At 50.7% G+C, this 67,904-nt stretch overlaps 4 protein-coding genes, 3 long non-coding RNA genes and 1 other non-coding gene across 18 annotated transcripts in view; 4 read left to right on the top strand and 4 right to left on the bottom strand.

The window, feature by feature from the left end:
* The window catches only part of CFAP45 (cilia and flagella associated protein 45), a 19,161-nt gene extending 14,593 nt beyond the window's left edge, over window positions 1–4,568 (top strand). The window contains exons 8-10 of the mRNA XM_012449709.2: window positions 1–95; window positions 3,768–3,992; window positions 4,372–4,568. The exon at window positions 1–95 is cut by the window's left edge and continues 99 nt beyond it. Coding sequence (XP_012305132.2) covers window positions 1–95; window positions 3,768–3,992; window positions 4,372–4,450 — 399 coding nt within the window. The 3' untranslated portion in view covers window positions 4,451–4,568. The remainder of the gene's footprint in view (window positions 96–3,767; window positions 3,993–4,371) is intronic.
* A 4,603-nt stretch (window positions 4,569–9,171) lies between these two features.
* Window positions 9,172–14,150, bottom strand: LOC105715380 (uncharacterized). The gene is made up of 2 exons (XR_001107029.3): window positions 10,342–14,150; window positions 9,172–10,079 (listed from the first exon to the last, which is right to left on the bottom strand). It is a non-coding gene; the product is annotated as an uncharacterized LOC105715380 (long non-coding RNA).
* VSIG8 (V-set and immunoglobulin domain containing 8) lies at window positions 14,100–22,332 on the top strand. The gene is made up of 7 exons (XM_012449710.3): window positions 14,100–14,284; window positions 17,754–17,932; window positions 18,370–18,571; window positions 18,695–18,916; window positions 20,013–20,132; window positions 20,559–20,754; window positions 21,624–22,332. The coding sequence occupies exons 1-7, from the start codon at window positions 14,236–14,238 to the stop codon at window positions 21,895–21,897; spliced, it is 1,242 nt and encodes a 413-aa protein (XP_012305133.1). The 5' UTR covers window positions 14,100–14,235; the 3' UTR covers window positions 21,898–22,332.
* LOC105715382 (uncharacterized) lies at window positions 14,234–20,619 on the bottom strand. Its single transcript, XR_010340268.1, has 3 exons — window positions 20,512–20,619; window positions 15,819–20,266; window positions 14,234–15,371 (listed from the first exon to the last, which is right to left on the bottom strand). It is a non-coding gene; the product is annotated as an uncharacterized LOC105715382 (long non-coding RNA).
* Window positions 22,333–22,891: 559 nt separating the features above from the next.
* On the top strand, window positions 22,892–39,970 carry LOC110567564 (uncharacterized). Of its 2 annotated transcripts, none has more exons than XR_002477953.2 (3): window positions 22,892–22,924; window positions 35,452–35,538; window positions 38,174–39,970. It is a non-coding gene; the product is annotated as an uncharacterized LOC110567564 (long non-coding RNA). The 2 variants fall into 2 exon arrangements; XR_010340489.1 differs by lacking the exon at window positions 22,892–22,924 and adding an exon at window positions 32,892–33,407.
* Window positions 24,164–24,232, top strand: LOC135272380 (small nucleolar RNA SNORD64). Its single transcript, XR_010340535.1, has one exon. It is a non-coding gene; the product is annotated as a small nucleolar RNA SNORD64 (small nucleolar RNA).
* Window positions 36,703–47,985, bottom strand: SLAMF8 (SLAM family member 8). Of its 6 annotated transcripts, XR_010340488.1 has the most exons (6): window positions 47,768–47,985; window positions 44,562–44,888; window positions 41,127–41,432; window positions 40,915–41,046; window positions 38,109–39,147; window positions 37,078–37,112 (listed from the first exon to the last, which is right to left on the bottom strand). XR_010340488.1 is itself a non-coding variant. In XM_012449711.3 (5 exons), the coding sequence occupies exons 1-5, from the start codon at window positions 47,805–47,807 to the stop codon at window positions 36,964–36,966; spliced, it is 954 nt and encodes a 317-aa protein (XP_012305134.2). In that variant the 5' UTR covers window positions 47,808–47,985; the 3' UTR covers window positions 36,703–36,963. The 6 variants fall into 6 exon arrangements, 5 of the variants coding, with proteins under 5 accessions (XP_012305134.2, XP_012305135.2, XP_012305136.2 ...); XM_012449711.3 differs by lacking the exon at window positions 38,109–39,147 and having other exon boundaries at window positions 36,703–37,112; XM_012449712.3 differs by lacking the exon at window positions 37,078–37,112 and having other exon boundaries at window positions 37,807–39,147.
* A 10,513-nt stretch (window positions 47,986–58,498) lies between these two features.
* FCRL6 (Fc receptor like 6) overlaps window positions 58,499–67,904 on the bottom strand; it is a 16,461-nt gene continuing 7,055 nt past the window's right edge. For 3 of the 5 annotated variants that reach the window (XM_064370329.1, XM_064370330.1, XM_021667369.2), the window contains 8 exons: window positions 66,956–67,222; window positions 66,189–66,473; window positions 65,751–66,032; window positions 65,217–65,342; window positions 61,675–61,740; window positions 60,919–60,990; window positions 59,452–59,483; window positions 58,499–59,375 (listed from right to left, as the gene is read on the bottom strand). In XM_064370329.1, the coding sequence (XP_064226399.1) occupies window positions 59,250–59,375; window positions 59,452–59,483; window positions 60,919–60,990; window positions 61,675–61,740; window positions 65,217–65,342; window positions 65,751–66,032; window positions 66,189–66,473; window positions 66,956–67,222 (1,256 nt within the window). In that variant the 3' untranslated portion in view covers window positions 58,499–59,249. The remainder of the gene's footprint in view (window positions 59,376–59,451; window positions 59,484–60,918; window positions 60,991–61,674; window positions 61,741–65,216; window positions 65,343–65,750; window positions 66,033–66,188; window positions 66,474–66,955; window positions 67,223–67,904) is intronic. The other 2 variants (XM_064370331.1, XM_021667368.2) reach the window with 2 other exon arrangements.

The following is a 67,904-nucleotide window of genomic DNA, read 5'->3' as shown; positions in this document are numbered from 1 at the left end:
CTGCGGAAAAGTCGGCTCGAACAGGTGGCTTTCAAGGAGCACGCTCTGGCTGTTCAGGTGCAGCGGGACCGGGATGAGTTCGAGAGGATTCTTCGGTAGGAGGGGCCTGGGGACCTTGGATTCCTTTCCCCGTATCGTAGCAGGGATGGTCCATATTGGATAGAGAGAAGCTTTCTGGCGTGTTATGGGATGCTTGTCCATCTTGGCTGGATTGGTGGGATCATTATAACTAGATGGATGATTGAAGCTTTTAAAAATCATTTGGGCCAAGCATTTTGTGATTAGAGAATTGGGACATAGCGCCTGGAATTGCCTAAGGAATCGGTGATGACTGGGATTATTTGCCCTGGAGCAGTAAAAGTATAAATAAAGGTAAAAATCTGCCCTTCTGCTGCCCTCTGACCCATGGCCCCTTCAAATTAGGGATGAAACTGCAAGAAGAGTGGTTTAGGAAAGATAGAACTTCAGACACTAAGGATTGTAAGTCATTGGAGCAGGACTTTAAGGGAGCTGTTTGCCATTCATTTGACAAATATGTATTAAGCACAGAAAATGCAGGGCTCTGTGCTGGATGCCATGGAGGACATTAGAAATTAACAAAACACTGCTCTTGCCCATTCCACAGGAAAGGTATTAGAGATTTGTGTTCGGATGGACCGCACCTACGTTAATCCATCTTTCTTCCTTGGTAGCTCTTTATGCTTTTATTTTTGTTTTTGCTTTTGGCTCAATGCTAATTTCAACATGTAAGTGGAAGCTAAGTGTTCACATCTCTCAGTGTTCTGCCCCCTCCCCGAAAGCAGTCAATAGCAGTCACAACTGCCATGGGTTTCCCTCTCTGCTCTGTTTTCCATCAGTCAGATCTGCCACCCCCAGGTCTGGTTCCTGGGGGTGTTCTCCTGGTCTAACTGGGAATGACTCTCTTTTTGCTCTGGTTCAGATGCTACAACATCAGAATTTTTCAAAAGGAAACAAGCCAAGCAATATTTGAATTGAGGGGATACAAAATGACAGACACTATATTCAGATAAGTAGAGATCGAACAGTATAGCATCACTTTCTTGGTCCATTTGCCCTCGGTCCTTCCTCTTGGCAATGGCTAGTTAGTCACATGACAGAGACCAGGCTACCCAGACCCCGAGCTACAGGCAGAGCAGGTCTTCAGGAACCCCTGTCCTTACCAGAGCCAGATTTTTGGTCTTTTATTGGACTGCGGGCCCCAGCCTGTCCTCCCTGCTGTGATGCTTTGACTCTGTGGCTTTCTCTGCCCCCCAGAGTTGTGCCATGGTCACTGGACACCTAGTGAAGAAAGTAGCTTCCTAAATACCCTCCAAGATTCTGCCCTTGGGCTACAGACTGCCTTCCAGATGTCTTCTCTCTCCCCGCTGACCTCTCTGCCCTTGGACATCTGTGTTGCTGTTAACAGGCAGTAATAAATATTAATGAAATGAAATTTAAGTCCTCCTTTTGCTGCCGACCCATTTGTCTTTCCTTTGCATCGTTTGCCCGAAGCATATGCACTAGCCAGTCATTAAAGCTAGACCAGCCTTTTTGGAGAAGCTCAGCTTCACCTGTTGTTGTAGGTTGGTATCTAGGCCTAGTGTCTCCAAGGCCATGTGACCACCATGGTAGTGTCTTCACTCAGGAGCATCTCTGCCACAGCCCAAATCAGACTTTTTCTGCTTCAAAAGCACAGCCTCCTGTATGGCCTGTATGTGGGCTCTGTTTCTGGACAGAGGGATGCCTGTAATTCTCAACCTGTTGACTAAGCAGAGATGGCTGACCTCCCCTACCAAGTGTTTGTTATATTTTTTTTGTTTTTGAGATGGAGTTTTGCTCTTGTTGCCAGGCTGCAGTGCAGTGGCATGATCTCAGCTTACTGCAACCTCTGCCTCCCGGGTTCAAGTGATTCTCCTGCCTCAGCCTCCTGAGTAGCTGGGTTTACAGGCGCCTGCCACCACACCCAGCGAATTTTATATTTTTAGTAGAGACGGGGTTTCTCCATGTTGGTCAGGCTGGTCTTGAACTCTCAACCTCAGGTGATCCACCCGCCTCACCCTCCCAAAGTGCTAGGATTATAGGCATGAGCCACCGTGCCTGGCCCCAAGTGGTTTTTAGAAATGTCTGAGAGTTTTTGAAAAATACTGATGACCAGGCTCCACTTCCCTAGATTGTGATTTAAATGGTCTGGAGTGAGGCCCATGAATAAGTATGTTTCGAAAGCTCCCAGGAGATTCTAAAATGCAGGTAGGCTCTGTGATCACTGCCCTAACCCAATGTAGTGACCAAGTTTTTCCTTTTTGGATTTTCAACTGCCTGGTACCGCCGGGGCTCTCTAGTGAGAGAGTCCCCCTTTTCCACACTCACCCCTTCACTCAGAAGAGGGTGGAACAGTGGAAAACTGTTCTAAATACAGGAAAACAATGGCAAGGCACAGAGGAGAGTCTTCTTGCTATCGGAGATGTGTCAGTCAGGTTTTGGTGTCTAAATACAGAGGGCTGAGGAAGCCAGCAGTTCTCTTTGGGTAAACTAGGAAGTCTCTGTAGAAGGTGTAACATTTTAGGAAATGTTTGCATGATGGAAAGAGTTGGTGGGAGTGGAGAGGATGCCCCATGTATGGTGGATCTTGGAAGAAAGCTAGAGGGAAATGAGGAAGCAAAGCAGTGTTGTAGGTACCTTTGGTTGGGGTATCAGTGACTCTAGGGGAGGAGAGCAGGTGAGAGATCCCTGCCTAAGATGATTGTACATTTCATTTTTTTACTTATGTTGAGAACAAAATTAGATGTTAGCTTAAGAAGGCATGTAACTGCATTTTTTCTGAGATGTGAATGTGTTTCATTTGAGTGTTTTCTGAGCCTTTCTTGTCATTAGTGATTTTCTCCCTGATGTCAGGGTCCATGAAGTATTTTTGTGGCAGAGGTTTCTAAAGGAAATTTGGAGAGATGGATCAGGAAGAGAACTGAGAGATATCAGGCTGAGCCCCGTCCTTCTTTTAGTAACCAGGGTAGAGCAGCATGACACTTTACCACATCTTTTATGTTTCCAAGCATTGAGGAAGGGAGGGAGGGAAGGAAGGAAGGAAAGAAGGAAGGAAGGAAAGAAGGAAGGGAGGGAGGAAGGCAGGCGAAATCTCAGGACAAGCTGGAGAGGAGTTATGCATTGTCACCAGGGAGGGGTAGGAACAGTAGCTCCCAGTGAAACCCTGGGTGTAAGGCTGGCTAAGTAATTTCAGTGTCCAGTGAAAATTGAGAATCTGTAACTTGGGCAACATAGTAAGACTTCATCTCTACACGTAATAAACAAAAAATTAGCTGGATGTGGTGGCAACCTCTGAGGTTCCAGCTATTCGGGAGGCTGAGGTGGGAGAATCGCTTGAGCCCAGCTGGTTGAGGCTGCAGTGAGCTATGATAGCACCACTGCACTCCAGCCTGGGTGACAGAGCAAGAGGATGTGGAGTCCAAAAATTATCAAGAATTTCAAAACCGTGAAAGCAGAACACCAAACCAAGCTGGGGGCCGTTCTAAGCCTGCCCATGACATACAGTCACGAGACCCTGGAGCTAGTCCTGGCTGGGTGAGAGAAGGGGGCAAACACAGGCAGCAGCTTTTGGGGCTGATCTTAGAGTTACAAAAGGGGGCTGGAGCTCAGGAGTCTGTGGTTTCTGAGGCATGTCTGCTGGAAGAGCCCACCCAGGAGGCTCCCCCACCACCTTTCCTGGCCTGGGCCAGCTCAGCTGAGTTCATTCCGTTCCTGTTTCCGTCCCCCAGGGCTCAGAGAGAACAGATTGAGAAGGAGAGACTGGAGGAGGAGAAAAAGGCCACAGGGCGCTTACAGCATGCCAACGAGCTGCGGCGCCAGGTGCGCGAGAACCAGCAGAAGCAGGTGCAGAACCGGATTGCCACCTTTGAGGAGGGCCGGCGCCTCAAAGAGGAGGCCCAGAAACGGCGTGAGCGCATCGATGACATCAAGAAGAAAAAGCTTGAAGAGCTGAGGTGCGCTGGAATCTCCTTCCACAGATCCTCTCCCCTTCCCCAAAGAGATGGCACCACAGGCTAGAAAGTGTGGGATTTGGGGGTGAAGAGGCCATGGCAGAGATGCTCAGGGAGAGGCCCTTTTCCCCACCCAGGGCTCATCCCTCCAAAAGGCGCTCCAGCAGAAAGTCCTGGGATGGGGTCTTCCTGGCTGTCTGGCAACTCCTTGGCAGGATGCTGGAGGCTTGACATGAATGTGTGTTTGAGGGGTGGATTGTGAGAGCAGGGTTGCGGGGGTGCAGGCCCCCAGGATCTATAAACCCCACCCAGAGCCTGCCTCCTCCTGCCTCCTGTCTGGTCCAGCACCTTTCCTTATACCTGTCCTGCGTTTCCCTGGCAGAGCCACTGGCCTTCCTGAGAAGTACTGCATTGAAGCTGAGCGCAAAGCTAACATCCTGCCAGCCACCTCTGTGAACTGACGGGAGCCTTCGTGGTCCCCAGGATGCCTTCGGGGGACAGATTCTGCCCAGGCTCTGGGTGTCCATAATTGCCGCTAATCTAGACATTTCATAGTTACAGATTAAATCGATTTGACTTCTCTCAGGAATAGCTTGGCTTTCTCGTGGGAATCTGGCTGCTACCGGGTACTGAAATGGAGCAAAATAGGTTGTGGAGGACCCGAGTGTGGGTGGCATGGTGCTGAGGGTAAGGGAATGGGAAGATGCTCTTCTATAATGGTTTCTCCTAAGCCAGGAAGTCCCTCTGTCCTGGTGTCTCCTGGCCTTTTGTGATCCCCTGGGATGTCAACTTTCAGAACAATCTTGTCTCTGCTCCACCCTGATGCCCAGTTCAGAGGCATTTCAGGGCATTGAGGGCGAGCTACAGATACCTCTCAGGGAGGGGCTGGGGCAAGGCTTGGCCAGGCGGAGCTGGTGAAGGAGGCACCAGGGCTGGGTGAGGCAGGGCTCTTACTGGGATCACAAGCATGACTCAGATCACATCTGTGGAGGAGTGATGTTTGAACCTGGGGCTCACTCTGCCTGTCTCGGCTCTCTCCTGCTGGAACCCTTTCAATTCCAGGCAGTGCTGCAACACAGACACTGGCCCATCCCCCACTGGGGCACATGCAGAACCCCGCACTCCCCACCCTGCCAGTCCAGTCCCCTCACCCAAACTCAGCCCCCTCCTGTGGCTGGGCTCTCCTCAGTCCACCTCACTCCCATAGGTGGGGCTCCCAAGTCATTTTCATCTGTTTTTAACTTTTCTCACTTTGCCCCAAACTATAATCATTCATTCACTTGTTCAGAAACTTACTGAGTGCCTACCACATGCCAGGCACATTCCAGGCACTCACCGAGCACAGCAGACCCGGCTGCCCCCTCAGAAGCCTCTCATTTGTGCCAGTCTGCTCCTGCTTTCTTCCCCGAGCTGCTCAGAATCATTTCTGCCTTTTTGGCCTCTCACCTGGTTGTCAGGTGCCCATTTGGGGCTGGAGTGCCAGCTTGTAAGGATGGAGGCACGTCCCTGTTTTTGCATGCCTAGGGGAAAGGGCTTTCCTCCAGCTGCTGTGATGATGAGGTCCCTCTGCACCCCCAGTCTTGCCTTCCTCGATGGGCCCTGCACTACAGGAGGCGAGGAAGCTGCTGGGTGCGTCCTGGATGTTTACAACTCCAGGTTACGAGGGCCTCAGGCAAGAGTCCTCTTTTCATAGGACTCAGGGAGAGTCGGTAAGCTGTTTCCTGTGCTTTCTTTTCCTCAGGACAGCCACAGATTCCCCAGGCGCCTTCTCCACCTTTCCCACCAGTAAAGATTGTTGCCCCGCCCCACCAGCTGTTTGGGAAAGAGGCTTTTCTAAAGCCTCGGCACCCCTACCCGCAACCCTCCTTCCCAGGGAAGCTGAGGCCTTCCTCCCTGGGGGTCTTGGGAAGATGTGGTACCCAGCCTCAGATGGCAGAGAAGACACAGCAATGCCGCTGAGGATTCTGGGACTCATCTGCAGTTGGCACACTGGCAAAGGTTCTCTCTGAGCATCATCTGTTGCTCAGCTGATGCCTGCGGGGACCAGGAACCAAGGCTTTGCCTAGTTCAGGGGACCCTCTCTTTCAGGGAAGCCAGAAAGATCCTGGGTGCTTAGAGTTTTCCCAGGCTCATACCCAAGTCATCCGTCTGAGGACAGGAAAAAATGGGCCTCTGTGGAGAAAGGGCTGAGGAGAAAGGAGGTTCCACACCCGTTGCTAACTTCTGAGCCCACTTAGAGAAACATGGGCTGACACCACAGGTTGAAAGTGAGGCCAGCATTTGACCAGAGCTACTGCTGGTGAAAATGTAGGTCTTTGGGTCCTGGAAGATCCCAAGGCCTTACTAAAAGTGAGACTGTCTTGACTGGGCCTGGACGTAGGGCAGTTATAGGTCACACGAATAAGGGCCGGGCTTTGAAGAAAGAATGTAGCCACTTCTGAGCAAGCGAAGATGCTTTGGGAGAGAATCTCAGGGCTTTGCCCCAGGGTCGGCACTTCCACTCTCATTGGGAGTTCTCCATCTTGGAATTGGCCCACGAAGTGAAAGAGAGGTTCAGTTTCTTCTCTCAGGATTCCTAAGAAGCCACACCCAGGCTTTCATGGGCTCTGAACTAGTCTGAACCAGTAAGACTTTAGTTCGAAGACGCGTGACACTCTTGAGAGCCAGGCAGGCAGTTGGGATCCGAGGCCAGTCAACTACCTCTGGGCATCTTTTAAAAACCCTCTACCAATCTCATTCAGGAATGGCAGTGGGGATAATTACAGAGAAATCTCTCGGCTTCAAGTGGGGGCTGGTGGGGTTAGGTTGTGTGATCGTGGTGGCAGACCCAGCAGGACACTGTGTGAGCCGAGCCCGCAGAGTAAGGCTAGGGCCTGGAGACAAAGAAAGCAGAAAATGGGCATTCTTTTGAGGACTCTAGTGGGTTCCTGCTAGAGGTTGGACCTTCAGTGGGGGTGCTTTCTGTTGAGGAGGTTTCAGCTTTCCCTCTCCCGTGCTCAGAGGCGGAGATGGTGAGCTCTGTGTACCCCTCTAAGCCACTGAATCAGCGCAGGGCTGTGTGAAAGGCTGTAAGAGATAAGTAGGAAGGACAGTTTGCCGCACTGTCTTTGTTAACATAAAGGCTTTTTTCTTGTGCGCACACTATGATTGACATTGTTATATGGATATCCGATCTTTTTATATCTGTGTTTTGCATTATTTTATGTGTAAAGGTACATGTTAGCTTCTTGAAGACTTCCTAGCCCCCTGTCTTCTGCCTTGGGGGGTCTTCCAGCCCTTACAATGGCAGACCCAAATAGTCCACTCTAGAGAATCTAGGCATTGGGCTCCCTGCTGGGGCACTGAGTCAGATCTGCAGGCAGCTGCCTTCCAGGCATGTGCCTCTGGCTCCTGGCTGGGCTTTATGCCCTACCTGCCCACATGTGCCTGCTGCCCACATCACATTCTGCTGTGGCTTGGAGGGGGCCTCAGTAATTTTGCACCAGCTGCAGAAGGAGCTCCAGCTGGATGTGACTCAGCAGCTGCCCTGGTAGCTAAGCCATGCTGTCTCTGATTCAGTGGGGTGCTGGGATGTCCTTTACTACCGCTGAAAAGCTAAGCACCCTCACCTGTGACTCGAATCACAGCTGGACATTACTTGATCTCAGTAAAAGTGTCTGGATTAGGGTCAGATGAAAGGGCCTGAGAGAGTTCAAAGACAGGCAAGGCTTTCAGCGTGAGGAATTGTGGCTGTGGTTTAGGTGATGGTGGAAGTAGACGCTAGAGCCTCAGACAAGAAGTCTGGATTTGTGGGCTGTGGAGGCTCAGGGACAGTGAGCTCCTCACTCTGTTTCTCACTCTCTCTCCTCCTAACTGCTGCTTCTGCAAAGAGTGGGAGCTGGCGGAGAACTGTGGAAGAAGCAGATGGCTCACTCCAGACCATAGGTTTCTTCCCGTCCTGGACTGCTGCCTACAGCAACCTGCCTCCCCTACCAGACTCTGAGATATGTCAGGTGAAATCATGCCAAGGTTACCTGGAAGGTCCTCATTTCCGACACCGTAGAGTTATTCTTGATTTGTCTGGCTTTAAATAGCTCAGACCTTCCCTCTCTCCTGGCTCCCAAACCTCACATCCCTCCCAGTTGGGACATTCTCCTAAAGGTGCAAGCTCTGTATTTCTTTTTGCATTCTCACCCACGTCCTCTTAAGAGAGGGGTCATCATCATCTCAATGCCGTTTGACGACTTTGAGGCTGGACAGGAGTAGGGTTGAGATTTTAGATGCTTTCTTAGAAGACTCCCAGAAGAGTCAGAAGGGGCTGAATGGGAGTGGGGAGCAGAAGGGCTGGGCCTGGAAGAAACTGTCCAGAGCCAATGAGCTTTTCTGCATGGCATCTGGGAAGATTGTCCCTGGGTAGTGGGGATGGACACCAAATCTTAGAATCTCAAAGCAGAAAGGGACCCCAAAGAGTCTCTGATGCTTGAATCTCCTTTGTAAACTCTAGTCAAATGGTTGGATAGTCTGAGCTTGTGCATCCTGAGACAGGGCGCTCACTACCTCAAAACGCAACCCAAACCATCTCAGATCAGCCCTGATGTCCAGAAGGTTCTTCATATTGAGTCAGTATGTCTTCCTGTGAATCCAATGCATGGACCTAGTTCTGCTCTTTGGGACCACACAAGACAGGGCCAGGTTCTTTTCACACAGCCTCTCTTCAGATACCGCCTACCCCAGCGGCTGTGCAGGCTGACCCTGAGGGGAAGCGCCTGTCGTTCTGGAAACACAGGGCTATGCCGAACTTTTCAGGGAGGGGTTGTTGAGGGGAGGAAACTGGGAGAAGTGGGGAATCTCCAACTTTATCCCTTGGGCTGGGCCTGCTGCCCTCCCGCCAGGTAATACTTCCGCTGTCCCTGCAGCCCTGGCAGAGCTGTGTTGGCTCTGAACCCCGCCCCTGTGGCACCACCTTCCCCTTGATGCCTTCTATCCCAGTGTCCAGGCAACACGAAACAAACACAGAGGGCAGAGAGGATTGGTCAGGACGGGCTTCGTGAGAAAGACTCTGAAGGAGACACACGGCGGCTGCAGCTTTGTCCCACGCACGTTCCTGGGCAACTGCCAGTGGGGCAGGGCAGGCCCGGGGCCACCCTGCAGGTCGAGGGGGACCACAGCTCCCCTCTGTGGATACGTGTTTGGGGAATCCAGATGACAAAATCAAAAACAAATTTTATTTCTACAAATTAAGTCAAAGTCCCATTGGACCCGTGGATTAATTTATCAGTTTCTCTCTCCGTAAACAGACAGACACATGGTTCAGGACAATCAATTCTGGTTACTTAATCCACCCAAGGGCCTGGTTCTGATCCCTGTGAGGTGCTCTGGTGTTCTGGATAGAAGGTCCCAGGGGGTTCTGTTCTCAAGGATCTTCCTTCCTCAGTTAAAAAATAATCATCAGCGGTCACTCCTGGCTTTGCTCTTCTCAGTCCGTGTCTGGCAGGGACCTGGTTTACTTACCAAGCCCAGAAATATTCCCCTGGCCACTTGGCTCCACCCCCTACTCCTTTCTCTGGCACACCATTGTTAGTTATCCTTCAGATCTCGGCTTAAACATCATTGCCACTAGGCCAGGGGCCTCCCACGTATTACTGCAGCTTACCATGTTGAGGGCCAGGAGCCATTTCCCCATCAGATGGGGTTCTCTGTAAGAATAGAGACTGAGTCTCCTTAATTGCCGTTTCCCCAAGGCCTAGCGTAAAGCCTGGCTGCTTGCTGAATGAATGGAGGTTCTGCAGGATGTGGCTGATCTTGGCGAGGTGAAGACACCTTTATCTTCAGAGTCTCTTCATTCTGCTCAGGTCTGTCATCAGGAAATCACATCTCACGCTTTTCAAGCGATTTCTTCGTGCGTCCACTCATTTTCTTGCTAACAGTTCAGTCGGTGGCGTTCAATTGCCTCCCTTTGCTCTTGTGCTCTGCTGATGTAGTGACAGTGCCAGCCACTCCTTTACTTGATGGGGACTGTGTGTGTACTGCTTGCTCTTCTGAGTCTGTCAGCTTCAGGACATTGCTTGATGGGGGAGATGTGGGCATATCCAGGCTCCTCCTAGAATCCCGCTTTTCCGGAAGTGTACCAGTCAGAACCACTGAGGCTTGGGAAACCTGAGCAAGGGCCTGGGGAGTCCCTGTGTCACCTGTGTTCACGGCTCTTCCCTGCCAGCCTTGATTTGAGCCTCAGTCTCAAACCCAACCAACACCCTCAAAAACTTAACCCCACGCGTCGATCTCATCCCTCTCTGTAACCAGAACCCGATGTTGTCCCAGCACCACCCATGCAGCCTCTGATCCCCCTGCCCTTCTCATGCAACCATGGCCTCACCTGGCAGACCTCCACCTCCAAATCGTCACTGAAAGCTGGGTGGATGGACAGCAGCTGCAAGGCTCCTTGGCTTCTCTGTGACTCTTTGCCTATCCATGGTCTTTCACTGCTGCTGTTCCCAGGGTCTTGCCTCAGAGGTTTCCTCTGCAGGACAACTCCTCCCTGGGTGCTGCAGGGCGAGCCCTGGGCTGCATGGGGACTTGGGAGAGGGGGCTGAGGAGCTTGCCGACTGCGTGGAGAGGAGCCTAGAAAGGGTCAAGTTGCAGTGCCAGCCAAGGTAGGGGTTGTGGGGAGCTTGACTGAGCCTGAACCCAGGGAGTCTGGCGGCCAGTGAGAGGGGTTGGGGTGGGCAGGTCCAGGCAGAGGAGGGCAGGGCTTAGAGGAGTTGGGTGGAGTTGCCGTGAAAGGGACTTTGGAGGAAGAGTAGGCAGGCCAAGCCCTCTGCCTGCCCTTCCCAAAAATGCACTCATCCTGGAAGCAGTCTCTGGACTTCCCTGGGTTTCCGTCCAGCCTCTTTCTACCTCCTGTATCTCCCTGTTTACTCCTTTCTAGGCCTGTCTTTGATTTTCTGTGATTGTCTTAGAATAGAAGCTAATACCACCCAAACCAGGGCCGTTCTTCCTGGAGAGTCATGGATTTCTCAAGAAAAAGCAAGGGGCCCTTTTGGAAATTGGTGTTGGGACTCAGCTCATGGCCTGGGCCCTCTGCCTCCTCTGTCTCCCTCTGAGCCTCTGGAGGGGCCATTTAGACCACGTGTGTTTCTGTCTGTCTCTGTCCCAGTCTCTGTCTCTGCCCTATAACGCATCACTATCTCTCCCAATCTCTTTCTTCTCTCTCTGGGGCCACAGAGGGAACCCCAGTAGTCTCCTAGATCCAGACCTTTAGAAAACCTGAAAAGGAAGTGGGTGGGGAAATGAGGTGTTTGGGGTGGAGACTGGGTTGGGAAAAATGAGAGGGAGGAGTTGGGATGGGGTCTTCCTAGGAGTGGGGCCCTCTTCCACTACTGAGGATAAGGCCCAGAGAGAATCACAGACTGTGAATGCTCCCAGAGAGGGGACTATGGTACCGTGACATGTACTATGGAAACTCTGCTGACACCCCAGTGCCTTCACTCCATCCTCAGCCTCTCCACCGCTGCCCGCCCTGAAAACCCTGCAGGGCTCAGGGCATAGGGCTGGAAGGCTGACAGCTTCTTTTACAGGATTCAAATTGCAAGGAGGTAGTAATTAAGCCTCAGAAGGTCAAGGGGAACAACAATGGCACTCTGCCCTTTCAGGCTTTGAAGGACCCCCATGTGGTGCCCCATAAAGTGGCTGTTCTAGGAGCATGTAGGCCCTTAGTTTCTCCCAACTCCCGTCTCCTAAGGACTCCAAATGCAGACCACCCCTCCTCCCCACCCAGTAAGACTCCCTCTGATGGAGAGCCCCATTCATGGTCAGTAGCTTCCTGCGTCTCCTCCCCAAATGCTTTTCCTGGAGCTTGGCCAGCTGGTGAGCTTGATAGTGAGCAGGACTTCAGAGGGTCCATGCGCTATGGGATTTGGGGGCCTCAGACCCCTTAGATGGGCTCGTGTACCTTTGGCCTCCTCCTCGAAGTCTTGAGACCCCAGTCAACATGTGCTACTGGTAGTCTCCCCACGCTAAGGGTTGAAAATTCTAGCCAAACCTGGATTAGGCAGATGGAGGCTCGAGTCTGTCAATATCAGAAAAAACCCCTCATCTTCGATTCTCATCAACTCCTGCTGCTTACATGTCTTTAAACCATGTTCCAACCTAGCCGTAGCCTATTTCAACGTGAGTCTCAAGCTCAGTTCTGACCCAATGGTCACCCCAATCCTAAATCAATCTAAACCCAGCCTTTGATTTAGCTCTGACTGTATCCCCAGGCAGAGCTGTCAATGAAACTAAAACTCCATTCCTTATTGTAACACAAATCCCAGCCATAAACCTTAGCCTCAATTCTGGCTGTATTTCTAACCCTAATCCCAACCTTAGCTCTAATCCCAACCTCGAATCTGACCTCAACCTCATTCATAATTCAACTAACCCCACCCCAGCTCTAACATTAGCCCACATCCAGAACCCAGTTACATCCCAAGCCTGCCCTTCAGTTTAAGAAAGCCACCACCTTACTGCTTTCTCTATTCATGGTCTCACCTGTTTTCCCTCCCACTCACCCTGACCTTCCATGGTTCTTGTTTGTGAGTGGGTCTGGTAATCCACAGGATCACCGAGACCTCTCTTTGTACCATTCTGGACTGACAGCCTGGGCACTTGGGTATCCCAACTCAGGCCCCAGCTGCCTTGGCTGAATCCCTATGTTTCTCCAGGCCTCTGTTTGCCCATCTGTAAAATGGGGATAATGATCCCTGCTCTTCAAAGGGTGCAGGAAAATCCCATAAACCTAAAAATAAATAAGGAAATAAAGATATTCATTGTGTACATCTGCCAAGTCTCAGAGCGCCCTGTTATTGTTGGCATTGTTGGGAGTTGGGTGCAGGGGTTTGGAACGCAGAGACGCGTGGACTCCTGTGTTTTCCTTAATGTTCTGTCTTATTTTTCCCCAGAGTGATGGGCCCTGGCAGCATCCCTGCGCCCCGTAACTCTCCCCAACACTCTTCCCCCTCTGCCTTTTCTGTGCCCCACGGTAGGGAAGGGGGACAGTCCCTGACTCCTTTGAGGGAGTCGAGCTACTGAATGGGGTCACTCATGTCCCACCATGGAATCCAGATAGGCACAGGCACGTTCTGTCGCCCTTAGACCAGCCAACAAGGAGGGCCCTCCACTTGCACCCCCCGCCACCTGCCAGGACCCTCCCCACCCCAGCGCCAACCTACCCAGAACTGTGCTGGCTTAGTCAGCCTGATGACCAGTCCAGGTTACGAGGGTCCTTGGTCTTAAGGACTCAGTTAATACTCAGACTGCATTCACCCCCAAGACCTGGCCCCTCTTTCTGGGCAGAGAAGCCAGGACACCAAGCGATCCCTCAAGAAGTTCACTCAGAGGGGCTTAGCTGTCCTCAGAGAGACATCCTGCCTTCCTCCCACACACACATTGCTGAGGGGTGCACACGCTTCCACAGGGACCCCCTCCCCCCTCATCCTCTTGGCACTCTTCTCTCCAGCACTCCCGCACTAGTCCCTCAGTCACCCTGGATCCCCCATAGCACCCCTGCTCCCAGGGGTCCCTTACACTGGGGGATGGTCTTGAGTCATGTATGACTGGGGAGCACAGTTCCAGAGGGGCCAGCCAGGAGGAGACTCTGTTCCTGCACACACCCCTTCTCTCCTCTTTCAGCTCAGGAGGCCTGACTCCCTTCAAAAGACCTGTGGCCTCTGGGGAAGGTGGGCTGGATATTGCTGGGGAACCCTATGGCCTGGGATCAGGATTAACTCTTCAGGGCCCGGCCACTCTTCCTCCCAAGCCTGGCTTCTCTTTCCTCTTCCCCATTTCCCCCAGGGAAGGAGGCAGCAAATGAGTGGTGAAGGGAGCTCTTGGAAGCTGTAAATGACAACAGTCATGTTGTCACCCTGAGGATGTGGCCAGGAGGAAGTGAAGTTTAACAGGTGCCTAATTACAAGTTCCGCTGGCTGTCCTGTGCCACTCTTGGGACAGGGAAGAGCTTGGGTGAGGGCTGGGTAATGCCTGGGTAGGCCACCCTGTCACCCTGCTAATTAGGGTTCCTGGGACTCCTCCCCAAGGCGGGGACGAGGCCCCCTCCCTCCCATAGAAATAACTCCGGCTGCTCCCCAGTCGGTCACTCATTGCACCTTCCTGCCACCCCGGGCAGTGTCTGGGCCCTCAGCTCCCCCTCCCTCCACCCACCCCCTCACACCCACCACGACCAGCCCACGGGATACCCAGCCCAGGCGGAGGAAACACCGAGCCTAGAGACATGGGAGCTGGAGGAGCATTCCACCTGTTGCTCGTGTGCCTGAGCCCAGGTACGGGGCTGGGCAGGGGGCAGGGACAGCCAGCATGAGCCTAGGTGGGCAGGAACAGTGCAGCAAGGGCTCACAGGGGAGCCTGAAGCTGCCTGAGATGCCTGGAGGGGTGTTGCCCACCCTTGCCCTGCTGCAGCCGGATGTGGGTATTGCCAGGGGTTCTCTCCCCAGGAGAGCCTGTGCCTGAGGATCAGGGTGGGTGTCTGTGGTGCAAGGGTCTTTGAGTGGATCTTTGCATGTCCCCTGTCAGGCTCGCACATGTGCGCAGGTGCCCTGCAAGCTCGTACTGTGCCTGGGAGGACAGGGATTACTCTGCGGGAGCTGGAGGTGGGGTAGGAGGGCCGAGGAGGAGCCTGGGAAGGATCAATTTTCATCAGACTGTGTGCTATTCCCAGGGTGACCTCTTCCAAGGCCAGACCCAAGGGGCAGGGGAGTAACTTGCCTTGAAAGGGCAAGAGACTAAGGCTGGTGTAAGTCTGAGTGATTGCTTCCATTGTGGCAAGTGAGAGCTCAGCTCTGGGCCCCGTGTGCTATGAGAGTTCCAGGATAGTGCCCCATGCCAGGATGAGGCCTGAGGGTGGCAGGGATGGCAACTCCAGAAACCTCTTACCCCACCAGGACAGGTCTGCAGAGCAGGGCTCAAGTTTGGACATTGTAGCTTCCCGCCCAGGTTGTGGCAAGTCCCACCAAGGGACATTGTGTGCCGACATCACTGAGTCCCTCCTGTGGTCTGGATTTGGAATGAAGGGGCATGAAAGAGGAGTGTGTGTGTGTGGGGTGCATTTTCAGCCTTTGTGTGAGCATGAATGTGTATGTGAGTGTGTGGGCGTGTGCACCTGTGTGGGAATGATGACATTTCTGGCAGGATAGCCGCAGCCCTCTCTGTCTGGTGGGAGCAGGGCTGGCGGAGTCCAATTGGGAGGCTCCTGCTGTGCTGTGGGGACTTGGACATCCCCCTGTGTGGTGCGTCAATGGGTGTGTGAGGCCACTCAGTGCTGACTGCATTCACGCTTCAATATCCTCAGTTGGAGCTGCCTTTTCTCCACTCCCTTACCTCCAGAGGGAGGGTCAGGAGTTCTGGAAGCACCTGAAGATTCAGAAAGAATTTACAAGCAGAGAGTAGGCATCACTATTGAGAGGACACCCTGTAAAGCATGGCCAGCCTTGGGTGCTTTTGTGGGGGGCAAAGAATCACCGCTGTGTGATTCCCCCATTCCCCTCCCTCCTCAAGTCTGCCATCCAGCTTTCTCTTCCACCCTGCCTTTCTTCCCTCTCTCTAGCCTCTCCCTTCTCATTCCCTGTAGCACTTCCTTAATGCTCCAGCAAGAGGAATCAAGGTGAGACACTAGGAACAACTTCCCAAGGAGAGGGAGGGGTGCAGAAAGTCTGGAACCCTTGGGAGGAGGTTGAGAAGACTTCTAAGGAGATAGAAAAGCTGGGTGAGGCTCCCCGAAGCTCTCAGCCTGGTGCAGGGCGGAAGTGCTTTTCTTCCAGCCTGTCCCTCCTTCCCAAGCCCCTCTCCCTGGATGCTTACCCTCCTGCCTGGCAGGCTCCTATGGCATGGAGAGAGTCCTCCTTGCGTGGGTGCTCCCAGCGGCTCTTCTCCAGGGTGGAGCCTCTGCTCTCAGCTGAGTTCTGGCTCATCCCTGGCTTGCCTTGAGCCACCTCAGGATCTGGCAGATGGCAGCAGGATCCTTATCTCAGGAATGAGCCGTTGTTCTCTTGGCCTGGGGCTGGAAGAGGCATCACCAGGTCCCGTTAGAGCCCCAACAGCCAGCCTGCCTGCTCTGGAGTCTAGCCGGGTTAGGACAGGGCTGATGGTCCAGCCAATGTTCCCAGGAGGGAAGTTCAGGGATCCCTGAGGTGTTGAGGGTGTTGGAAGTGCCCTTGCTGGCCTCGCTGAAGCCAGGCTAAGGCTTCCTGGCAGGGCTTCCTTGGATATGTCTGTTCTTGAATGAACACACACAGGGACTATATGAACACACAGTGGGTGTGTCTTTTGAATCAGTATGTTCTGTGTTTGTGTGCAGATTGTGTCTGTGTCTGTATGAATTTAATAGTGTCTCTGTGTATAGGAAGGTGGGGCCACCTAGGTATGTATCTGCATTTTGAAGGCTTGTAAGAGTGGGCCACGTGTCGATTTGTTTGCCTGTGACTGTGTAATTGTGTGTGTGCATGTGTGAGATCTCTAAGTGTAAACATGGTCCCGAGCCACAGAATGATAGAACAGAATGATTACTGAGACCTGGGGCTGTGACTCCAGAAGACATGTTGATTCAAAAAAGAATGCAGACGGAGAGTGTGTGAGGCCTGGTGTGGGGCCTGCAGAGGCAGGGTTGCTAGAGACTGGGTGGTGGAGAGCGGAGTGTCCAGGGCGGGGCCCTGGCTACGCATCCCCGGTCTTATCCCTCGCTAGGTCCAACCGGTTGGGGAGAGGCTTGCCTGGGGCTTCAGGGTAGGGAGGGACAAGAGCTCAGTCCTGAGCTCCTGGGTCCTGGGATCCTGGCTCCTCACCCAGGATTGCCTGCCACTGACTCAGTGGCGGGGCCTCACTGGGAGCCAGCTTGTGGGGGCGGCTGCATGTGAGCCACACAATCACATAAAAGGAAGCACACACAGTCCACAGTGCTGTGTAGTCACGAAAGAGTCACACTGTCCTACAGATACCTGTGGCCACAGTCCCAGGCACACACCATCACTCACTAGCACACATGAACACAGCCAGGCTCCTGGTCACAGCTGCTCACTGTTATGCACAAGCACGCACTGTCACATTTAAGCACTTACATAGCCTCACATGGTCACACACCACTGTACAGAACCACACAGAGGCATACGGACACAGACACATGCCATCATACACACGCATGTACACACATGCCATACACACATGGACACACGCAGTCTTTGGCTTCTCAGGCTGGAGAGGAGCCCCAGAAGCCATTGTAACCATCCTGCTGCCTCTGGACAGGAGCACCTCACTCAGCCCAGACAGGTGACATTTAACCAGCCAGGCTCTTCCATCAGAGCATTCGACACCTCTGTGTGTACCACATGCCTTCACACACACACACACACACACACAAGCACATCCACACTATCACATAAATATACAAGCAGACATGCTACATGGTCATATACATGAATAACCTCACAGTACACAGAGGCAGCCACAAATAGTCATAAGCATACAATGTACATGTATACATATTCATACATGCATACACACAATCATATATACATATAAGCATACATAACAGCTATGTATAACAGCTATACGTGTAGCTGTTACATGCCTATAACAATTCATGCACACACAGATACACACCCACTAAAAACAGCCCTTTTTGTGAAAGCACTCCTGACCTCTGGGTGCAGTGAACAGCGGATGTGAAGGGAAGGGATGATACTGACTCCTTCTGAAGCCCTAGTTCTGCTCCTACCACTCATTTTCTCTGCCCTCCCCCAGCACTGCTGTCTGCTGTGCGGATCAACGGGGATGGACAGGAGGTCCTGTACCTGGCAGAAGGTGATAATGTGAGGCTGGGCTGCCCCTATGTCCTGGACCCTGAGGACTACGGTCCCAATGGGCTGGATATCGAGTGGATGCAGGTCAACTCAGACCCCACCCACCACCGAGAGAACGTGGTGAGTGCTGGGCACTGGGATCTTCTTCCTCTGTGCTTCCTGATGTCTACCTGTTGGACAGCCAACATCCCAAGGGGAGAAGAAAACTAAGTCTTTGAACCTCCTCCAAGGCCTCTCAGGGAATGGGGCAGTGGGGACAAGAGCTCTGCAGTTGTGAATTAAGCTAGCCAGTCAGTCTTCCTCCTCCCACCATTCTAAAGGGAAGATAAGGTGCAGTCTCTGCCTTCAAACAGTTCCCAGTCTGACTGTGTACTTTTCCAACTGTTTGATCTCCTCAGTTTTGTAAGAGGTCAGTGGATCAGGCATCATCATTCTCATTTTTCAGTTGAGAAAACAGAGTCTCAGAGAAGTTCAGCGAATTGCCCAAAGCAGCCAAACCCACATGGCCCTCCTTGGCTCTGCCTATTTCACCACCTGTTTTCCTCTCCTCTTCACAGTTCCTTAGTTACCAGGACAAGAGGATCAACCATGGCAACCTTCCCCATCTGCAGCAGAGGGTCCGCTTTGCAGCCTCGGACCCGAGCCAGTATGATGCCTCCATCAACCTCATGAACCTGCAGGTATCTGATACAGCCACCTATGAATGCCGGGTGAAGAAGACCACCATGGCCACCAGGAAGGTCATGGTCACTGTCCAAGGTATGGCAAGACTCCTCTGAGCTCCTCTTCCCCTGGCTTCAGAGCCAAGGGCAGCTTGGTCGCTGTGAGCCTGGCTCTGTCTCTCTGCTGGGCCCTGGCTTACAATTGTCTGCCTCCTTGCAGCACGACCCGCAGTGCCCATGTGCTGGACTGAAGGCCACATGACATATGGCAACGACGTGGTGCTGAAGTGCTATGCCAATGGGGGCTCCCAGCCCCTCTCCTATAAGTGGGCCAAGATCAGTGGGCACCATTACCCCTATCGAGCTGGGTCTTACATCTCCCAGCACAGTTACCACTCTGAGCTGTCCTACCAGGAATCCTTCCACAACTCCATAAACCAAGGTGAGAGGGCACTGGGTGAGGGCAGTGTGGGGATGAGTGGAAGATCAGGGGCTCTGGGACCTTTTTGGGGTTTCCTTGGGTTATCACTGGCATCAAGTCAAACCTGGAACCCCTGTGGGAGACCCTCCTTCTGTGCCTGCCCCAGTAGCTGCTATAGATATATATATATTTAAGACATAGTTTTGCTCTTGTTGCCCAAGCTGGAGTGCAATGGCACGATCTCGGCTCACTGCAACCTCTGCCTCCCAGGTTCAGGTGATTCTCCTGCCTCAGCCTCCCAGATAGCTGGGATTATAGGCGCACACCACCACACCTGGCTAATTTTTGTATTTTTAGTAGAAACAGCGTTTCACTGTGTTAGCCAGGCTGGTCTTGAACTCCTGACCTCAGGTGATCCACCCGCCTCAGCCTCCCCAAGTGCTGGGATTACAGGCATGAACCATGGCGCTGAGGCCTAGCAGCTGCTATTGAGGGGAGATGATAAGGCAAATGTGGAGAGTCAGTCAAAAGCAGTATGGCGAATTTGGAGAGAGTCTCAGGCAGAGCTAGGCTTGAATCCTGGCAGGGACACTGGCTGCAAGTCTAAGGTAAGCGGCTTACCCTCCCTGTGCCTTGAGTTCTTCATATATGGAAAGGGAATACTAATATACACCTTTCATAAGCATGCAAGGATTAAATGGGAGAGGAAGAGGTGTGTAAAGCTCCTAGTACGTACAGAAGCTGAAAATATTCAACCAAAGAATAATAGAGCTAGGAGGGATCTTAGAGTTCCACTGGTCTAATCCTGTCCTCACAAAGGAGACCAAGGCTCAGAGAGGGGACCTATTTCCCTAAGATCACAGAGTGAATTAATGGTGTTTCTGTCTTGCTGCTGGGAGAGGGGTCTTCCTTGCATCTGTGTCGCAGCAGGGGGAAGGTGACTCTCCTGGAGAGTGGAGTGAATGTGTGTGTGTGTGTGTGTGCGCGCGCGCGCGGACTCGTACACACATGCATAAGTCTTCCCTTCTTCCAGAGTGGGTGTCCCATCCCCCACCCTGCAGGGACTGAGGTTGGGGTGGGAGCTCTCAGAGACCAGGCCTCTCCACTTCAGTTTCAGGCCTGAACAACGGGGACCTGGTGTTGAAGGATATCTCCAGAGCAGATGATGGGCTGTATCAGTGCACAGTGGCCAACAACGTGGGCTACAGTGTTTGCGTGGTGGAGGTCAAGGTCTCAGGTGGGTGCAGCAGCCTTGGGGGCTGGGCGGTTGGGAGGGTTGAACTGGAGGTGACTGGGTTTTAGTTCGGAGCCTCAGCTGCTTCTGTCTTTCCACTGCCATCCATTTGCCAGTGGGGACTCCCAGCTCCTCTCCTGCAAGTGGGCCAAGATCAGTGGGTACAATTACCCCTATGGAACGGGGTCTCACCTTCCCAGCACAGCTTCCACTCTGCGCCGTGCTGGAAGCCCTGGGAGAAGCGTGCTGACACAAGGGGTTAACATGCATCTCCCCATATCTTCCCCACTGCGTTTCCCAGGGCTCAGAGACCCTCTGGGTCCCTCTGCCTCTTTCCCACTAACCCCTGCCCTGGCACCTCCTGGTCCTGGTCCTCAGGCACCTGCCATGCTGTGAGAAAGCCTGACCGGCCTCCACTTCTCTCCACAGACTCCCGGCGTGTAGGCATGATCATCGGCGCGGTGCTGGGCTCTCTGCTGGCGCTGGGCTGCCTGGCCGTAGGCATCTGGGGGCTCGTCTGCTGCTGCTGCGGGGGCTCCGGGGGCGGCGCCCGCGGTGCCTTCGGCTACAGCAACGGCGGCGGGGTCGGCGGAGGGGCCTGCGGCGACTTGGCTAGTGAGATCAGGTAAAACCTGATGCATGCTGCATGCTGCTGTGCGGCGGGGAACCGGCGCCCTGCTCGCCTCACTCCTGCCTGCCACCGGCCGGCTGAGCCCCCCACCCCAACCCTGCCCGCCATCGCCACGGAGTGCTGGGACTGCGGCATGTCGACCTGCCACCCAACGCATGGCTTTTCCCTCCCCCTCCCACCCCCGTCTTCACCTCTGCTTCCTGCCCTCCATTTCCCTCCTGCCTTGCACCTGTCTGTCTTGTCTAGACTGTAAGCTCCTGGAGGGCAGGGCCTGTGTTTTTTCATGTTTCCCCTGTACTGCGCCGGTGAGAAGTCTGACATGATTATTTAAGAAGAGCTAATAATAAGAATAGTGCTAATAACTTATATTAGAAGCAAACTAGAAATAAAAATAGAACAAGTCTAGCAGTGCTAATGATTGCAATGCCTCGGGGATGGAGGGAAAGATGGAGAAGATTGAGGGACAGGAGGTGAGAAAGAGAGAGATTGCGCGTGCAAGGTAAGGGCTAGCTAAGGAAAGAAGAGGAAAAGCAGCTCCTTCTGGATCTCTGTCAGAGACGATCGCCCTGCGAAACATCAGAAAGGGGTTGGAGGGGCCTAGAGGGGACTGCCTGCGGGGCTGTCCAGATTCGAGCGGACAAGCCCTGTCTGGAGGATAGGGATGGTGGCTCCGGGACCGCTGCAGGGTCGCCGGCCCAGGAAGCACGAAGGAGAGTAGGTCGAGGCCGAGGGAGAGAGGCGAGGGCAGGTGGAGGGAGGTGCGGGAGACCAGAGGTTGCCAAGAGCCCCCGGCTCTGCCCAGGCCGTGCCCACGCCGCGCCGCGGAGCAGCCCGCTCACCCGCCCGCCTGTTGTTTTCCACAGAGAGGACGCCGTGGCGCCCGGGTGCAAGGCCAGCGGGTGCGGCAGCCGCGTCACCCACCTCCTGGGGTACCCGACGCAGAACGTCAGCCGCTCCTTGCGCCGCAAGTACGCGCCTCCGCCCTGCGGTGGCCCCGAGGACGTGGCCCTGGCGCCCTGCACCGCCGCCGCCGCCTGCGAAGCGGGCCCCTCCCCGGTCTACGTCAAGGTCAAGAGCGCGGAGCCGGCCGACTGTGCCGAGGGGCTGGCGCAGTGCAAGAACGGTCTCCTGGTGTGAGCGCGCCGCCGGGCTGCGCCTCGGCCGGGAGGAGGGCGCGGGGCCCTCTGCCCGCAGCTGGGGACACGTCGGGGCTGGTGCCGACCTCCCTCGCCCCAGGCCGCCAGGCGGCTGAGGGTGAAGGCATTTCCCTAAGGAAATGCATCGGGAGGCAGAGCCTCCTCCCCACAAGTGGGAGGGGGCGGGCGAGGGCGCAGGAAGGCGATCTCGAGCCTTCTCCGCCTCCCCGGGGCCGAAGGCTCTGGGGAGAGGGAGGGAGGAGGAGGCCGAGTCAGTGTCCTAGAGAGGCTGAGGACGGAGGCCCGGTGTCCCCAGCCTAAGCAGAGGGCCCCGGGGGCCGGGTGGGTGGGGGTCCGTCTGGACGAATTGTTCTGTGTGTGAGGTCTGAGCTCTGAGGCTGCAGTGTTGGCACAATAAAGAAGCATTGAGAAGTGAGTCCGAAGTGGCTGTCCGCGTTCTACGGAGGCTGGGCACGGGGGTGTTGGGGAGAGGGTCCTGTCCAGGGCCGGGGAGGGTTGCTTCTGTCGCTCCGCCCCGTCCCCGCCCCTCTCCTCCCTCCTCCTGCTTAGATCCCTGGCAGTCAGAGCTGGAAGGATCCATCCAATGCTACTCCTTTCAACAACATACAAAGTGCACAGAAAAGGAAAACAGTAAAAAAGGATTAGCTCGGAATATCTATGACTGCAAAATCAGCGATCATAGATATTTGAGAAACTGGCAAAGTGCAATAGACTTGCCATTTCTAAATATTCAAAGTTTTCACTTGTCAATATTTTCTGTTGAGATAAATGTGCTCTGAAGGTCTAGGGAGGCTTTGTATGTTGTTGAAAGCTGAAGGGAAACTTGTCCTTGAATCACAGAAGACACAGGCATCCCGTGAGACAGAAACAAGGGCACGTGAAAATAAGACTACCACCTCTTAGATTAGAACAAAAACGAAGTGCCGCCGTTCTAGGGCGCCGGGTGAAGTACAGGAAGGAGGGGAATCATATTGATACAGCTTATGTTATGAAACTCGGAGAGTATGGTAAGTCCCTTCACCTGGATGCTGCTGGGGGTTTACAACAGTTAATTTGTGGCTTTGCTTTTCTTCACTTGCCTACAGTTGGTCAATTTGCGCAGAGCCCATTCCACAGGGATGTTTGAGAAATACCAAGTGAATGAATGAATGCGGCAGCATTACTTTATGTTAGAAAAAAAAGTTTTTAGACATTTTACAGTTACTGCCTTATGATGGATTATTCTGTGGTTAGAATCTAGGCCTATCAGAGATCCAGCTCCATACTCTTACACCCTGAAGTAGTCAGCCATTCCTAGATAGGGATTAACAGAGCTGTTTAGTATCTACTGGCACTTGTTAAACACCTTGTCATATTTACAATGTATTCTGGGGGATGTTTTAGTCATTTTTGGTTAAAAAGTGGAAACCAGTAAGCACTGTTTGAGTTAATAGGTGTGAGAAGTCCGCTCTTGTTTAGTGAGATGGGTGCTTCGGTAGCAAAAATATATTTGAAAGGATACAGTTCCTGAAATCAGCAGTTTCCTATCTGCTAGGAGACATATATCGGGAAATGTAGTGTGGGTTCTATTATTTCCATGCTAAAACTTGGATGGTGTTACCTTACCACTTTGGGCCCTTGTTTCAGGGATGTTAGAACTTAGCTTAGACCTCCCTCAGAATCCTTTGGGACTTTGTGCTTCATCTGTTTGGCCTGCCTTGATTTTATTTGGTCATCCTTCTTGATTCTTTCATGCTATTTGTTTACACTTAACTCTGGAATATTTTGGCGGATGTTTTCAATGTACTTTAGGTCTTTAAGTTGGTTTATAATGAATTATTGAGGAGATTAGCAAGCTGTTGACATTATATTTGTCTGTAATAACATTGGAATATTTCCATTTCAATTTGTTGGGCAATTTGCCTGTGGAAATATAAAATGTTACATTTAGTTCTACCAAAACCAGGATCTCAATATTATTATTCTGGCAGGTTGCTTCTCTCTCTCTCTCTCTCTCTCTCTCTCTATGTGTGTGTGTGTGTGTGTGTCTCTGTGTGTGTGTGTTTCTGTCTCTCTGTCTTTGATTTTTTTCCTTCATATTTTCCCCTTAATTTGGTGTTAGTCAATACTGTTGCTGTTTCCCATCTGTTGTCACATAAAACTAGTCATCTCATTCTCCCAGGCCCCCTGTCCTTGGGAAGGGAAGTGCAGTCTGCAGGTATCATGGTTTTACAAAGCTGAATGAGTTGCCGGGAAAGGCCTTGGCTGGATTCACAATGAGCTATGTTTACTGAGCATGATGCAGTGAAGTTCAATAAAAAAAATCCTACTCATTCACTATACACACAGGGAAACTGAGGCCTCCTCAGGGGGACTTTAAATCCCCAATTCCACTTTTCCATTTTATTCTAGAAGGGCAGATGGGAGAATGGGGATCTGTCATGGATGACCTCCAAATATTCCCCGACCGTTCTCAGCATCCTTCTTTCTCTTCCCCTCACTGACCTAAGCCTGATTTCTTTATCTCTTTAGATGTATGCCTTCTTTCTTAACGGATGGCAAGGGTTTCAGAGTCATACTCTCTGGTGTAGAAAGACCTTCAAGGCCAGCTAACCTGGCGCGCCTTTTGGTGGGAAGGGGATTGGCATTTATTGAGCAGCTACTGTCAGCTGCTTTTGTATTCTTTGTCTTATTTATTCCTTACTTTAGTACTATGAGATTGTGTATTATTCCCATTATAGTAATGAATAAACTGAGGCTCAGAGGGATTAGGTATCTTGACCAAGGCAACAAAGATAATAATTCAGGATTTGATCTAGGCATGTTTGATTCCAGGACAGCAGGCTGTTTCTCTGGTATTTGAATTCTTTATATAGAATTCCTGACAAAGGATATTCAACCTCTTCTTGAAAACCTCCAATGGCAGCTCACTACCTTCCAAGGCATGCCACTTGGCCTCTGACTATTGATATTCAACAGAATATTTCTCTGAAATCCAGTTTTTGTCCCCATATAGCTTTTATCCCTTGATCCGAGTTCTACTCTTAGGGACCCCAGAGCGTTGCATTTCTAATTCAGCTGCCTCTAGTGGATCAAGTGGTTGCACTCCATACAGGATGGCTGCAACAGGCACACACTGGACACTTGTCTGGTCTGGTTGGTAGGGGGCGTTCAGAAGAGCGCTTCAAGGGCACTTCGTTCTACCTGCCTTTCCCAGCTGCCTGCTTGTTGAGAGCCCAGCATCTTTCTTCTCTCTTTGCCTCTTCTCTTGAGGAGAAACTTGTCTTCCTCATTGTTCCTGCTCCTATTCTAGGGCCACAGGACGTGTGTGGTGTGCATGGGCCTCAAAGTATCTGGGTTTAGGAAGCCCTCAAACCCTTCTTAGTAACATATAACTAGGAAACCCTCGAGATGCCTTGGGTATTTGCAAAGGGGTGATGGCATTGCCAGCTCTGCTTTTATAGAGCTTACTGGAAGATATGAGAGATAGTAATGAGGCCAAAGGAACCAGAGACAACTGACTTGGGGGTGGGAAGTTGGGGAGTTCTTGGGAAGGGGAAGGGGTATGGGGAAAGGACATTAAATACAGAGAAGAGAAGAGAATTCCAGGAACCATCTATCCCTTCATTTATTTGGTCATATTTATGAGCATCTATAAGATGACTTGTCATAGATAAAGAGATCTTCAGCAGGGCACTGTGTCTGGCATGCTTTTGCCCTAAGGCAGGGATGGTATAGCATGACTTGGGGAGGGTGCTCCAAGTCTGAGGAACCTCCAGCTCAGCTTCCTGCAAGGTGCTGAGGGACAGAGGCACCCAGCTGGCCGTGCAGGTGGTTGAATGACATCATCTTTCCCCATCATTCCAGGAGCAAGGGAGCCGTGATCAGACTTAGCCACTATTTGGGAGGTGGGACCAGTGAGGCTCTGGCAAGAAAGGCTCATTAAAAAGCAGCAAGAGAGATTTCAGAGAGACTCTGAGAACAACTTCCTGTTAGGGTGAGTCAACAGGGAAGGTAGAGAGTTCCTAAATCCAATGCTGAGATCACAATCATCACTGTACTTATCATCCCAGGAGAATGAGGGAGGGAAGTTTCTGTTTCTGCAATTTTGCTTCAGGGATGCCTTGGTGTTTTTTGTTCATTTCTCCTGCATGAAATCTTGTTCAGTGCTGGAGGAGAACACCTGTGCTGATACATTTCAACAGTGGCTTTGGGAGTAGGGTGGAGGGTGGCGTAGGGGCTGGGAAGCCCTGGTTTGTAGTCTTTGCTGATTTCGATGATGTCAGTGCTTCCACTATGGCTGAATTCAGGCTCCCAACATGATGTCACTGGCATGGAATTGGGAGAAATGTTTGGTAGCACATTATTATATAGTATTTCCATGATACAGATACAATAGAGGAAGTAAATAACTTTAAGAGCTAAGGTAATAGTGAACTGTAGCAAAATTATCAGGAAGTGGTGAATCCTGAGTACTTATCACGTTTGCTTTAATATCATTTTGTTATAGTTTTATGTAATTTAAACTTTTTAATAATGGCTGCATTTAATAACTGGCTTGGAAAAGTTTGGTGGACTGCATCACCCCAAGCAAGCAGACGGCTGGGCACACAAGTGTTGCCTCAGGAATGGGAATCTCAAGTACAGTCTTGATTTTTCTCTATTTTTCTAGAGAGATGCAAACAGCACAAAGTTATGCTACTTCTACTGAATACTACATAAATTATCTTCATTCTACTTCCTAGTTCAACCTTTTCCATCTCTCCCCAGCCTTGCTAGAGCTAAATTCTGGTTCCCAGGACACTGAAAAATTATTCAGATAATTTATATCCCCTTGGTTCCAGGTTACTCTTTTGGTAGCCAGCAGAAACCTGCGTTGGCATCCACAGAATCTGCACACACGTCTCCCAGGGCATCCAGCCATGGGAAATCTATTCAAGAGATGCTCGTGAGTCCTCATTGTCTCAGCTCCTTCTCTGACTCTCTCCCCAGCCCTTAGGAAGTCATCCTCTAGTCATCTTCTCTTAAGCCCCTAATTCTCAAGGCCATGAGTCATATGGAGTCCCAAGGAATTTTCTTGTGTGTGCTCCTCTTTGAGTGACTATTACTATTCATGCTGTTCAATTACATTTCAGCTACTCTAGGCCCAGTCAGACTGTGGTGACGCTGGGGAGGGGTTAATCATAATAATGATAATTATTATTATTTTGCCTCACTGGAAACAAGGGTGTTTTGGGAATTACCCAATCATGGTTCTTCCAGAGTTACAAAAACTAATTCACTCCTATGGGTTTAGGTTGGGGCCTGCCTGGACACAGGGGACAGATCTATAGCCCCGTCCCCTAAGCTGCCCAGGGAGTCGCCTCACGGCTTGTTCCCCTGATTTGGTGGGAACCTGGAAACCCCTTCTCTGGAGTTAACACTCTGTGTTCATCCAGCCCATCTGGAGTAACCATTTTATTTATTCCTGGTGTATGGAAACAAAACTGATTGCACTCAGTTCTTTGTAGAGAGGGAAGAATGTGCCGCAGAGGGGTGCATGGGGGATGTGGGAACCTGCAGGCAAGGTGGGATAGTGGCTGCTTTGGGGAATCTGAAGGAGCTGGGCGCGGTCACTGTGCCTGCTGGTGGGGAGCGGACAGGATGGCCTTCTGCCATCCCTCTGTGGCCATAGCCGTCCCCAGCCTTCTTGGATGTATTTTAGGCAGATGTGCAGGATGGGACACTGAGGACCAAGGAGGAGACTGGAGCCTGGACAAAGGCAGGAGACTGAGCAGAGAAGGATGGGGTGAAACCGCTGATCACAGCATCGTGGAGGTCAAGTTTGAGGTGGCAGCAGACTCCTGTGTAGGTTTCTTGAGGAATTAAAGAAGGGAGGAGGAAGAAAATTTGTAATACATGCTTGTGATACATGTTCACATCTGCAAAGAAAACAAGCCTCAGTTTTGGAGTCAGACAGATGTGGGTTTATAGTTATTTAATAAGCTTCCAAAGCCTCAGTTTCTTTGTCTGTAAAATGGAATAGCAATAGGGCCGGTTTTGTGTGACAGGCATATTACAGAGCCTGGCACATATGACTCAGGAAATGGTTGATCCTCAACTCTCCAAATCCCTAGAATGTAATTTCATCTCCCACAAGAGGACAGGCCTGGAGGCACGGATCTAACTCCACAGAGGTCAGGGACTGAGGCTGGGGTGGTGGGAGGTCCACGGGGAGGGGGACGGAGCATGAAGAATGAAGCCTTGGGGTTGAACTGGGAGACGGCTCACCATCTGGAGGAAGAGGCAGGGAGTCCGGGAAGCTGCCAGTAGAGAAGGAGGAGGAGAATCAGGACTTGCCTCTGAGTCCTGGAATCCACATGCAGGTGTGAATATTGACAACAATCCTCATTAGTAATAATGACCCTAATGATAACACAAGCTTGGCAGGGTCCCAGAGTCAGTCTGCCGATAAGCTGCCAGAATCCTCAGGGTGGCCCCCTGGGCCAGGGTGTGCCCTCCCGTGCTCTTTCCTGGCTGCCAGCCCTCAGTTCCTGGCACTCAGGCCCCCCGTCGGCCTCCCTCTGGACCCAGGGTTCATTTTGGTGCCCTCTGTAGCCTGGACTTTGACAACCCCTCCCAGGTGGAGGGTCCTTCCTGAAAAGTTACCACACTGCTTTCCCAGAGCTGAGGAGGAACCTTCCTGGCACAGGGCGCATAGATTTTCTTCACCGTTTTGCGGAGAATTCATTCAGCCTTGGAAGTGAACTCCTTCAGCCCAATCCAGGCCCCACTTCCTGCTTGCCTCTGGCCTGGGAAGCCTCCTCCTCTCAGTCCCCTCAGATTCCCCCTGGTCTGCCCACCTCTTCGGCCTAGATGCCATCTGCAGCCTGGTGGCTCTTTCCTGCAGTCACTCACCTGCACTGGCTCCTGTGCTTCCCCAAATGCTGGGGTTTGGGCTCCAAATCCCTGCTCCAGCCCCCACCTCACCTCAGCCCTTTGCCAAGTCTGGTCCATGAAACTCCCCTACCTGTCCCTCCTCCTCCTCTTTCTTCAGAAAGACAGACAGGCCTTACCCTGTGCTCTTATCCCAGTCTCTCCCCTGCTCCCAGACAGATGTTTGTTATCCTCACTGTGTCCTGGGAGTGTCCTGTCGTCCTCCCATCTCCATCAGACTAGGCTTCCCCTGAGGGCAGGGGCCGTGTCTCTTCCTTTCTCAACATCTACTTTCTTGAGAGCTGAGAACGTCTCTCTGCGGTGACCTATCCTAAAATGAGTGTGGTGGATGAAGTTTGTATTAGAGACTCCGCCCTCAAATTAGGGTGATGACAATAGCCAATGCCTGTGGTTACCTCAAGGCCATGAGATGGAAAATGCCACGTGTATCCCCCACAGATCCCCCTCAGAGGTGCATGTGAACCCTGGCCTCCCCAGGTGCGCTCATCACCTGGGGAGCAGTCAGCCAGGGCCTGGGGAACAGTGCTCTGGGCCTCCCAGGGGTACGGCGTGGGCCAGGTCGGGCTCAGCTCTGCAGGACAGGTCACAGTTCCCCCGTGCCTTTGACTAACAGACTCTGTTGGAAGCTCTTTCCTATCCCGCACGCAGGCTTCTCATTCACAGTGTACTAAGGACTTAAAGGTACGCCACGTTTGTGATCACTGCCATGAAAACATTGAGCAACAGATCCTTGGTCAGGAGCCTAACCTGCTGTGACAACGCCATTCCTGTGGGGAAGGCTGCTCTGTCTTTTCAGTAAACATGAGCCTTCCCGAGACTGCAGCACACAGTCTGAGAAAGTGAGGAATGAGGATGGGAATAAGCTCCTACCCAGCGCCCCCCTCCCTGCAACTCTCTACCTATTTACCTAAAACCTGCACGCCCATGATACCACATTTATACACCCAGGCCAGCCCTCTCTCCTGCATTCCACACTCACATACCTGCTTACATGTTTAACAGATGTCTCAAACTTCGCATGTCCCAGACACTGCCTCTACCCCATCGATTGTCTTCCCCGTCTCAGCTGATGGCAACTCCTTGTTTAATTCCTTTTCCTCTCTCATCACTCCCCCGTCACATTCACTGGGTCAGGAGGCTGAGCAAATATATTGGGTTGAATCATATGAAAATTGTCATTTTTGTAAGTTTAAAAATAGATAATTTCATATGATTCAATCTAGTAATTTAAATGTAAGATGACGTGAGGAAGAAAGGTCATCTCTGCCGCCCTGATTCCACCTCATGTAGATTGTTGAGGTGAAGCTCCTGACGCTGTCTGAGGAGCCTTTCCAAGCAACAGGGGCAGTGACTCGGCCAGGAAGGCTCTGGAAGCTGCAGGACTGGGCATGAGGTGGGTCAGATTCAGAGAGGTTGGGGGTCAAGGACAGTTCTCCATGGTTACTGAGGCAGTTCCATCACTCCCTGCCACTCTGAACCTTGGCTCCTGAATGTTTCAGGACTTTCTGGAGCTGGGCAGGCAGGATTCAGTGCAGGTGGTCGAGAAGCTGACCAGGACACCATGGGCCCCACCAGTGCGGGCTGAGGGTGTGTGCGAGGCCCTCTTGTCTTGCAGTCCCTCCATCCCCAGGTTCATGTGAAAGGAGCTCTGCCAACATCTACGTGGTTACAGCCATGTCCCAGTTGTCCTTAGAGAGGGTGGAGTCGGGGCAGCAGAAGAGACGACTCTTCTTCCTCACGTCATCTTACATTTAAATTATTAGATTGAATCGTATGAAATGACTTGTATTTGAGTATTTTTATTTTTATTTATTTATTTATTTTTAAGATGGGGTTTCACTGTGTTGATCAGGCTGGTCTTGAACTCCTGACCTCAGGTGATCCGCCCTCCTTGGCCTCCAAAGTGCTTGGATTACAGGCGTGAGCCACCACTCCCGGCTTGAGTATTTTTAAACTTACAAAAATGACAATTTTCATATGATTCAACCCAATATATTGCTCAGCCTCCAAGTATTTGTTCCTTTTAAAGCCCCTCTTCCCTGATAATTAAGGACCAGTTAACTTCTGACTTCACCCTGAAACCAACTCTTTCTGTATTTCCAGGTTTGGTAAATGGCACCTCCATCTGCTTGGTTACTCACGGCGGAGACCTCAGTGTCATCCTTGACTCCTCCCTCAACCGAGGATACCAAGTCTTGTCTCTTCTTTCCTAGCTCCTAAATACGTACTGACGCCACCCGCTTCCCTCCCTCTCTCTCCCCACCTTCATTCCAAGCTATGACGGTTTCTTCCTAGGATTCCTGCAGTAACTTCATTTCCCTGCCTTCACTCTCGGCCCCTTCAATCCATTCTCCACACAGCCACCAGCGTGATCTTTTAAAATGCGAGTCTGATCGTGTCATTTCCTGTCTCAAAGCTCTTCAGTGGCCTGCTTTTACATTTATAATTAACTTTTAAATTTCTCCATGTCCCATCAGACCCTGTGTGATCTGACCTCTGCCAGCCTCTCCTCCCAGAGTCCCTCCTGCTCACTGCCCTCTGGCTCTGGAGACCTTCCCTCAGACGCTCACACGGGCAGAGATCTTTCCAGAAGGGCTTTCATGGATGCTCGTTCCCAGCATGGCTCCTCCCCCATCTTTGCTTTGCTGACTCCGCCTCTCCCCAGTGGTCTCAGCTTGACCATCCTTCCTCAGGGGGGCCCTTCCCTCTGTCCTCCCACTAGCTATATTTTGCTCCCTTGTTATTCTGGCTCTTGGTTTCCAGCTATTTTCTTCTACAGAGCTTAGCACAGCTTTAATTAAACATTTGTGTTCATTTGTACAGTGTCTGTCTCTGCCTGACTAGTCTGCAAGCTTCATGAATGCAGAGACCCGCCTGCCGTGCCCACAGCTCTATTCCTAGTGCGTCTGGCATGGGGTGGGCACTCACTAAAGATGTGCTGAACCCATGAGTGCTGCGGACCAGCAGATCAGTCCTCCAGGAAATCAGGGCCTGCTGTCCCGAGTGTGACTCCAGGTCTACGCTGCTGTGCTGCTTCTGAGCTGCAGTGAGAGCCGGGGTTTGCTCTTAGTCATGGGGAAGGTCTCAGGTTCAGGGGGTGGGAGGGAATTATGATGGAAAAAGTCCAGTGGGAGGGGTCCCCCTATTGAGGCCCACCCATAACATTTGTAATTATAAACTGAGCTGACGTATTATTACATAAAATATGTTCCATCCTCCTAGCTTGACAATATACCTTCACAATGACCTGGAAGGCCAGGTTTGGATTCAGACATCTTGGACCCTTTAGGGTTTCATATCAGAACTCCCAGCACAGGAAGAACTGGCTCGCCTGCCCAGGCCCTTAAATCAGACCCTTTCTCTTCTTGCCTGCAGCTCCAGCCCACACTGTGAAGAGCCTTGGCCCACAGCTGTGCACATCCCGGGCTTCCTCCACGCCTTGTCACAAACTGCCCCTCAGCTACCCTCAGACCCACCCAGGGTACACATAGGCATTTTAATCCATCTTTGGTGGGATGAACCCAGGAAGGAGGCTCCAGAATTCCCATTTGTCTTTCTGAAGTGTGATCTAAAAGGGGGAGAGGGAGCTTCAGGTGAATGCACCTACGGAGGAGAGCCAGAGCTGTCCTTCTATAGCACAGGCCAGGCCAGCAGCCTTCTTGCCCTCGTGTAGGTGTGATACTGTCTGTGCTGGCGTGGCGTCCTGGGGTGATTGGGTAGGGAATGGACCGACAGGCATCCTGCTTGGCTTGTCTTTTCTAGACGCAGCCTCTAGAAGAATAAACGCTCCATTAGCAGCTGCATGGCACTGGCTGAGGCTCTGGCTGGTGACTCTGGCCTCTGGTGTAGGTTTTCCTCAGGTGGGTGCATGGATGAGAGCTCTGCCTTCTCCTGACTGCCCAAGCCTCAGGACACCAGGTAAGCCAAGAGCCTCAGGCCTTTCCCTGCACTTCTTGCCCTTCTCCTGGGAGTGGCCGGGGCTGCGGTCAGTCCTTCTGCCATCTGCCTCTCTCACGTCCTCATGCGGAGGCACCCCTATGTGTGGGATCCGTGCTCAATGCTCAGGAGGAAGCCAGTGCTCTGGGTGTGGGGGGATTATTAGGGATTTTCTGGGACTGTGAGGCTGTCAGATTGTTGGCAATGAGGGGCAAGAGGGATCCCAGGTATTTCTGAGAAGGGAAGAGAGAGGGCCAGGTCACCAGCTGGTTGTGTCTGCTTTGTTGGCGGGTGGGAGTGGGGGTAGTGGTTCCCCAGCCTGGGAGCAGGACTGCAGTGAGTATGCTGGAGCTCTGAGCACCTGCAGTTAAGCCAGCTGAAGGTGGGCGTATGGTGAGTGGGTCCGCCAGCAGACAGAGCTCCGACCTCTTCATTTTCTCTCTGGTTAGACTGACTTTAAAGACTTTATCTGACTTTGGAAGACTCCTGAGGAGTCTTAGCAGGCCCAGCCAGTGGGTACAGGCTTGAAGACCAACAGGATGGGCTGGCAGAGAGGACAGCATCAGCGTCTCAGTCCAGGCATCGCAGCCAGGACCACCCCAACCACCACCAGGAGGATGGAACCAGTCCCTAGCCCTTGTGAGCGGCTCTCCCTTTTCCGCACCATCTCAAGGGAAATCTGAAGACAAGCTACCAGCATGCGATGTCCTGGTGTTAGAGAACACAGTTAAACAAAAGTGTGATGCCGCTGTGGGAAGGCCAGACCCAGGACACCACCATGCCATGCTGTTTTCAGTTTCTGCCAGCTGAAGCTTTATTCCCAGGCAGGGCCTTCCCCTTTTACCATTTCCCCTGGGGACCTGACTGGCTGTCATTGGGGACCGAGGTCTTACAGGCCAGGAGGTGCCTTTGAGCTCATGCTAGGGGCTGTGTCCCTGTGAACTCACTGGAATCCTTTGTTGACACACTGCTTTCTTACCAGTCTGTGAGCTCTTTGAGGGTGGGGCTTTTGAGGGCGATGCTACTATTTAGTAATTCCTGTATCCCAGTTAGTGCTGACACATAGTAGGTGCATTGTAAGTGCTTGCTGAATGAACAGATGGGTGCATTTCCTGTTCTACAGATTCCTGTTCAAGCTTTGTTTTGTACTTTCTTTTGTTAAACCAGCGAACGCTTCTGATAAGATGTCCTATAACTCCTCCCTACCCCATCGAAGAGGAGGGACCTTGGCCTCAAGAAGGCCAGTCAACCTCTGCTGGCGGGGAGATGATTCTTCAGTGAGCAACTGGGGAACAGAAAACAGAACAGAACTATTTTCGGAGGCCCTGAGGCCTGCGTCCTCAAGGCTACCTGTCTTTGTCTTTTTGAGGCTTGGGCAACATTTTCCTTGGTTCTCTGAGTCACTCACAACTTTCTAATACACCTCTTCTTTCACTTTAGTTAAAACCAGAGTTGGTTTCTGTTGCTCGCCTCCAAAGACCCTTGACTGATATAAGTGTTTTCCTCTTATTTTTAAATCTTCTAAAGAACATAACATTTTTAGTGACTGTATGTATTATATTCACGTGTTTGGCTGATTTGCTGGGGGTTTTTCCTGGTAATGGGATTATCACTTCCCATCAGTCTCTTTTTAATTCTGATACCTTCCCCAAGCAACACACTATAAAACAAGGCAAAAGAAGCGAAGCTAGAATAAGTTGTCTTTAGAGAAATCACGGCTTTTTTTTTTCCTGATGCCCTACCCTAGCAGAATCCTTTCATTGGCCTCTTTTGACTATCCATTTATTCATTCATTCATTCTTTTTATTTCTTAATTTTAATTATTCCTTTTAGAGATGGGGTCTCACTATGCTGCCCAGGCTGGTCTTGAACTTCTGGCCTTGAGTGATCCTCCCACCTTAGCCTCCTTAGTAGTTGGGACTACGGATGTACACGGCAGTGCCTGGCCTTTCTGTCTTTAATTTGTAATTTATTACTCTAAGTCTCTAGTTTACAGTATTGCTTTGAGATGGTTTCTGCTTAAGCAGAATCATTGAAACAGTTTGCTTCATATTTGGATTTTTCCACTCGTCAGAACATTCTTCCTTGGTAGCGTGGTGCAGTAGAAGGGACTGGACTGATTTAGATAATCTAAAGGTAATTCTGACTGTGCCACTAATTTATGTAATTTCAGAGGAGTAATATTCTCTTTGAGTTTCGGTATCCACATGAGAAATAAAAAAAACTTGAACTGAGTAACCACAGATTTCCTTCCAGCTTTAAGGCCCTATTATTCATATGAGTCGATATCTGCCTTTTAGTGATATGCTCCATTGGCCCCAGTTACACAGTCTGGGCTTACGTGATAGCCCTTCAAATATTTGACAACCTATGCTCCTCTGAGCGTCTTGTTCTAGCCTCAATATAATCAGTTTCTGTAATCATTTCTCATGTGATAAGATTTTTAGACTTTTCACCATTCTGGTCATTCTCTTTGGGACACTCCAGTTTTCCAGTGTCTGCCCGGAAGTGTGGCTTCGAGACCTGGACCCGGGCTGGTTGCACTGTGGGAGTCTCCCCACTACTTACCCATGTACTCAGCCTGCCCCTCCTGGCAGATAGTGTTGACTAAGGCCCAGCCCGAGGCGGGGCAGCCACTACAACTTTCCTAGATCCAGGGAGACCTATTTTTTTGTCTTTTTAGAGGCCCTTCCTTCAGGCTGTATGCAGAACAGATGCAGGCAGCCAGGGAGCCAAATCTGGAAGGAGATGGTGCTTCCTCTGAAGATCAGTAAGTAACCAAGAGTGATTAACTGAACAGGTGCTAGTTCTTAATACACATGGAAGAAAGATTTGCCAGAGGTGGCATTAATGTTTGCAGCAGTTGTGTTTTTTTTAAATTGCGATGGGGTCTTGCTCTGTTGCCCAGGCTGAAGTGCAGTGGTGCAATCTCAGTTCACGCAGTAGTTTTTAAAAAAAGGAGGCACTGAATGTTCATGTCTCCGTTGATGAGAAAAATGTCCTCTCTAACCCTTTTCTTTTGCTATGCCCCTTCCCCGCCCATTCTCTCTGACATCATGTCTCATGAGCCCTTTGCCCTAGCAGCTCTTGTATTTGTCCTTTGTACAAGAGAACAGATGCAAAAACTGTTGCTCGAATGAAAACAGGGAGAGCTAAGGAAGATCTGGAGAGGGCTCTGGCCTGACTACGAGCGTCCTGAAGGGTGTTCTGGGAGGAGTCTGATATTTAGACTCTCGAGGGGTTCTTTCTGTCTCCTAACTCCAACAAAGGGGCGTTCCGAAGCCCACAAAGACCCATAGGATGCGGCCCCAGGCCGTCTCTCTGGACCCTTCCCCACTCCTTCCCTTGTTTGGATCCAGTCCCTCTGGCCTCCACTGTCTTCTCTGCAAACACCAACGATGCTGTCACTTTAGGGCCTTTGCATTTTCTGGTTTCTGTCTGGAACACTCTGCCAGTGCATCCTTACCTCCTCCACTTCACTGGGCCTCAGTTCAAATGTCACCCCACTGAAGGTGTTATCCGATTCCTTTATCCAAGACAGACCCTGTCTCCCCAACACATTGTTCTCTAACCCTTTACTCTGCCTTATCTTTCTTTTTTCTTTTTTTTTTTTGAGATGGAGTCTCACTCTGTAGCCCAGGCTGGAGTGCAGTGGCACGATCTCGGCTCACTGCAATCTCCGCCTCCCAGGTCCCGGTTCAAGCAATTCTACCTCAGCCTCCCAAGTGGCTGGGATTACGGGCACGAGCCACCACACCCAGCTAATTTTTTGTATTCTTAGTAGAGATGGGGTTTTACCATGTTAGCCAGTCTGGTCTTGAACTCCTGACCTTGTGATCCACCTGCCTTGGCCTCCCAAAGTGCTAGGATTACAGGCGTGAGCCACCGCGCCCGGCCTGCCTTATCTTTCTTTAAAGAAACTAACAACATCTGATGTATGCTGACTTGTTTATTTATATTATCCAGAACATAAACTCTCAAAGGCAAGGGTTTTGCTTCACTACTGATTTCCAAGTGCCAAGAAATGTACCCAGCACATGCTGAGCCCTCAATCAATATTTGTTGTGGTGTGACTTTTAAAGCATCAGTCTCAATGCTTATTAGCACAGACTTGGTGTCATGGAAGCACTTTGTGTTTTTCTGGTGGACGGTTAATTAGTCCACTAGTTGACAAGTGAGTCATTGAGGATGAGAACTATATTTGAGCAGTGTGGATCTGTTCAAAAAGGTCCTGGGGCACCAGACTCCAGACCACTGTTGAAATGAGCTTGCTAAGAGTCACCTTGTGGAGGGAGAGCTGTGGGTCCCATCTCATCCACAGCTGCTTTGATCTGAGGTGGGGCCCTGGAGAGGAAGAGAAGAAAGGTGGGGAGTGCTGTGTATTTTTTTCCCCTCAAAACCACCGGGGCTCATTGTCAGCTCCCCGGCTTTCCTTTCCACATCCTTTTCAGGGACTGAGCCCGGTTTTGCACTATTCAGTCACCAGGCTTGTGGTGTGACTGTAGGTGGCAGGTGGGGACAGCACAAGCTGCTAGGTTGAGTGGCCATGTGCCTTGTTCAGGCAATCTTGGGGGAAGGTGATAGGAGAGAAGTGGGTGCGGGAAAGAAAAAGGATTCGGTAAAGCCAAGTTACCCACAGGGAACCTCTGAGCAGGCCAGGCAGGGAGGATCTGGGAACAGTCGGGTTGAGGATGCGGGTCTGGAGGTTAGCTGTGCTGAGCCTTTGTCCATGGTGAAGTGATTGCCCAGCAACTGGGGAGAAGAGGGGAGGTCCTTGGATGGGACTGACATCCTAGGTGGGGAGATTGAAGGCACCCTGGGAAAATAGTACTTTCAAACCCACCCTTGTTTCTTCAATGCCTCCTTTCTCTCTATTATCAAGACTTGAGTGAGGCCCCAGGAAAACCACAGTTACACGTGGGTGAGAGAAACTGTGAACCTTGGCCGGGCGTGGTGGCTCATGCCTGTAATCCAAGCACTTTGGAGGCCAAGGCGGGTGGATCACCTGAGGTCGGGAGTTCAAGACCAGCCTGACCAACATGGTGAAACCCTGTTTTTATTTTAAAAAAAAAAAAAGAAAGAAACTGTGAACCTTATCAGCTAATAATCTCCGAGGATATGTTTAGCTCATTAAGCATTTTTCCAGTAGCAATCAATACTCCAGAGCTTTTCTAGACAGAATCACTCAGGGGCAGAATGTATTTTCCAAAGATGGCCACAATAAAAAGTTGGACGGAGTCAGAGTGACCTCTGCAGTCCTCCTGTTGGGCGGCGGGGTTCTTTGTTCCCTCCCCTTGGAACATTTGCATTTGAAAAGAAATGTGACAGATTCTAGGGTACCTCAGTATCCTTTCCCTCCGTAATGTTCCTTCTGCATAGTGTTTTATGGCTCTTCGCTCCCTCAGTTTCAGGCAGGAAGACTCATCCTGAGCTGAGCTGCTTTTCTTGAAGTTGTGCAAGAACATCCTGTTGGTTGGGACAAATTCAATATTTCTTTTCCTGGTCACTGCTGGAGAGTGAGGAAAGACTCTTCAGCCCCACTCCCAGATCCTGCAGGAGGCGTGAAAGCGGATGCAGATGGCGAGGATGTCTATTAATATGGTGTTTCCTGCAAAACAGTGCCCATCTCAACCATGGGTTGTCAACCATCCTCAGTGTCTACAACTGCAATTTACCTTTGAGGGGCCATGAACTCTGATTACCTGAAAGTCCTGAAAGGCCAGAAAGAGAGAACCCCTTGACCTCCACCTCTCACTTTCACCTGTTTCTAGACTTTTTCTTATAGCAATGCCTCGGCCATCAGGAAGCATTGGGATCTCAAATGGCAGGGTCTGGGACTGAAGCTGAAGCTGGCATGGGTGATTCAGAGTTCTTCTGTTAGTTCAAATATCTAATATCTTTTAGTGCCTAAGACCCAGGTTGGAGGCAATTCTTTGGTGCCAGTTGGTTGAGACTTTATGAATAGTGGTGGGGGAGGAATGCCTTGGACAATCATTGTCCCCGTGGATCTGGATCCTGGAGAACTTCCAGTGTCCTGGAGGGAATGTTCTGTTTGGCCCATGTTGCCCAGAGAGGAGCCAGGAGATGCGAAGATGGGAGAGAGAAGGGGCAGGTGTGAAACGGGCTGGTGCTTTCTGTTCGCGTACTGTGATGGCTGCCCAGGCTGCCCCATCGAGGCACGACAGGATTCCCGTGGGAGGTATGAGGACCATGGTGATTTCCAGGCACCAGTTATGTCCCAGAGCATCGTGTGTCTGTGCAGTGGGGTTACTGATGGTCCAGGCATCAGTTCCTATTGTCCTTTATGGCAGATCCTGCACAAGGGGGTTCTCTGTCTCTGGACCCACCCTGTCAGCACGGATATTCTTCTTCTTTTTCCCTGGTAAATACATCAGAAAGAGAGTTACCCCTCCAGTGTTTGTAGTCTTGGCATCCTTGGCCTGCCTGCAGGCCTCTGAATCCTGAGGGTGTTAGCCCAAGGTCACCTTAAGCAAAAGGACATTTCTCCTGGTCTTCCAACACCCTGGAAAAGGAGGCTCTTCAAGAGTAGGAAATTCTTCCTAATGTCTAACCTTGACCTATGACTATGCCATACATTTGGTTGTAGAAGGTATGGAAAGTTAGGGCTGTGGCGGACCCAGTTAAATCACTGGACGGAAGCCATGTGGCAGAGCCAGAACCAGCTTCTGGTCTCCCTGTGTGGAGCCTTCTACCCCAGGTGGTTGGGTTCCTTCTCAGTGGCCAAAGGTGCTATTTCCTGAGCCTTGAGGACAGTACACTAAGTGAAAAAAGCCAGGCCAAGGGGCCACATAATGTATAGTTCTATTTATATGAAATGTCTAGAAAAGACAAAAGCCCAGAGCCAGAAAGTAGACTAGTGGTTGCCTAGGGCTGTGAGAGGAATGGGGGATTTGGGAGGGGATGGCTAAGGGGCTATGGGGTTTTGGGGGAGGGAATGGAAATGTTTTAAAATTTGTTGTGGGGATGGATGCACAACTCTGTGAATATACCAAAAGGCATTGAATTGTATACTTTAAATAGGTGAATTGTATGCTATATAAATTATATCTCAGTAAAGCTATTTTTCCCCCTGCTCTTTTCCAGGCTTCTGCTTTCTTATCACAAATCCTGGGGACTCTTGGGGCAGGGGCCAGGGCCGGACCTCCCCATAGCAGATGGGGCCTTCAGGTGGCGTGCAGCCTCAGCTGACCCCTCTTGTCCTCCTCCTCACTGGAGAGAATGAACAGGAATCTGCACTGCCTGCCCCCATGCTTAGCGGCTGGACCCAGATGGTGCTTTCTAGGACACACCCACCATAATAGGGCCTCAGTGCCTCCTCCTTACTGACCCCCTCTCTGCACCGTGGGACAAGCCAGCTCCGACAGCCTGGGATGGAAACGGCCATGGAGCCCTGGTCAGTCGGGTGGTTCTTTCAGGGGCAGGGCATCCTGGGGCAGAGGCAGGGACTGAGCTGGATGTAGAGCTTACAACCTGGTCTGATCTTGGAGTTTCCCTTCCTTCCTCTTCTCAAGAAGGCAGCCCTATCAGCCACCGTCCAGGGTTTCTCTTAGGGAGCCATTTTGTAGAAATCTCTGGCAAGAAGGGGTTGGGAGTCATCTAGAATCCCACTCAACAATGTTTGTCGATACCAGCTACGTTTCAGGAACCGTTGTGTTCTAGGAACCACTCACATGCCCAGTGGTGACCCAGCATCCTCCTTTTAAGAGCTCAGAACTCAGTGGGGAAGTAAGTGTGAATAGTTCTCTGATCGGGGTAAGTAATAAAGATTAAAGGAAGGACATTAATCAGCCTGAGTGTGGCGGAGATCAGGGAAGGCTTTCTGGAGCAAGCACACCTTGAACACTGAGTAGGAGAAAGGCACAGGAAGCGGGGAAGCTGGGTGGGAATCATGGCAAGTGTGTTCCAGGCAGAGGGAATATAACGTAAAAGGTCTGCAGATGGATGTGAGAGAACAGTTCATTCAGAGAACCACGAAAGAAACTTCAAGTAGTTGGGTATGGTTGGAAACCAAGATATGATGATCTAGAGAAGGCCAAGAAATGAGGTGGGAGAGGTAAGAAGGGGCAGACCATCTGAAGCCTAAACAGCCACCCCGCTCCCCAGGAACTCTACCTCCTCCACCTACCTCCTGCGCCTGCAGGACTCCTACCTGAGCAGGGGCCCCAGTGCCAGGCAGAGAAGAGAGCAACCAGGATCAGGAGCAGTGAGACGGGCACTGCCACCAGCAGCACATCTTTGTAGGAGGCCTTCCCTGGTGCTGAACATGGAGGGGTGGGGTCAGAGGTGGACCTGATGCTTCATAAGCCCTCAACCATTGACTGCTGGCCCTCAGTGTACCTGTGTCATGATGGCAGCTCTCCCAGGGCGTGACTGTGGCCGAGTCCCAGCTGACAGGGTTGGAGACAATGCAGGAATAGGCCACACCTCTGTCTCCCGGTCCCAGGGAAACGCTCAGCACCTGTCCATCTGTGAAGAGGCTGTGTGGCTCCATGCCAAAGTCCACGGTGGTCTCCCGTCGCCAGCTATAGGTTATTTCGCTGATGTTGGGAGCCCAGCAGGACAAGAAAGCCTGGCAGGTCTTGCGGGGCTGAGCATCCCCTCCTACGGCAATGAACACTTGTACCACGGGCCTGGGCACTGCATCTGGGAAAGAGAAGTACAGGAGGTGTGGGTCCCATGGATGCTGGGAAGGGGGCACATCTCTGGCTCTGGGATCCACCCAGGGTTAGACGCCACCTCTGACTAGGCCTGTCTTGTTCCAGAATCTTGTCTGGCTTTCCACTGCCCACGGGACGGAAGCTGAATTCCTTAGCTTGATATTCAAAACCCTTCAGGAAATGATTCATGCCTGTCTCTCCAGCTGTACCTCCTGCTGCTTCTCCCTGCTCATCCTAATTAATTTGCAGTTTTCCCAAACATGTCATACTCTTGAATATCTTTCACGCTTTCACACGGTTCATCTGCACACACAGATGCCTTCCCTTTCTTGGCCTCCTAGGAAACTCCTACCCATCCTTCAAGGCCCAGCTGGAACACATTGCTTACTGCTTTGACTGTGAAGCCTTCCCTGATATCCCAGGCATGGCTCTGAGCAATCCCAGCTCTCTGTCTATCTCTTTTTGTAGTATTTCTCTCATAATGTGTCAGTCAGTCAGCAAGAGATGACAAGCCTTTATTAAGTCAGGCAAGAAAACAAATACATTTCTAGCCTTCTGGAGCTTAGAGTTTGGTGAGAAAGACAAGTACTGACAAATGATTATGAATAATTAATAAAATAATTATAAGGGTACAAAATGCTGTGAAGGAGGGGCCCAGAGGTGGGGGCTCTGTCTTGCTCGCTCGATAACCTTAGCTCTCTGGTGTTGGCAAATAGTGGGTGCTTGACGCCTGGCCACTGAACACACGGATATCCTGGCGTCCTAGGCCACAGATCCCCTTTCCTATACAGGTTGATGAGTAAATCCTGAGTCTCAGTGGAAAGGAGGCCAGTGGGAGAGCATTCTGGTAACAACAGGAGGGCTCTGTTTCTGACATCATTCCAAAGTCAAGCAGAGAAAAGCCTTGCTAATGCTAGCTCAGTCTGGTGGGATTTGTGATATGAAAGAGAAATGATTTGCTGGGCACACTAATGGTATAAACAAAGATTACAGGGGGGATATTTACGCCACTTAAGAGGACAAGCTGCTTCCAAACACGATCAAGCGCAGTGGAAACACCCATTGACATTTCTAGTAACTGATCTGCTAATTCAAATCATTCTTATCTATTGTCAAAGCAGAGCTCCTAAGGACGGCTGCTTGGCAGTTTCGTGCAATTAGTTCTAATCACGCTATGTATTTGGAAGCAATAAAACAGCAATTTCCTTAAAATCTGTAATTCAGATGCTGAGAACAAGGCATTTTAGAGCTTAGGGGTGTGGGTGCTGCATGTATTATCACATTCAATGTCCTCATTTCACATGTGCGGCAGCTGAGACTCAGATTGGAGGAGGCTCCAGGGCTGCCTGTATGGTGGGGTAGGTTATTCACTGCACAAGGGCATTGGGCTAAGGAGGTCACAGGGTAACAGGTGGCGGGGGTGGGGGGTGCTGAAATCCAGCCAGCACTCTGCTTGTGAAGATGAGCCTCAGGGCTGCGTGGATCCAGAAAGGCACCTTCCAATTGCATCGGCACCCTGGGTGGCTTGCCCAAGGACAGCCAGTCAGCTATCTCAGGCTGGGAGGGAATTAGAGACACCTCCCCAGTTTGCTTACAGCCTTTATCTCCCTCATTCCCAGCTGCTTCCTCTGCTTTCCATTCTTAAATCTGGACTCCCCGCTTCTTCCATTCTAAATTTCTAAGGTTTTACTGAAACAGTGGTTTAGGGTCACCTGTGCCTCTTTTCCAATCCATTAGGTAGATAAATGAGAGCTGAAAGCCACTCTTTCTTGACCAGAGGGCAAATGATGAAGGTGACAGGGGTGGCTGTGGTGGAGGTGGAGTTGTGGGGAAACGAGGCCCACCCAGCCCCCAGTCCATGCAGCCAACCGAGGTGCTGAATGTAGCTGAGCGAATGGCCCTGCAGACCCATGCGAAGCAGAAGTTCCACCCAGCTGGGCCTGCCAACCCACAAAATTATGAGAAATAAACATAGTCGTTGTTTTCAGTCAGTAAGCTTTGGGATGGTTTGTTTTGCAATGACGAATGACGGAGAGAACCCGTGAATCATATGTAGTTAAAATCTCAGAAGCTTTTTTAAGAAATATGTAAATTCTATACTTTTAATTATAGTTTCATTATAATTTAATTTTTTACTTTTTAATTATTACTTTAAGTTCTGGAGTACATGGGCAGAACATGCAGGTTTGTTAAATAGGTATACATGTGCCATGGTGGTTTGCCGAACCCATGAACACGTCATCTACATTAGGTATTCCTCCTAATATTATCCCTCCCCTAGACCCCCTTGACAGGCCCCGGTGTGTGATGTTCACTTCCCTGTGTCCATGAGTTCTCATTGTTCAACACCCACTTATGAGTGAGAACATGCGGTGTTTGTTTTCTGTTCTTGTGTCAGTTTACTGAGAATGATGGTTTTCAGCTTCATCCATGTCCCTGCAAAGGACATGAACTCATTCTTTTTTATGGCTGCATAGTATTCCATGGTGCATATGTGCCACATTTTCTTTATCCAGTCTATCATTGATGGGCATTTGGGTTGGTTCCAAGTCTTTGCTATTGTGAATAGTGCCACAATAAACATACATGTGCGTGTGCCTATAATTTAGTTTTTAAATAAACCAGTTATGTCATAGTTTAGTTTGTAATATCATTTTTTTCCTTTACAGTGGTACATAGACTAGTGGCACATCGTATAGTCCGTGATGGTCTCTTAGAACTGAGGAAGTATAGGCTAGGCTCTGTCCTGGATGCCACTGCAAATGCCACTGCATTTCACCCTGTGGGTACTTCACATGGTAATAATATAGTGTCCATTTACAAAGGAGAAAGGTGAAGGTTAAGAAGGCTAAGCATTGTGTCCAAGGCCACTGAGCCACGAAAGGACTGAGCCAGAGTTCAGGCAAGCACTGTGAAACGGCAAAGCCTGGCTGATGCAGCCAGGAGGAATTTTCTTAGATGTGACTGCCAGGGAGCAGCTGTTTCCTAAGTCAGCACCGTGGTCAGAGACCAGAGGTTTCTGGGACCCAGCTCTCCCCGGCTGTTATGACTCAGGATGCTTGCCTGGTGCTTTGTGGGAGAAAAGGGTCAGGTAGGCGGTGTCAGACACACTTACTGTACACCTTGAGCTGGAGGGTCTGGGTCCAGGTCTGACCCCTTGTGTCCACCATCAACACGGAGAAGTTGCCGCTGTCTGCAGACTCCAGTGGCCCGAGCTCCAGGCTGAGGTTGCTGTGTAGCTGGGCTCGGCCCAGGAAGCGGGAATGGTACAGAGTCTCTAGGGAACCTCGGAAAAACGTGGCCAGGAGCTCCTCCGAAGGCCAGAGAGATCGCCAGATAGCCTCACGGACTCGGAAGTCAGGGGGACGCACTGCCACCAGCAGCACAGAGTCCCCGACCTTGCTTAGCACTTGGGCACCAGTAACTGTAATGGGAAGTAGGGCTGAAAGAACAGAGGCCCTGGTCACTATGCCTGCCCCACGCTCCTCATCCTTCTCTTGCATGCATCTGAGCTGCTATGGGGTGAATTGGGGCCCTTCCACCCACACTCCCTCCACTCAAGTTGAAGGTGCACTGTGCCGGGCACCAGGGATAAAACGTATGGAAGATAACCCAGTCTCCGCATTCATGGAGCTTACAGAGAAAGCCAGACATTCACGAAAGCAATTAAACATCATGAAGGGAAAAATGGGATGTCCTGGGAGAACACAGGTAGGGTGACGGGACCTCACCCAGCCTGGATGGGCTCAGAAAACAAACGGTTAAGCTGAGCATTGAAGAGGAATGGTGATCAGCCAGGCCAAGCTGAGGGCGGCCTGTAGCAGGATAGGGAAGTGACTCCAGCAGAGGGCTCAGGACGGACAAAGGCCTGGAGGAGAGTTGGTGCCCTGGGGAACTGAGAGTAGTTCTCTGTGGGAGGAGTAGGAAATTACACTGCAGAGTCGGTGGGAGTCAGATCACGCAGCGCCCTGAAAGCAACACTGGAGTTTGGGCTTTATCTGTAGAGCAACGGGGGGTCTCAGGTAGGTTTTAAGCAGGAGAGTAACAGGATTAGATGCTTGGTTAGAAAGATCGCTCCAGCAGAGATGTGGAGAATGCACTGGAGGTGAGCAGCACTGAGGCTGTTCACATGAATCCAACGGAGAAGTGATGGCAACTTGAATTGAGGAAAGGAGCAACCAGGATGGGGAGAAGTGGGAGGAGTTGAGAGACGCGAAGATGGCGCAATCATCAGGATTTGATAATAGATCAGTTCTGGGGAGTGAAGGAGAAAAAGGAGTTGAGGATGGCTCCCAGGTCCTTGGGATCCACTGGATGTTATTCTCTGTGATCCAGAACAGGAGGAGAAACAGACAGGGGGTGAGATGGCAAGACGCTGTTTTTGGGGACTTTATCGGAGGCAGAGGTGTATGGGAGACACTTCTGCTTGAAGTGCCCCCGACTCCTTTGCTGACTAATTTCTGCTCACTCTTGCAGCATCCCTGCCTCCTCCGGCCTCCCCCATCCTCCCCCATCCTCCCCCATCCCTCTCTGCAGGCTACATATTCTCTCTTGTGTTCTCACAGTGGCCTGGGGTCACCATGGTGACTACTCTTATCCCTCTATTTTTATAGCCTGTTTATGAGTCAGCCTTTCCCACTAGACCGTGAGCTCTTTCTCTCCATCGAGCTTCCAGTGCCCACTACTGTTCCTAAAGGAACAGGCTATGGGAGAAGCCTAGTGAATGGTACTGAGTGAATGACCTACTCTGCTGAGGGCTGACCCTCTGCCTGACACTGGCACGGGGTGTAGGGAAGGGTAAGAGATGATGAAGGTGTGGGCAATGTGATGTGTTCTGGATGGCTGCTCAGTTGGCCATGATAATTCCAGTCCCTCCTTGTTAATGCAGACTAGGAACATAAAACACAAAGAGAATTGCACTGGATGTCAACGAAGACCTGGCTTCTACCTGCTCCTGGTGCTGCTACGGATCAGCTGCGTGGCCCTCGGCACGCCACCTCCCCTCCCTAGGCTTCAGTACCACTGAAAAATGAGAGATCTGTATCAGGTCAGGCACACAGATCTTTTATCATTAAGAGCCATTGGAAAATTACTTTTGGGCTGGGTGCAGTGGCTCATGCCTGTAATCCCAGCACTTTGGGAGGCCGAGGTGGGTGGATCACTTGAGGGCAGAAGTTTGAGACCAGCCTGGTCAACATGGTGAAACCTGGTGGCTACTAAAAATACAAAAATTAACCAGGCGTGGTGGAGGACACCTGTAATTCCAGCTACTTGGGAAGCTAAGACAGGAGAATCGCTTGAACCTGAGAGGCAGAGGCTACAGTAAGCCGAGATGGCACCACTGCACTCCAGCCTAGGCAATAGAGCAAGACTCCATCTCCGAAAAAAAAAAAGACAAATTATTTTTGTCTCACATGTCCGATGATTTGAAAGATTTTATGAGCCAAACAGACTGAGGCCTTTTTTGAGGTTAGGATGTGATTTCCTGCACATGTAGAAATGCTGAAGAAATCTGCAGGCTTTGGAGTTCTCAGGGCCAGGAACCCAGGCAGGGAGATGAGACAAAGCAACCCGAAGGCCCTGTGAGTAAACATCTTCTGATGTAAACAATGACATCTTCATCTTTGCCGCACCCCGCAAACCCTCATCCCTGGCCTGGCAGTGCTCGCCCATGTCATGTTGTCTCCTTGTTGAGGAAGAAAGGGAACTCAGGCATCAGACAGACAGAGGGATCGCCCAGCGCGGAGGAAACCCCGCGTGTCAGCCACCCCAACATCACATCACCGTCAGCCACCCCCAAGTCCACCTGGGCCGTATTTAGCCTGCTCCCATCTCTCATCCCTACTTAGTACTTGTCTCCCCTTATAAAGGCCTGCAGGGAGGGACTTCAGCTCCCCCACGGGCTGCTGAAAACGCACTCTGCTGATTGTGGGGAACCCTGCTCTGCCCTGCTCTCTGCTTCTCCCCCCAGACTCTGTTGGGTTCCCTCATGCTAACACTGCCAGGTCCTCAGCATTCGACTTTCTCTCCAAGCAGGCAGTATCCCCTGCTGGCTCATTTTTACTGCTCTGGGCCACAAAACAGCTCATGTCTCACAGACAAGAACACTTCTCAAGCTGTCACCTCCTCCCTCCCAGGACTCTGCATCTCTTTGTATCTGACTAGCTCAAGATATTGCCCAAGAGCTTGTTCCAGTTTTCCCTACCCACCCTCAGCTTGTGGGTTCTCGCTCGGGTTGAGGGCACCCTGCCCATCTGGAGAAGGCAGCTGGGGAAGCGCCTTCAGCTCTCTGATGACAGGCCATCTGCCTGTCCCACTTACCTTCCCAGAGAAGCAGGCTCCACAGGGGCCACATGGCCATCCTTCTCCGGAGAGGCAGGCAAACTCCCTCGACAACCCAAATCCAGAACCTCCCAGGCCAAGTGGATGCACGGGAGGAGCTGTGGCCCTTCTGGAAAGTCCCATGTCCAGAAGGAGGAATCTTGACTCAGAACAAGATGCCCCAAAAGTGAAAACATCCAGAATAAAGTGGAAGTTGGCCCTGGGCTTAGCTGGACTTTCAGGAGAGTATTCTTGTAAGTCAGCCTCTTTCACATGGTGTGGTTGGCTAGCACATGGCTACCACAGTAGCCCCCACACAAGCCACATCCTCCTTGCCTTGAGGCAGGCTGGGATGCAGTCTTGCTGACCTTCCTGCGTCCCAGGCTGCCTCACTGTTATCTGTCCTCCTCATTCTGGCTTAAAATTCTTCTGTGGCCTCCCATGGCCCTCAGGACGAGGACTAATGCTCTGCTCTGCAGGCAGGTCCTCCTGAGTCAGGCCTTCTTCCCCAGGCTGGTCGTCCACATCCACTCTGCTCTCCAGCCACCCCAAGCCAGAAGGCCCTCTTCTCAGAACTACTGATTTCACATTTCCCTGTGTTGTACTTTCCCCCACCAGGCAGGCTGCTCCCTTTATCCTTGCAAACAGAGCGCGGCTGTGCGGCCAGCGAGGGTGTCCTTCTAGGCTTCCAGACCACAGGCAGGTGACAGGCCCCTCCTTGTGCCCTGCGCATGCCCACACCTCCCTCTTTACTCTCGGTGTGCCGTTTGTGGCAGTTTTCTGGTCTTCACAGACTGTGTAGCCAGCGTGGTCTTTTATTCCTTTCTGCGTTTCCCTCAGTGCTGGGCACATTACGGATGTTTCATGAGTATTTGTTAAGTGAGGGAGAACATTCTAGACATGGCTACACATTTGGCTTTATGTAAGCCTTGCAACTCTCCTCTGAGAGGATCATCTTGTCACCCCATTAGAAATGGGAAAATGGGAACACCAGGGTGAGGTTAGGTCCCTTGTCGAGGTCACAGAGGGGCAGAGCTGGAACCTGACCTTCAAGCTTTGAAATGTGATCTATTTTGCCACAGTCACCTCCTCTTCATCCTGTTTCTCTTCTCACTTCAAGTTTCTTGGTTTCTTGTCGGGGAAGGTTTTTAGAGGATGTGTTGCCCTGGAGGAAAGTTCCTGCTAGTCGGGAGGGTGGCTCACTGTATCTGGTCCTGCACAGCCCCTCACCTGTCAATCAAACTGGACACTGAGCTTTGGACTCAGCCAGGAACTAGGCATTAGGATTTAGCCTGCTCCCATCTCTCATCCCTACTTAGTACTTGCCTCCTCTCATAAAGGCCTGCAGGGAGGGACCTCAGCTCCCCCATGGGCTGCTGAAAACGCACTCTGCTGATTGTGGGGAACCCTGCTCTTCCCTGCCCTCTGCCTCTCTCCCCAGACTCTGTTGAGTTCCTGCATGCTAACACTGCCATGTCCTCAGCACTGGACTTTCTCCCCAAACCAGCAGTATCTGCTGCCGCCTCATTTTTACTGCTCTGGGCCACAAAACAGCTCATGTCTCACAGAAAAGAATATCCCTCAAGCTGCCACAGTGGGAGGATTTTTTGGGTAAGGTTTTTGCCCTCCAGGTGCTCACAACCAAATGTAGAGATAGGTACATCAGAGAAAGAGAAGGCTTATCTGCAGACGGACACCACTTTGTGCAAACAGGCAGTCAGCCCTCAGAAGTGGGTGGGAAGGAGGGCTTCACGGATATGGGCAGGGGATGCTTCCTGAGAAGGTGGAATTTGAGCTGGGCCTTGAAGATGGGCATGGTTTAGATGGCATGAGGAAAGGGGAGGGCCAGAGGCTGGGGGTGGGCTCTGGGCAGGAGGGGAGAGCAGAGTGTGCAGGGATGTGGCCATGGGAAAATACCAACTAGGCTCCACAGAGGACGAGGGACAGCAGGCAGGAGTCCTTAAGGGCTGGGTGGGAAGAATGGAAAAGGAGGTTGGGGCAGATTGTGGAGGCCTTGAAAACTGGGTTAAGTTATTCTGGACACTAGTGACTCTCAACCTCGTTTAGCACTTGGATTCTCAGAGGTGCCATCAGGGTGAGCTGGGGCCCAGGAATCTGTGGTTATAACAAGCACCCCACTCAGGGTAAGTCTGGCTGGTGGACTGGGGGAACGCTCCGGAAGCACTGTTTGAAGGGAGGGGCTGTTGCAGGTTTTAAGTAGGGGTGGGAGGACAGCAGGCAGGGCAGGTTGGGAGAGAGCAAAAAGGCAGGGGAAGCTGTCGTCTGTTGTGATGGGCCTGTGGGAGGGAGAAGGGCCTGCAGATGAAGGAAATGTCTAGAGTACCGAGAAAGGGGCAGAACTGGGAGGCTGTCTGGCTGAGGGGTGGAGAGGGCAAGGGAGGGAATTCATCTATGACTCCATTACCAATTCTGTCATTCATTCATTAGGCATTTATTGAGCATCTACTTAGGTGCCAGGAGCTAGTGACACAGAGATGAAAGGCTTTGCCCCTGACCTTAAGGAGTTCACAGAAGATGGGATATATAAACCAGTAATTACAACCAATGTGGCAAGACCAATGTCAGATGTGTGCCCTGGATGCTGTGAGAGCCAGAGGACAGATTTGACCCTGCCAGGGCAGGTGGGAGGCTGGAGAGGGCTCTGTGGAGGGGTTGGTACTTGAGGTGAGACTTAAGAATACAACACATGAGGGTAGGAGTTCCGAACTCAAAATCTCATGATTCAGACCTGAGTTCAAATCTCGGCTGTGAAACCTTGAGCAAAGTAACTTCCCTGTGCTTCAGTATCCTCATCTGTGAAATGGGGATCAACGATAGTATCTACCTCTCAGTGTTGCCAATGAACACGTGTGAAGGTTTAAATTGGGGTCGGGTGAAGTTAGCACTCAAATACTAACTATTGCTACTAAAGGCCAGGGAGAGGGAAGTGGGGAAACCTGAGTAAATGCAGATAAAGGCATGTTCCAGGCTGGGCAATCCCCTGTTCTGACTCTCTGCTCCCAGACAGGGAGTTCCACGAGGGCATCTCCTTCATATCTGCACCCTGAATATTGCCAAGGACAGGCTTTCGATGAGGCAAAGCCCTGCATGCATCTGTTGCATTGGATCGAATGATTCTAAAATGTCAAAGCTTAGGACTGGGAGGGCTGTGGGATGCAGGCATGGGGTCAGCATGGAGCCAGATCCTGAATTCCCTTGGAGAAGACAGTGGGCAGTTACATTCCCACTAAGGAGAGCCGGTCGCCCATAGTGATCCATCCAGGCAAGGAGTGACTCGCAGTCCTTCCCCCACCCGAAGACCTTTTCCTTGAGGAGAGTTTTGAGGAAGCTGGGAAAGAGGGTGGGAGGAGGTTGACTGAAGACTGAAAAATATGCCACCTCCGGCTGGGCTCAGTGGCTCACGCCTGTAATCCCAGCACTTTGGGAGGCCGAGGTGGGTGGCTCACGAGGTCAAGAGATCGAGACCATCCTGAACAAATGGTGAAACCCCGTCTCTACTAAAAACACAAAAATTAGTTGGGTGAGGTGGTGTACGCCTGTAGTCCCAGCTACCCGAGAGGCTGAGGCAAGAGAATTGCTTGAACCAGGAGGTGGAGGCTGCAGTGAGCCGAGATCGCGCCACTGCACTCCAGCCTGGCGCCTGGCGACAGAGTGAGACTCTGTTTAAAAAAAAAAAAAACCCATCTCCCCAAAGGGAAACACTTGCTGCCCATGTGACCACTGGAGAACCATTGGACTGAGAAGGCAGGTGCAGGGAATGGTTAAGTCTGCGGCAGGCAGATTCTCTCTACTTGCTAATCACTGGTTCACACCATATTAATTACCCAGCCACAGGGGGGAGTGCACAGGAGTAAATTAGCTGGTGAGTTCAAAGGGGCCACTTCCCACATTCCTTAATTAAGAGAGCAGCTGGCGGCCGACTCCACTCCCTGGGGCCTTTCGGCTGCATCTGCTGCATTGGTCGCTGAGGCAGGCATAGTAGCCCCATCTGCCACGTGGAACAGCCTGCACCCGCCATTAGCCCACCTTAATTTGGGCTGGGGGTGAGGGAGCGGGTGTTGACCACGGCCACTCAGGCTGCCGAACTCGAGCATTAACCCCTAGCCACTTGGTGTGGAGATCCAGGGCGGGGTGGAATTTGGGTGAAGCTTTGTGCCTGGGGGCAGAACGGGGCTACACTTCTCTCACAGGGAGAGATGGAGAAGGGGAAGAAAGGTGGGGTGCCTGAGGAGCTGGGAGAGAAGGGGAGCCAGGCAGGAAAGGAGGCAGAGGCAAAGCAGCTGGCAGGAAGGAGGGAGTGTTGCACTCAGCAGGCGTTCTGGGAGCCAAAGTGGAAGCCAAAGAGGAAGGGTGTTACTGGGGTGTGGGTAGGCCTCTGGGCACTGCTTCGAGGGGGTGGTGTGGGATGGGGACTGAAAGGGGAAGGTAGGACCCCTCCTAATCCCTGTCTTTATGTCTGTTTTCATTTAATCTGTCAGCAGGCACCATGCCACCAGGAGCCACAGCCCAACAGGCTGCCTGGGGCAGGGGAGCCCGTGCGCACCCCTCCCCGGCTAGCCAGCTTAGGCAGCAGTGCCACGACGTGGCAGGAAGACTGGCCTAGAGGGAGAAGACCCTGTAAGGAGGCTGCCTCTGTCACTTCTTAGAAACGCCCACTGTTGCTCAGCCTCTGCAGATGGGAAATGATTGTGAAATGGCCTCACCTCCCATGAGATGGCGCTGGCACCCCTGCGAGCCTGAGGGCCTCGTTAACTTTTGTGCCTGAGGTGCCTCTCTTGTCTCACTCTGGTCCTGGCCCTGCTGGGGAGAAGTAGAGGGAGTGGGGTCTTCGATGAACTAGAGGCATGGTGCACACAGCCGGAGAAACCGAGGTGAGAGGAGAGAGGAGGAAGTGAGTGGGATGGGACAGCCTGCAGGAGACTGGATGGAAACTGTCTTTGGCTTAGGTGGGTCTGCTTTTGAGGCAAAGATACACCATCCCAGAGATTTGAAGGAAGCCTGCATAAAACAGAAACAAAGCCATACTGCTTTCCTGAGGTAGAAAGGGGGAACTGGAAGCTCATGCAGGCATTCATTCACTCTTCGAACACCTGGATTGCCATCTTGTGCACACTAACACATCCAACAGACACTTACAGAGCATCGACCATGTGTAAGCCTTATGGGGTCAAGAACTCAAGCTGATGGTGCCAGTAGTCATGATACTCCCAATGAAAGGTTCAGTCCCAATACTCATCTGTGCCTCAAGTGGGAAGGAATTCCAGAACGAGTACAACTGGGTTGTTCTTCCAGAGAAACTAAGGGGCCCTCTGAGCAAAGGCACAGCAAGTATGAATGCTGAAGGAGCAGATGTGCTGTCAGCTCCAGGTTCCGCCAACCGCAGCCTCTTCTGCAGTGCAGAGGGAGATATGAACAGGTGGCAGGAAGGACACAAAAGATCCTGGTACTGGAGGAAAAAGCCTGGGCCTTTCTCATCTTGTACACCCTGTCAGTAGTCACTATCGTCACAGTTGATATGAAGGACACAGAGCTATTTGGTGGATGCTTATTTAAGAACAAACCTGGAATCGAAAGAAATCCCAATGTCTTCAATCTTTCAGGTTTAGAGAAGGGCCATGTTTCATTTTTATTGCTTGTATCTAGATTGTGTTTTCACTTACAAAACAAGGACCAGTGTCTAATCATATCTTAACACTGAAGTTGTCCAGTGAATGGGTCAGATCCCAGTCTAAGTTAGCTGCAAGACCTCAAAAGCCTGAGAGGGCCACCAGAGGGCTGCCACAAGGCTCCCAGATGGAGGCTTCTTTCTCGCTCTTGACCTTAAGGAGCAGCTCCAGATTGCCTCTCCACCCTCAACTCAGCTAGAATTCTTTCCTCTCTCTTTACCCTGTAGGTAATGTGACCCCATAGAACCCAGGTCCCTAAGACGAGGCACAGACAAGTCACTCTGGCTGAATAAGTGTTTGCATTTAGCTTTGACTTAAAGTGAGAAGCAATGTTTCACATCACAGAGCCTTGAGAATGTGAGGAGGCTACTGGCAGGGAGTCCTGTGGCTGGTGTGGCCAGTGCCTGTGGCTAGCGTGGCTGGTAGTGCTGTGGCAGGCCAGGATCGCCATGGAAAAGAGGGAGTAGGAAAGTAGCCCTCTGGCCTCCCCAGGGAACCCTTCCTCAGTGTCTGCAGGGTCTGTCTCTAGAGAACGGTGGAAGTCCCATTCTTTCTTGGAGATGGCCCCAGCCCACCAGTGTCCTGCAGAGCAGAAGCAGGTTCCTGCTGTGACAACTGAGAACTAGAAATGGGGCTTTAGGGCTCGGTGGGCTGACATCAGGCAAACCAGTGAATCTGGGCTGAAGGGCAGGGCCTCCTTTGAAATCTCTACTTTAAGTTGTTGTTTGAGATTTTCTTTTTCTTCAATTTCCTTAGTAATTGTTCATTTGGAAAAATTCCAGCTCATTCTTTTCTAAACAAAGGGAAAAGGATGTTTTCAGCCATGAAAATAGAGCTGGGTGGAGAGAAGAGGTGTTCCAGGCAGAGAGCAAGGTGCTTCAGAGACCAGACCGATGATGTGTGTGTGTGTGTGTGTGTGTGTGTGTGTGTGTGTGTTTGTCTGTGTAGGATAGGGCTTCTCACCTATCTGTGTTGAAGGACCTGTTTTTTATTTTTTAATTTCCAGTTCATTGCAGGCCTATATATTTGTAGCGACATTTGAAGAACACTACTAGAAAAATGAAATTAAGAAGACATACAAAAGACAAGCCCTGATTTTTATGATTGTATTAAGCAAACATAAAATTACTGTGTCAGATTGTTCTAAATGTTTCTAAATTCTTGCTTCAATTTTTCTACTTAACTTGTCACGGACTAGTAAAAATCAATTCACAGACTGGCACGAAGCTGTGGACCATACATTGATATTACTGGTGTGGGATAAGGAGGGGAAAGATGTGAAAACTCGAGAAGGAGTGGACTCTGGGAACATCTGGAAGGGCTGGTTCCTCTCGAGTCCCCATCATCAGTTTTCCTTCATGAGCTGTCTTATCTTATGACTTTTTACAAGGGGGCATTACTTTATAGAGGGAGTGGCAAGGACTTGGGTTCTGTTGGTACCCCTGACTGACCGGTGAGGACCTTGAGCTTCTAGAGTACCTGGCTTGTGCTTCTCTGTCCTCCCAGGGGGTGGGGGGAGTCTCTGATTATTGACAAATGGGAGAAGCCCTGGGATATTCTGGACATGGACTGGACTGGTATGAGAGAGATGAAGAGGAGGATGAGGAAGAGAAAGATGAGGATGGGGAGAGGTTGCATGTACTCTGATGAAGTCTGTATCTTGTAAGTAGACCAGTGCTCTTTAGACTTTAAACTTTAATGGGTATACCTATCGCCTGGAGATGTTATTGAGACGCAGGTTCTGATTCAGCACGTCTGGAGTTGAGTTTGAGCGTCTGCATTTCTAACGAGCTCCCAGGTGATGTCAACATGGCTGGTCCAGGGGAGATGCAAGATGCCTGCAGCTCCACAGTGCCAGGAGATCCCTGATAACACTAATGTCTCCTTCATCAGTCAGGTGGGTGGGGTCTGATGCAGTCCAGCATCTCTAAGCTGAACCTTACTTTCTCTGCTTCCAGAGCAGGGGCGTATGAAGCTGGAGCCAGGGCCTCAGAGGAGCAAGTATAACCAATCCGTTATTGACCACTTTCAGTCATCAAGGAGTATGGACTCCTTGAACAAAGCAAATCGAACTATTAGGTACAGCAAATCGTCGATATTGATGAACAACATGAAACCAATTGATAGACCTCTATTAACAAAAAAACAGATGCTGCAACCACGTAACTTTTCAAACAAGTAAGGGGTAACTAGGTAACTCCACAAGCCAGGGCTCTGGGCCAGCCTCAGCTCTGTCTTTGGTAAACTGGAAGGAATCTGAACAGGAGTGGGGCTGTGTGGAAAGGCTGAGTGGGGCTGTGAGCTCTCAGTGCCTGTGGGGCTCTGGCTCTGGTGTCAAGGATTCTATGACTTTGTCCGGGCCAGGCCCTTTTCTGGCTGACCTTGGTCTTGCTGAATCTCTGGGAGGCTCCTCAGCCCTGTGGTCACTCATGGGCTCAGCAGCAGCTTAGAAGCTGGAAATGCATTTAGAGCTGCCCTGGGTTTAGCCCTCTGGGACGTAGAGTGATGCTCTTTCTTTTCTTTTCTTTTTTTAGTTTGAGAGGTGGGGCGTATCCATTTTATGATACCCTTAATATAAAAAAGTTTTTACCATCTTATCATTTTTTTCCCCAGAAGAACAAATTATTCATTTAGTGTTTCAAACACATGTAAGAAGGAAATGACAGGTTTCTTCCACCCACAGAGGGGCTGTCACTGATAAGCCCATGGTAGTCCTGGCAGCACCATGGGCTGTTATGGTCATTAGCCCATACTGTATTTGGCACTCACTAGAAATAGCATGCAGGTGATAGTATCCACAGCTATAGCACTACAGGTAAATGTTAAAAAATAAAATAAAACAGAAACAAAACCAACCTATAAACTCCAAGTTCACCTACACTGTAACTTCTCTTGTGATTTCACAGGAAAGGACAACAGCAACAACCAGACCTCTAGGGTGTTTGAATCAGTCAAATGGTGCTGCACAGCCAGGCTCTGCTCAAAGATGCCAGTGCCATCTTCAACACACCACCATCCGTTATAACCACCTTCGGTCACTGGAATTGCGTCTTATGTAACCAACTAGCATGCAGCATTGCAATCTTACAATGATCATGTGGACCGTGAACAGTGGTCAACATTGTCTTAAAAAAAAATCTGCCTCAAAGACCACACAATCCTGAAAATCTCCCCGTAGCACCTCTCAGACGGTAGTCATCAATATCCCAAGAACCGACCTTTAAGAACAAAATAGAGAGAGATTCAAAATGTCTTCCTGTTCCTCTGAGAGAACAACGTTTTGGGGTAAACCTGGTAATGTTTTCTGCTGGCAGAACCACTCGACAACAGTGCCCCTTTCATTCATTTCTTTTCCTTCTCCATCTATTGGCCTTTGGACTGAGAAAGGGGCCAGCGATGAGAAAAAACAGACAGCAAGGCAAAATTACAACGTGTTTTTTTTTTCTTTTTAAAATAAGTGCATGCAAATACAGCTCCAAGCATTTCTGACTTGCCAAGGGCTCTGAAAGGGCAGCGGATGCTCTTTCTTTTCAGCGTCATGGTAAGCATATTCAAAGGGACTGAGGACCATAAGGAAAGCGTACGTGCACACACGCACGTACAAAGTTATGCACGAGTCATTTAATGACAGGGATGCATTCTGGGAAATGCGTTGCCAGGAAATTTCATCACTGTACAAACATAAACATCATAGTGTGTACTTACACAAAGCCAGATGGTATAGCCTGTTGCACACCTATGTTACAGGGTATAGCCTATTCTTCGTTTTTTGTTTTTTTTGTTTTTCATTTTCTTTTTTTGGTCTAGCCTATTACTTCTAGGCTACAAACCTGAATATAATAGGCAACTGTAATATAATAATATTTTTATAGTTAACATATCTAAACACAGAAAAGGTACAGTAAAAATGCAATATAAAAGATAAAAAAAAATACCTGTATAGGACACTTACCATGAATGGACCTTGCAGGGCTGGCGTTGCTCTGGGTGGGTCAGTGAGTGAGTGGTGCGTGATTGTGAAGGCCTGGGACGTTACTGTACACTACTGCAGGCCTTATCAACACTGTATGCTTAGACTACACTAAATTCATAAAAATGTTTTCTTCAGGCCGGGCGCGATGGCTCATGCCTGTAATCCTAGCACTTTGGGAGGCCAAGGCGGGAGGATCACTTGAGGCCAGGGGTTCGAGACCAGCCTGGCAAACATGGCCAAACCCCGTCTCTACTAAAAACACAAAAATTAGTCAGGTGTGGTGGCAAATGCCTGTAGTCCCAGCAATTTGGGAGGCTGAGACAGGAGAATCGCTTGAACTCGGGAGGTGGAGGTTGCAGTGACCCGAGATCATGCCACTGCACTCCAGCCTGGGGGATAGAGTGAGACTGTCTCAAAAAAAAAATTTTTTTTTTCTTCAGCAATAAATTAACCTTAGCTCTGTGTAACATTTTTACTTGATACACTTTTTAGGTTTTTAAAACTTTTTGATTTTTGTAATAAACTTAGACTAAAACAAACACATTGTACAACTATACAAAATATTTTTATATAAGCTTTTTTCTATTAATTTTTGTTTAACTTTTTAAGCTTTTTGTGAAAAACGAAGACATAAATAAACACACACATTAGCCGAGTCCTACACAGGGTGAGGATCATCAATATCACTGTCTCCACTGCCCCATCTGGTCCCCCTGGAGGGCCTTCAGGGTCAGTTACACACATGGAGCTGTCATCTCTATGATAACAGTGCCTCCTTCTGGATACCTCCTGAAGGACCTGCTTGAGGCTGTTTTATAATTAACTTTATTTAAAAAAAAAATAAGTAGAAGGAATATACTCTAAAATAATGATAAAAATTATAGTAAATTCAGGGCCAGGCATGGTGGTTCATGCCTGTAATTCCAGCACTTTGGGAGGCCAAGGCGGGTGGATCACCTGAGATCAGGAGTTTGAGACCAGCCTGGCCAACATGGTGAAACCCCATCTCTACTAATAAATACAAAAGTTAGCTGGGCGTGGTGGCGCATGCCTATAGTCCCAGGTATTTCGGAGGCTGAGGCAAGAGAATCGCTTGAACCCGGGAGGCAGAGGTGACAGTGAGCCAAGATCGTGCCACTGCACTCCAGACTAGGCGACAGAGCAAGACTCCATCTCAAAAAAAAAAAAAAAGTTATAATAAATATATAAACCAGTAACATAGTTGTTTATCATTATCACGTATAAGCTACTGTACATAATTGTATGTGCTATATTTTTATATGACTAGCAGCGCGGTAGCTTGTTTGTACCAGCATCACCACAAGCGCGTGAGAAATGTGCTGTGATGTTAAGGCAGCTATGATATCACTAGGCAGTAGGAAGTTTTCAACTCCATTATGCTCTTCTATGACACTGTTGTGTATGCAGTCCGTCATTAACTGAGATGTTATGTGGCACATGACTGTTTCATATATATATCCTGGTTACAGTGGTGGAGGAGATGATAACATATATTGGGGAGAACTGACTCTAACACATGCTTGCATGGAAAGAAAACATCTATGGCTTCTGTGTCCAGTGTCACTGCTTGAACTTAAGTGTGTCTGTTGGTGAGGGCATCTCCCTTCCCACTCCATTGCTTGGTCTTCTGCTACGAGGAGAACCCAGGGTTCAGTTTCTCCTGGTCAGGAAAGGGCTCAAGGGCTCTGTGATGCTGGGCTTGGAAACTGAAGGACCCACAAAAAGAAGCAAGGAGTCCACTGTCCTCCTGGGGAGCACTGGAGACTGGGAACGGGTGTGTGTTGACAGGAAAACACCATCACTAGCAGAGAACCTCCTCACGGTCACCAAGGGGATCTCGGAGGGTCCTGCTTCTTATATTCATCTCCCTGGATGAAACCTCACTGGGCTGCAGGCATCTCACCTCTGCATAGATGACAGAACTGTCCTGCGAAAGAGTTGGCTCAGGATGAGGATGCAGATGTAAGACAGAGGGTGAGAAAGGAACAGGGATCCCAGCTCACCTTTCTTCCTGCGGTGAACTCAGCAGGCCTGGCTGTGGGGAAAGAGTGCACTCAGGTCAGGTCTCTGTGTGCCACAGCAAGTACCTCTCCTTCCCACCCCTCCTGGCTGGCTGTCTTCTTCCGGAGAGCCAGGGAACCCAGCAGGAGAGATTCCTTTTACTCCTCAACCTCGAATTGGGAGACCTGGGTTCTAGTTCCAGTTGGACTACACATCAGTGGTGTGACCTCAGGTCCTGGGCAACCTGCCCTCAGTTAAGAGACTCCTTGGTTGTTCATTTCCCTACTGCCATTTGCAGGAAGGAGCAGAAACCCTAGGCCAATTCACCCCATTTTTGCAGACTAGGAATTGAAATAGCAGAGCAGGTAAGACATTAAAACAACAGCAACAATAAAACTCCCTGTTTTTGAACATCTATTACATGTAGACAATTTTTTTTTTTTTTGAGACTGAGTTTCGCTCTTGTTACCCAGGCTGGAGTGCGATGGCGCGATCTCGGCTCACTGCAACCTCTGCCTCCTGGGTTCAGGCAATTCTCCTGCCTCAGCCTCCTGAGTAGCTGGGACTACAGGCACGCGCCACCATGCCCAGCTAATTTTTTGTATTTTTTTTAGTAGAGACAGGGTTTCACTATGTTGACCAGGATGGTCTCAATCTCTTGACCTCGTGATCCACCCGCCTCGGCCTCCCAAAGTGCTGGGATTACAGGCGTGAGCCACCGCACCCAGCACATGTAGACAATTTTTAAGGGTTGTTTCTAGAACCTGGGTTCCATTCCCAACGACTTATAGTAATCCTGCAGAGCAGGCATCGTCTCCCCTTTATGGGTTAGGCTCAGAGAGGGCCCTTGACTTGCCGAGTCCACAGTGAGTAAGTACATAGAGTCAGGTTTCAAACTCAGTTCTGAGACTCAGAAACCCACACTCTTCCCATGATGCCATGTGGCCTATTTCTCTGTTAAAGGACCAGCTTTTCCCCCCATCTCTGCCACCTGGCTCTGATAGCTGTGGCTGAAGCTCACGGTCTTCTTGACTCCATCTTATTGTGGGGACTGGCCTGTTTAGACTTAGACTCTGGAGCGAAGGAAGATTGCATCATTTTTTTTTTCTCTTTTCTTAATCCTTCCCAGTGTTTGGGAAAGGGAAAAAAACTCTCTGCAGTTATCCTGGTAACAGTGGTGGAGGAGATGATGCTGAGAATGGGGTGAATGTAGCGGTCCTAGAGGTGTTTGTGGCGAGTGTGCTATGGAGGGGGAGGTGGGTGGTGGTGGTCATGGCAGCATTGATGATGGTGTGAAGGCGGACGTGGTAGTGAAGGAGGAGATGGTGGTGACGGTGATGGAGGTAAATACGATGGTCTTGGTGATGGTGGTGGTGGCGGTCACAGTAATGACAGTTGCTGTGATACTATCATCATAGGTCCAAAACTTCTGTTCGCAAAGGTACCAAGTTGGGCCTGAGAGCACTCACCTCCACTCCCCTTTGAGGTTCCACGCACCACAGAGTAGACGACACCTTCGTTTTTCTCTTCCTGGTGATGCACTGGAGAAGGAATGAGGCTTAAAGAGGATCCACCTGACTCTCCCACCTCACGCCACAAGTGTCCTGAAGACATGGAGAGAAGCCCTTCAGGGTTCTGTCATGGCGATAAGTGGCAATGGGGGTTGGTCACTAACGTGGGGGTAGTCATCATGGCAGGAGGAGTCTGGACCCCTTAGCAATTTTTTTGCAGCTTCCCTAGCCCTGATATGGTTTAAACCAGAGGTCGACCAACTTTTTCTGTCAAAAAGGCAGTAAATATTTTTGGCTTTGTGAGCTGTATAGTCTCTGTCACAATGATTCAACTCTGTAGTATGAAAGCTCTCATACAAATTAAACAAATGAGCATGTCTGTGTTATAGTAAAACTTTATCTACAAAAATAGGCAGTGTGCTGGGTTTGGACCATGGGCTGTAAGTTTGCCAACCCTCGGTCCAAACCTTCCCTGCCCCATCTCCTGCAGCCCTGGTTCCCTTCCCCCCTCCCTCTCTCACCACCAGCTCCACAGCACTCCCTCATCACACCCTCCCTAGAAGCTGTTGTTTTCCTTCCCCAGAGGACTCCAATTCCTGAGCCCTGTGTCTCAGGAATTGGAGTCATCTGGGGAGAGCTTCCTTCTTCTTACTGCCCTTAAGAAGCTCTTCTTGGCCCACATGGGCAGAGCACCATCCTGCTGGAAGTCCTTACCACTGGCATATAGTGGGCACTGCTCTCCACCTGGAGCTGTGGGTGGTATCTGAGATGGAAGGGGTCCTAGGAGATACAAAGGCACAATTCACTGGGCATCCCTTAGAGGGCAGGTGGGACAGGGAACAGGAAAGCTGTGAGCAAGAATGGCAGAGAGGACCCTGGAAGTTTGAGGCTGGTTTGATTAGGAGGGCTGATTCACAGGTCTGGACATGGTTGATTTTTATGGGATGTTTCCTTTAAAAAATACCCTAGATGGCTCCTTGGGAATCACAAACTAGGAGGAAGTAAGGTCAGCAGAATGGATCACATTTTTGCATGGAGAGGGCCTAGGCTTACCAGTCAGGCCACTTTTCTGAAGGAAGAAAATATAATAACTTTGACCCTATGCCAGGCAATCCAAATAAAACATAATCTTCCTAGTAAAGCACCTACCACTGACCAGCACATAGTTAGATTTCAAAAACACCCCACTTTCTAATTCTTTGGTATCTAATGTTCTTCACAACCATCTTGCAAAGGTTGATACTTTTATCTCCGTTTCATAGATGAGGTGACTGAGGTTGGGAGAGGCGACTTCTTTAAGGTCATAGTAAGTGGTGGAGACAGAATCTTAACCCAGGTTTCATGCCTTTTCTCCATTAGTACACTGCCTCTGAAACAGCAGCTGGTTCCATAACTTTAAAGGTGACTCCTGGGATAGGAATTGGGTCACATGTAGATTTTAGAACACTTGGTTCATGCCTGATGCCCAATAAACACTTACTACTCTAACAGCTGGAAAGCATCAGAATCACTGGGTAGAATATGTGGAAATGGCTTCTTCTATAAAATCAAGAGGGCATTTATGGACACCCAGACAGATCCCCGATGATTAAGCATTCTCCAATGCTCATTTGTCAGGGCTGAGAAATGAGCCTCAGTTTCTGAGTCTCCATTCGATGAAGAGTTCCATGAGTTTGGCAGACTTTTGTTTTATGCGACGCATGACAACAGGTAGTAAAAGGAACACTTTCAAACAAGCACAGCAGAACCTGTATGATGCAGGTGAGTGCACTTTGAAGTGGACCCCTTGCATGACCATATCCTCGTTCCAGTAACACCATCATTGGTCAAATGTCCTAAAAATTGACTTTGGACATCACATCTATTGACTGTTTTTGATGGTGGCATATTTCTGTTTGTTGAAGAATGGCTATGCTATCTGGAAATGGTTCTGAGTCTCTTAGAACTGGGTGTGGAGAATAAGGCTATTGATCTGGCTGTTTTTCCTGTGTAGCTATAGATTTAGGCCTGAAAGTGACTTTCTGAGCAATATTCTAAAGAATATTTTGTGTGCCCGACATTCTGAGATATTAAGATCACCACCAGCAGTCCTGTTTGCATGAGAGACAGGCTCCTTGGTAAAATGGAGCCCATCTGCTCAAGATTGGTGGTGATGGTATATAATCTCTACATCAAGAGGATGCTCTTTTGTTCCCTGTGAAAGGCATCTTCTTCTTGAGGATCTTTCACTAGTGACCACGCTTTCACCACCTTGTCTGGGGCTGGAGAGGGAGACAGTTGTGCTATGTTACTCTGCCTTTAATGCTTTGACTCAGAGGTGAGTGGACAGAAACAGAAACACCCGTGTTACTGAGGCCATTTGGAGGAGGCTTTATCAGACACAATGACATACAACTCACAGAGCTTTGGTGTCTGGTTCCCTACTCCAGCTGCCTCCCCAGTAGCTCTGAAACCCACACGCTTCCCATGATGCCATGTGGCCTATTTCTCTGTTAAAGGACCAGCCTTTCCCCCATCTCTGCCAGCTGACTCTGATAGCTGTGGCTGAAGCTCACGGTCTTCTTGACTCCATCTTATTGTGGGGACTGGCGTGTTTAGTGGAGCAAAGGAAGATTGCATCATTTGCAGGAGGCTTTATTAGACACAATGACATAGAACTCACAGAGCTTTGGTTTGTGGTTCTCTACTCCAGCTGCCTCCCCAATAGCTCTGGGCCTCCCCTCCTTTTTCCCCACTATGAAGGGATACCTTAAAGCAAATCTAGCCTATGTTGAATCCAGATTCAAGACTAGTGAGAAGGGTGGGGACAGGAAGTTGTATGGACAGAAGACTACAAATTCAAACGGGGAGAGGATGTTGAAGTCTGGTCCCAGCCCTCACTAGGCGCCTCGTGAGGTGGGGCGTTGGGACTAGGGATGGGGAGAGACCCTTTCAGCTACCCTGGTGAATGCAGGAAGGAATGCTTTGAACATATGACTGGGTGGTCTTCCTTAATTAGCAGGCTGGCCCAGCTCCTGGAAAGCTCGTCCCAAATTTCTCAGCAGAGGGAGCTGCAAACTTAAATAAGCAAATAGCTTTGGAGGTCTATGAGAGCAATGACTTTTGTCCTAGACAAGTAGAAAATAAAACCATTGCCCTGCAGAGGAGGAAGTGGGGTTTATTTGAACCTCTGTAGGTGGATTTGAAGCCCTAGGAATGAACTGACACCAGATAGCTTTGGCACTGGTAGCCATTCCTTACATGTGGCCTGAGGCGAGCAAAGGTTAGAGTTGGAATAAACGCGTGGCCACGCGTGAATGAAAGCCAACATTCATTCTTAATTATCACGACTGAGACAGGAAGAAGAAGAGAGTCTGGAATATCAAAATAAATAGATAACCTGAAATGTCATTTGTCCGATTGTTTTCCTCCACATCAGAATTTTAACCAACCTTTTTCTTTTCAGTGACTTTGATTACAAGCGTTAGAGAATGCACAGAGGAGAAAGGGCAGCCTGGGAACCTGCTGGTGTGATCTGCTCAGATTGGAATGAGAATTTACTGAGCACCCACTATGTGCCAGTCTAATACATGAGGTATTAGATAAATGCTCTTCATTAACTTAAACCCTTACAGTATCCCTGGAGAGGAAGCTGATTTAGTGAGTCTTACAGTGAACCGGCTCAAGGCTATGGAACTAAAGGTACTGTTGGGGCCAGGTCGTTGCTCAGTCTTGTTGATCATATTTCCTTTCTGATAGTTAATATCCTTTGCACACTCTGCTACAGTAAAGTACTGTACAACATGAGTGTGTGTGAGTGAGCCTGCACATATGCACTGGTTCTGTCTTTTTTCTCCTCTGCTGAGCTCAAAGAGAGCGAGAGGTGAAGACCTCGGCCTTTTGTTTGTTTGTTTGTTTTTCAGTCATATTCCTAGCCACAGATTGTCCTTCTAACGTAAAGGACATTGACATGCATCATGTTTGGCTTGTAATAATTCCCCAGTTTATGTTCTGTTCATGCCTGAGTGTGCGGTCGTGTTTGTGAGCATCTCTGGATGACTGCGAGCATGCGAGTGAGTGCATGTGTGTGTATGTTTTGGAAGCATTAACTGTCCTTCCATGTGCCCCTTTGTGTGACTCAGGGAGAGAAGTCCCTTCTCCCACCCCGCACCCAGGAGAAGAGAGTGGCTGGTCCTGTCAAACTCTGGCTTTTCAAAGGTTAGGCAGGGCCTGGCACAGGGATTCAGCAGCTAAGAAAGCCAAGGAGAGTTACTGACCAGCGTTTTTCCGGAGTCTCAAATAAACCAGAAGTGCAGCAGCAATGACCATCATGCCAAGCAGGCTCGCAGGCAGCCAAGGAACCAGCCAGTTGCTGCCGGTGGGAGTAGAGAAGGCTTGAGAACCTGGGAGTGGGGAGAGGAAGGCGGCCATGAGCACTGAGGATAAAATTCAGAAATGCATTCCAGCCTGGCACAGGAGGCAGAATGACTGGTATTGGGGGAGCTGTCTGGCCTGGAGGAGCCTTGTAGATGGGCATGAGGGACGGCTCAGGCGATGCCAGCAAGGATGACAGCGACACCGTGAGTGACCACGTGACTGCTTCCCCCATGATGCTCCCCACTGTCCATGGACTTCAGTATTTCTCTGCCAGGCTCAGTGGACAGATGGACCAATTAGGGTCCACGTTTGGTCATGCAGTGGCTGCCATGGGTCCAGCACTGTGCCAGGCACGGTGGGAGGTACACGGAGGGTGAGATCTGACCCCTGTCAGCTTGCTGGGGCTCAAAGCTCTGTTGGAGGACAAAACGCACCCTTCAGAGAGAGCTTCTTGGTCTCACTCCTCTCTCTGGAGACTCTGTTCTCAGCCTCGCAGGAGTAGTTCCCAGCATCGTGCTTTGACGTCACTGGGAAGAGTAGGGAGGCGTTTCCACCACAGGGAGCTGAGTGACTCCCCACAATCTTCTCATCAAGGTAGAATGAATACCGGATCGGAGGGGAGCCCCTCTGGGCCTCGCAGAGGAGCTGCACCACGTCCCCCACAGCAGGGTCAGCGGGCCCATGGTTCAGAGTGAGCACAGGGCGGGACACAGGAGCTGGGACACACATTAGGTGGGAGACTCAGCCTGACCACCCAGGACCCTGGCTTCCTCCTCTCCCAGGGACCCTTCCTCCAACTTCCTTCCTCCCAGGGGGTCCCACTGCCCCGCGCCCAGACCCCTGGGTGTGTCTCCCCACCCTCGTGCACTTACCCCACACTCTGACCTCCAGCTGGGGGCTCTGCTTCTGGACCTGGCCACCCTCAAGGGCTGCCTCACACCAGTAAAGCCCAGAGTCTCCCCCCTTGACTCCTGGGATGCAGAGTTCTGGGTGGGGGCCCCTGTCCTGCAAGGTGCGGCCGTCCTTGTGGAAGGAGATGAGGAGCCTCAAGGCTGACCTCAGGGGGTGTAGCTTTGTCTGACATCTCAGGGTCACCAGGCTCCCCTCTCGGGGCTCAGGAGAGGGGATGGCACTCAGCACAGGAGGCGGGAACAGCTCTGGGGAGATGCAGGCCCAGGGCTCAGGAGACAAGTCCATGGTGGTGAAGCCCCAGGAGGCTGAGGCCTGAGCTTCTACTCTTCCCAGGCTGCAGCCCGGGGACCCCGATGGGAGGCAGTTTCATCCCCAGGACCTGTCCTCTTGTCCTCACCCACAAGCTTTGAAATGACTCCCTCACAGCCAGTGGGGGCCTTCGAGGTCCTCTAGTCCACAGAGGGGAAGGGTGAGCCTGGACTGGTCCATCCTCTTCCCAGCACCCCCTCCCAGGGATCTCCCTGCTCCTTCCCCTGGTTCCAGATGTGTCCCGTGGTGGGGAGGGGGACATTCATACAACGTCTTGGGAAACCTCAGGGCCCCACACATTGGTCCAGCATGAGGGGCAGCCAGAGACAGGGGTCCTGCCCAGAGAGCTACTGACCCCTAGAGACAGGACCCCTGAGTGGCACCTCCTGCCCCACAAACTCCCAAGCTGGTGACTCACCTTGGACTTGAACCATGGCAGTCTCTGAAGTTTGTGAGAATGTCTGTGAAATATACATCACCTGCCCGGTGCAGTGGTACTGGCCATGGCTCTTCACTGTTGCTGCTCCCATGGACAGAGTCTGCTTTCCTTCAGAGAAACGAAGGACTTTCCCATCTTTGTAGAACTTCACCTGAGACAGTGATACATTCTTCCGTCCCTGACATCGCAGAGTCAGGGCATCTCCTTCAAACACAGGGTTTGGCCAGGCTTGGAGGTGGAGCCAGTCTGTGAGACACAGAAACAGGGAAACCCTGGAGCAGCAGGTCCCATGGGTCACTTCTCTCCCTCTGTCCCCCAGCCTAAGGCCTCTGCTGGGGATGGAGGCCCTTGGGTGGCACCGGTGCAGCGTCTCTGCCTCCAGTCCTTCATGCCAGCCAGGGCAGGGCAGGACTGGACTTCCTTCACTCCCTCTCCTTCCTTTTCCCTCTTTCTCTTTATTCCTTTCCCTTCCCCTCCCATTCTCTCCTCTCCCTGTGTCTTCTCTCTGGCTTTCTTCCTACCCACCCTCCCTGTCTTCTTTATATTGCACTTTCCTGTCGCCTTGGCAAGCTTGGCTTAATTGCATTCATCCTGTTCATTGTCTTGCCTCATTCCTCCTGACTCAGTTCCCTCCAGCCTGGACTAACTTCTCATCCTCTGGCTACCTAGTGTGACACTTTCTTCAACCTTCACTTCTGATAATAGCGGCATCTCTGTCCACCAGAAAGCAGTTGCTAGGGAGTGTTGGAGGTGCCACAGCCTTAGCTGTCTCCTTCCTGCCTTCCTCATTGGGTTTTCCGAGGCCCAGCCTCCATCTCCCCACTCAGCAGGGTTTCAGCTTCCACCACTGTCATGGAAGGGATCTGTTCTCTCTGTCGCTATTCCTAAAATGTATTCTATGCCCTGATGTGAGCTGAAGAGCTCCCAG

The sequence above is a fragment of the Aotus nancymaae genome, unplaced genomic scaffold (assembly GCF_030222135.1).
Source record: "Aotus nancymaae isolate 86718 unplaced genomic scaffold, 86718_ANA_hifiasm-v0.15.2.pri h1tg000108l, whole genome shotgun sequence".
NCBI lineage: Eukaryota > Metazoa > Chordata > Mammalia > Primates > Aotidae > Aotus > Aotus nancymaae.
The sequence above is the reverse complement of the archived record's forward strand: the minus strand, read 5'-3'. Positions and strand labels throughout refer to the sequence as shown.

Excerpts from the sequence above, each read along its gene's own strand:
- VSIG8 (XM_012449710.3), top strand. The coding sequence starts at position 14,236 with ATGGGAGCTGGAGGAGCATTCCACCTGTTGCTCGTGTGCCTGAGCCCA. Across the intron at positions 17,933-18,369 it reads CCCACCACCGAGAGAACGTG|TTCCTTAGTTACCAGGACAA; the intron begins GTGAGTGCTGGG and ends TCCTCTTCACAG. Across the intron at positions 20,133-20,558 it reads GGTGGAGGTCAAGGTCTCAG|ACTCCCGGCGTGTAGGCATG; the intron begins GTGGGTGCAGCA and ends TTCTCTCCACAG.
- SLAMF8 (XM_012449711.3), bottom strand. The coding sequence starts at position 47,807 with ATGGCCATGTGGCCCCTGTGGAGCCTGCTTCTCTGGGAAG. Across the intron at positions 41,433-44,561 it reads CCTCCAGCTCAAGGTGTACA|ATGCAGTGCCCAGGCCCGTG; the intron begins GTAAGTGTGTCT and ends TCTCTTTCCCAG. Across the intron at positions 37,113-40,914 it reads GAGTCCTGCAGGCGCAGGAG|GGCCCCACCTCAGATCAAAG; the intron begins GTAGGTGGAGGA and ends CTTCCTCTCCAG.